We start from the raw sequence: 70584 nt of genomic DNA, 5'->3' as shown, positions 1-70584 counted from the left end.
GTGCAGGTCCAAATATCTCTGATGCGTACACCATCAATGGCCTCCCTGGCCCCTTGTACAATTGCTCCAAGAAAGGTGAACAGAGATGTCCAGTTTGATTTCGTCTGAGGGGGTTTGAGTGATCGACTTTAGTTTGTGGTTAGAGCAGATACGTTCGAGCTGAAGGTGAAGCCCGGGAAGACGTACCTCCTCCGCATGATCAACGCTGCACTCAACGACGAGCTCTTCTTCAGCATCGCCAACCACACGCTCACCGTAGTCGACGTCGATGCCGTCTACGTGAAGCCCTTCGACGCCGACATCGTCCACATCGCGCCGGGGCAGACCACCAACGTCCTTCTCCACACCAAGCCTAGTCCTCCTGATGCCACGTTCCTCATGGCGGCCAGGCCTTACGCCACCGGGTCCGGCACCTTCGACAACACGACCACCGCCGGCCTCCTCGTGTACCTTCCGCCGAACGCTTCGTCTTCTTCCTCCCATGTTAAGAACCTTGCACTCTTCAGGCCGACCCTCCCGGCTTTAAACGACACGGCCTACACCACGAACTACACCGGCAAGCTTCGCAGCCTGGCGAGCGCGCAGTTCCCCGCGAACGTTCCGAAGACCGTCGAGAGGCGGTTCTACTTCACGGTGGGGCTGGGGACCAGTCCGTGCGCCAAGAATCAGACCTGCCAGGGGCCGAACGGCACCAAGTTCGCCGCTTCCGTCAATAACATCTCCTTCGCGCTCCCGACGTCGGCGGCGCTCCTCCAGGCGCACTACTTCGGGCGGACGAAGGGGGTCTACGACACCGACTTCCCTGACACCCCGCCGTTCCCGTTCAACTACACTGGGACTCCGCCCAACGACACCTTCGTGACCAACGCAACCAAGGTGGTGGTGCTTCCGTTCAACACCAGCGTGGAGCTGGTGATGCAGGACACCAGCATCCAAGGGGCCGAGAGCCACCCCCTGCACCTCCATGGCTTCAACTTCTTCGTGGTGGGCACCGGATTCGGGAACTACGACCCGTCGAAGGATCCCAGGCGATTCAATCTCGCCGATCCGATCGAGAGGAACACCGTCGGCGTGCCGGTCGGTGGTTGGGTCGCCATCCGCTTCCTCGCCGATAACCCCGGTAAGTGCATGGCCTTTCGTCTCGTACAATCCATATGGTTGCCGTGTATGGAGTTTGAGGTAACGTGCATGCCCGGCTGCAGGAGTCTGGTTCATGCACTGTCACCTGGAAGTGCACACGAGCTGGGGGTTGAGGATGGCGTGGGTGGTCAACGATGGGTGGCTCCCCAACCAGAAGCTGGTTCCTCCGCCGTCCGATCTCCCCAGATGTTGACCATCGACCACACCACCTACTCCCTGTTCTCTCTGCTTCGACCTCTGTTCTTGGCGTGCTTTATTTGTCTGCAACAATCTACCTTTCGATGACCAAAGTGTTTGAGATGAGTTCAGCAGAATTGCACTCGTTTATTTGTTTTGTGCTTGAATTGGGCTTTCGATCAATAAAGTAAAGATGTGGTTTTAATCGATTTCCAATGACAGTATCTCCATCGATCGTGATATGTTATCAGAAACCATGTAAAAGGACTGCTGCAGATATCTGTATCATCGACAAAAGATTCACATTTTTCTTCAACTCATAAACCCAACTTTCCAAATAATAGTACAAGAATTTTTTTTGGCAACCTTTTTTCGTTATTTACAAACTTATTTATAATTTTTGATCGTAGTGGACACACCTAAGAGTTTGGATGGAATAAAATAAGTTGTTTAAAGTAAGGATGATTGAGGAGTTACGAAAAATAAGAATATGATTGATAATCGAGAAATTATATTTAATAAAATTATTATTATTATTATTATTTTCTTAAATGATCATTTGAAGTAAGGGGTCGTCGTCAATAGTGTAAATGAGGTTACCAATAACAATCTTGTAATAATATCACTAATTAAGGAATCCAAATAGGCGAATGAAAAGTTACTGTTCTTATTTTATAGGCAGAGGTGTAGGCATTTATCCAGGATTTTTGTTGCATCTTTCAGTCAGAATTTATCCCTTTGATCATAGATTGTAAGCACAAAGTGAAGATAGATGAGTAGATTTAAGCTACTATGAGGGCATGAATGCTTTGCAATGAATTCAATCAAAGCTCATAATTAACCATCACCATGACTAGCCCAATGTTGACTGAATTGTGCAGCAGTCGATGGAATAATGAAAGCATCAAGAACAAGCATAAAATACACAATCTCTAACACAAGTGTATCAGAAAAGAATTCTGTGCTGGAAGTAGTGGGAAAGAATAAAGAGATCACCAGCAATGGGCCTCCCATGCTGCTTAAAGAAAGATGCACTGAATACTTTGACCAAGTTGCACACAACATAGAGACATAGGATGGGAATGAAGGACAATTCAAAGATGAACAGAACAAGTTGGCAGCTAATTGATCCAATACTTTTCTCTCTTCGCTTGAATTGTTATTTCACTTGATTGGATTCTCATGGCCCTCATGTTGGCTGACCAGAAGCTTTGACTCCTAACTTCTGAAAACTGTAACACCTAGAGATGCTGGAAGGAATATTGTAGGGCCCCACAAATACTCTCACTGCTAATGTTGTTTCTGCTGCTTGTCTCAACCCAACCTATCTTGATGTGATTTCCATGGCAGCGACCTGAATTCTATCTGATATAATTTGTTTTACAGCACTCTGAACTTGAACTCCGTGGTCAACTATTTCTGCCAAGATACTGGCAATAGTCTGTAATCTGCTGGATGTGTTTGGAAACTTGTCTCTCGACCTGTATAACTGCAGCAAAAGATACTCTAGAAAGTCAGTGAGTGCCTGACATAGCAAAACAATTCTCATGATACCAAGAAAATATTTAGTATAAAAATGATCATACTACATTTAGAAGTGAATCAAAGCATATCTTAACAAGGAAAAGATGACGAGAAAACCTTTGATTTACAACCAATCATCTCCACAGTCTTCTCTTGGAACACAAGTTTCACACAGTTTTTCAGTATCAAATCTGAACCATGGAAACATGTATTTAGCATTACAAATCTAGAATTCCACAGAGTTCCATAGGAAACTCCAATTCCATGGCCAAGAACAGTGAGCCTTAATCACCATCAATTCATGCCAACTAATAAGCTGGAAGTAGGAACAGAAGATAAATCTTGAAAGAAACAGGACAATCCCTCAATCAATATGAGGAAGACAACCAAAAAGGCAACAGATTTTAGGAAGGCCGACCATCATCTCTCAGCCAATGTCTGCCAAATAATTAAGCCAAATGAACTAAAATAGTGCTTTAGAAAAGTCTATGCTTACACAAACATAAAATATATTTCATAAAGTATGATTTGCAGCTATTGCAGGTTAACCACCCAAGAAAAGAGAAAGCCTTGCAATAAATAATATATACTTAGGCTTCTAGAACAAGGCCCTCTTCTGAAATTAACTTCAATTGGGGTGCACAAACCTCCTGTGGGTGTTGAGAAAAACAAGACTGTTGGAGAACAATGATGGAACAAAAATAACATTTAAGGATCCTTCAGACTAAGACACCCATATAATCTCCATCATCAGAACTTTCAAGCTGTGCAGCTGAGATTAGCTAGACAGAACCTGCGACAGAGTTTAGAATTGTTAGTGCTGACATGATACAATCAGGACAGTATCTAAAAACATGCTTGGCTACAACAGGCCATTTATGTATTGTTGAAAGGGGAAAAAAAAAGGGAAATAATATGTGCATGATCACAAATGACATATTCTTCATTTATTGTGAAAAATATTTTAAATTGTACAATGGGCTAAAATTCTGTCATTGCAACAAAAGAGTCTGATGATGGATTTTAGAAAAAGATCTGAGCCAATATGAACTTCAAAATCTGGAGATTTTATCCAACAGCATAACCAAAAGCAAATTCCCATCAGTTTCAATGAGGCCAGAAAACCATCTCATGCTTTTTTTTCTTGAAAAACTAGAATTAACTGAAGACGGTGTAGGAGCCAAAGAAGAAATAGATGTTATAAAGGCCATAAATCTACAACTGATCCAATGAACATTCCAGTTGCTTATCACAAACTTGAGGATGAAATGAAAATATTCAAAGCTATCTGTGAATGAAAGATATGCAACCTTTAACTGAAATCATTCAAGATTTCTTGCAAAACATAAAGCAATATGATGTGAATAGAGGATTCATGAATGACATCAAATTGAAGGCAAAACTGTTATTAAACTGATACCAAGTCTGCATAATCTGACATTTGATACTATTTGAGGACATCCAAAAGGGCATCGATTTGGATCGAAAATTGATAAAGATTGAAAGAAGAAAACAAGCACTCATTTCAGTCATTTAGTTTGCTACAAAAAGATGAAAATTGTGAAGCCTTTTGTAAATAAATAAAGGCTGGAATAATCATTAGAAGCATTGAGCTTTCAAAAATAATAAGAACATGTATCATCTATCGCAAAGAACCAGTTGATTCTTTCCAACAAATCAATTCAAGTCTAAAGGCATACAGATCAGAAAATGCTACAATGTTTGGGAATCCCATCTATTTACAGCGATTTCATGTCCTAAGATCACTCATTGCAAACTTATACGTATGTATACCCGAGCAAGCAATCACATTGGTGTTGCCATTCAAATTGGTGCCCCGACTTCTGAATGCCTCCTGGAAGCTGAAGCTCTTTCATGCCGTGAAGAGGTTGATCTCGACAGCCCAAAGAATGAGAAGACGTTGCGAATAGCCCGTCGAATTCTTCCACTCTCCCTAGACCTACTCCCTCTTGAGTCCCACGAGATCCTTCTTGGTGCTCCGTTGTCGTTGAATCCGCCATCCATTTCGGTGTAGACAACCGGAAACTCTTGTTCCTCAGCTCTCCTGCTCCCTGAGAACCTTCCCACGGCAAACCCTCCCCCTGGAAGCCTCCATATCGTCAGTCCCACCATCTCCTCCTCGTCCCCTGCAGCAGGGGCCGCCTGCTCACCGCCTTCCGCAGCCGTTGCACCCTGGCCTTGCACATCCGTGGGCATTTCGTGCCGGCAGACAGGGCATGAGTTGTGGAGCGAAAGCCACGGCAAAATGCAATCTTGATGGTAGATGTGCTTGCAGGGCATCTCCCGGGCCTCGGTTCCGAGCTCGAAGGCATCCGTGCAAACGGCGCAACGGCAGCCTTTCTCGATATGGCCATCCATGATCTCTATGGTGGGCATCGACTCGATGGCAACCTTCGAGGCCGGTGGATGCTCGCGTCCTCTGCCGTGAGCTATGCCGTTGATCTCGATGTGGGCGAACTGCTCGAGGAGGCTGTCGAAGCCCGAACTCAACAGGAAATCGGAGATGCTTTCCGGCAAGGGGCGGAGGCCAGATGCGGTACTGTCATCATAGTAGAGCTCGAAACTGGTGGTGGTGGAGCGATCCTCATCACGGCCACCATCAGACGGGTCGCGAAGAACGACGACGGGATTGAAGGGGGATCGGCGGGAGGAAGCGCGGCGGTTGGGGCGGAAGCTGGGCTCTGAGGGCTGGCGAGGGCGGGCCGCTGCAGTTGAGTAGAGCCGGCTGCGGCGGGACTCGGAAGCAACGCGGGGAGGGGAGTCGCCGACCTCCTCGAGGAAGCCGCCGTCGCAGTCGGGGCAGACGATAGCGTGCTGCGGCCAGACCCGGACGAGGCGGCTACACCGGTAGCACCAGTACGACGACGCCGTCGACATGGAAGAAGGCATCAGAGCGACGAAGAATAACAACAACAACGACCCAAACTTTCTCTCAAAAACAAACGAATCTGGACAAGAAAACCCCGAAAAACTCGATCTTTCGAACGACTCCCAGAAAGCAATGAATCAAACGATTCGAACCCGAGCTCCAACTCCAAGAACACGGAACTTTCACCCAAGAAAAGGTCAAACACTACCAAATTCCTTCATCGATTCGTGATCAGATCCTTCGAGGGCTTAGGCAAAGGCCAGAACCTGGGTGTAGATGGCAGCGGAGGAGAGAATGGGTGGGAGGATCCGGGGAGGCAGAGAGGGGGTTTTATCATGCGCTCGACGAAGCATCTCACCAACAACGGAACCGCGTCGGCTATGTGGCATGCGTTGGGGCGCTTTTCGCCGTATCGGGCGTTACTGATACATCCACGCGGTAATCATACATTGGGATAAACATTGACGCCGTCAGGATGAGCAACGTGGAGTTGACGGCCTCAGTCAAAGAAGAAGCACAGGGACCCGAGACGCCTCATATTACATGCAGCAGCTCTGTCGCTAAGTGGGTCCGACGCTGTCTCTGTGCCGAACTCCAATCGGTAGGCAGGTCAGAAATGGGTAATGGATAACGCGTGGAAAAATAAAACCTTCATCATGATGAACAATGTGACGCGTTGAAAAGTTCGGTCCTTCTCCGCCTCCCTCGAGTCTTCCCCCCGACTGTTTCACGAGGCTAAATGGCAAGAACAAGAATAAGATGGCAATATTAAGAACAATAAGGCTACATTGACGTATTTGGACATAGTTAATAGCATGTCAAATCCAATAATAAATCATGCGTTAGCTCGTTAATTATGCTAACTTTAGCATGTCCAAATCACAATATGTGGATTGAGAGTTCGAGTGTCAAAACTCCAACCTTCCTGTGAGCTGATGTCGATCGAATCTATGGTTAGATTTGTTGGTGGCATCTCCATGGATAAACAAAGGCGAGGCAGCAAAGAATCTTCAACTTTGATCTCCCTCAGCAACTTGGAAAGATTGTGTTCTCCTCCTTTTCCCATTCTTTTTGATGTGCGACTTCTGTCTTCCTCTCTGTACAGAGTTCAGACAAAGGATGGTGACTGCACGTGTACAGAAGTGCCTCACAGACCCCATACACCCACCGAATGCTTTGATGAATCAAATAATCCATGCATTCCGCATTCTTTTCTTGTGAAGCAATGTTCTCTGCTGTTGCTGATGCAAGCAATACGATGGATTTAGACCACCAAATCGATGGAAGAGATCATCTTTTTCTCTTGGAGGTGTGAGTTTGTTTTGTCCTCTCCTCCATCATCCATTTGTTCTCACACAAGTTTGGTAGAATAACATTGCACAATGGGATATCTCATACACAACACACTTTCTATTAGGTCTGCATATTATGAGTAGCATTAGATTTAGTGGCAACTGTGAGTAGTTCCAGGACCATTGCTAGCAAGTGGATTAGCTTTAGAAGGACAGTGTAAGAAGACCAGTTGACATGGACAATCTAGATCAAATTGAGTGTATCAGTATCCAAAAGGGCATGTTGTTGGGGTCTCAGTATCCAAAAAGTTCATTGATTGATAACTCATGCATTTTCTTTTGAGTTGTGACCCAAAACTTTTTCTTGGTTGTCTGCAGTTGTTCTGTAGTTAAGTTGAGCTTAGCTGTACCAAAATGAGGTGACCAAGCAACAAATAATTAAAAATGTACTAGTTGCTTTAAATTTAGGATTGCCTGTGAGTGACAACATCTCTGTTGCCACCTGAGGCTTGATAGCTGTCATCATATTTCTGAACATGCTGCTAATGTATCAGTAATCTTATAGTGTGCTCATATTTATATTAGATGATTGCAGAACAAGTATAGATTATCTCTTTTCTAAGTTTCTTTCTTGTCAACATTAATACTCTACAAAATTACAAGTTTTGGTCTTAAAGCCTTTCATAATATTAATTATTTCAAACTTTTTAAAGGACTTTTATCTCAAAAGACAGCAAAAGAGTATTATTATAGGTATATATATTTTAGGTAGATAAGTAACTATAAGCTTAATGTTATATATTTTAGTTATCTAAGTTCAAATTCATTTGGATTTAGATCTTGCATTTAGATTTAAAAAGTTTTGTTCTATTTGCCTCCTGTATCATCAATGAACTATAGGAATATTTTATATGGATAGAAATGCAAATTTGGAATATCAGAGTATAATGTGTTTGACTTTATGAAGTAATATAGCTTTGACTTATTTGCAAGCCTTCTGCATTTGAGTGATCCCTCTAGTTTAGTAATAACTGATCTACCTTCCCTGTGATCAACCAATCGGAGGACAACACTTGAAGACTGCATTAACAGAGGTTTTAATAGACCTTGGCTTGACATCATTTGAAAGAATGAAAAATCTAGAAGAGTAATGGGACCAATCCTTTAATCAGCAGCAGCTGATTAAAGATGCAATGGTGTGGACACAAACCGCAGCTGCTGAAGCCACATAAGGGTTGACTTAGAGGGGAGGGATGTGCATTCCAGAAGAAGTCTTTCGTTGACAGTTGCATAGCAATGACCATTCTTTTGCTGCTTTGATGTTTATATAGACTGATCAAGAGAATTGTCGTTGTCGATCTAGATCCTTTGGTAATTCCACCCTTTTCTTGGAACATGGACAAGCTCTGAATGATTGCGACAGTTTAAATCTCAGTTTCCTTCACTCAAAGGTAGGATGCTTCCGAAAGAAAAAAGAGGCAGTCAACTCCATGAGCTTTCTTTTTCAGAGGTGCAAACAATGGATGTTGTCATGGATTATGCAAGGGATGATTCATGACCTTTGCCCATTGTTTTTCATTTATTTCCATGGTTTGGCTGATGGATTCCAAAAACTTTCATAGTTTGACCATGCTGAAATGATGATAAGCACCAACCAATCTGAAACATACAAACTGAAATAGTGCAGATGGTCTTATCTCCACATGGATAAGAACCTAACTATAAGTGGTGCTTGAAGATTATGATTTACTTGTTCAAATGGATAAGAACTTGGCATTAAAAGGAGTTGTCATTGATAATTATTTGTGGTTCTATCAATAGTAATCCAGCAACAATACCCTCCAGATAAACAAGCAATTACTGAAACCTATGAAAAGAATGTTCTTTTCTCTAACATTTACTACTCCATTGTTTAGATAAGGAAAAGGGGAAGTTCTAATTACAATTAGATAAATATAATAGATTTTTTCTTTTGTCCAGAAACATGGAAAATAATTGTTCTTAACAATAGATAAGTGCAATATAAATGCCCCTTTGAATACTTCTCCTGAGCTGAAATTTCTCTGCAGAAGTATCTAGAAGTCAAACTATGAGAACAAGTTGGTATAAGAACTATGTGCCATGAATCCTGAATCTGTCACCCACACCACATGTGGAATGTTTGCTCCTATTTGCTGATTCTTCCTACCTGGATCTTTCAATGGTCATTGTTGAAGAAACTTCCTCTGATGCTCTGTTTGGAGAATTGAAACCATGCTGGCTTGTGGCACACAAACTTGAATATAATAGGGAGAATAATCTGCAGAATGAAATGGAGGACAAGCCATATAACATTTGAGTTGATCAAGAAATGAATATATTCTCTAGAATGAACTATTTGCATTACATATTTCAATTTGAATATCTCAGTCAAAAAATCATAAAGTTGTGGTTCAACAATCACTTCAAAACATGATTAAAATTGATTGCAATTTATACCAATAAAAAAAGATAGTATAATATGATATCGGTATACTGGTTTCTTTTTATTTCACAATTAAATAACTTGCAAATCAATCAATTAAGCTATCTATTTTTTTTTTTAAGATTTGAGTTTGTTTTCCCCATCTTATCTAAAATGAGATGATGATATATTTCTTGTGCTTGGATAAATAGAAATTAAGGTGAGTTTTTATATTAAGCATGTACACCCAATAACAATATTTTTTTATAGTATTCAATGAAAAATAAATATATAATTAATAAAATTAATAAAATTTTACTGGATTTAAAATTTAATAAAATTAATTATTTCTCTAATGTGACAAAAGAAATTATTGTGCTACCGTTCTCATTTTTATTTGTATGGGCTTAATCAATTAGGCCCATTCCATAAATCTTAGTAGAAGCCCAAAATGAGCCCAAGTCATCTTACGATTGTGAGTTATAAATTAGCACGAGTGATATTTTCCATTTAAAGGGTTTTAAGAACGATTGATGGCAGGCGACGAATCAAAGTGGGATGTGTTGTTGAGATGGAGCTGATGGGGATATAAAGAGGAATAACCATTGTATATGAACAAATACTAGAAGACCATAATACGCAGCGGAATAAAATGGAAACACAATCAAACAAAACACCAAGATATACGTGGAAAACCCCTTCAATGTGAAGGGTAAAAACCACGGGGCAAACTAGAGATAATCCACTATGAGAATAATGAATATACAAATCTTAATCTCTTACCCAAAACCCTAGCAACAACCATAAGAGAATAATTGGGATACAAGGATCATGTCACTGCCCACAATATCTAAAACCTCCCCAAGTAATCACAGCAAGAATCTACTGTAGATTTGATCTAACCTGAGATGAGAACACTGCTAGATGATTGAGAACAGTCTCTCTGCGTTGTCCTTGTCTTCTTCCCTTTCTTTCTCTTCCTTTTCTACCTTGTTTTCCTTCTTCTCTTTGGAAACTCGTGGCCCTCAAGATCTGCCTCATTGCTGCCTTTTTATAGCCTTTTTCTGCTTTTAAAACGCAGCCACCACACCCTCTTAATCTTAATTAGGGTTAGGTTAAGAGGGGGTGTGGGCTGTGGGTTGCCCTAGCCCACATGGGCTGAATATGGGCTATCAGCCCAACAACCTCCCCCTTCAGCCCATAAGGGAGGCTGTCCCATGACTCCTCAATGTGAAGCCATGCCGACCAACTGTCGGCATATCTCCTGTCTTTCTTTTGGTAAGGTCTTCGTCAACATGTCTGCAGGTAAATCAACATCAGGCTCTACATTATTTTCCTGCACATCTCCCCCATCACCCTGATATACTGGAGGAATAACTGGGTCACAATCTGCTAATCCTTCTGCAAAAATCTTGGCTGGTGCCTTCTTCTTCAAATCCTCAAAGGTTTGATCCTCAAAGAAGACCACATCTATGCTCCTGAACACCTTCTGCTTTTCTGGATCCCAAAGCCTGTAACCAAACTGATCATGTTGCTAGTCATAGGTGCCCAGCAAGCCAATCACGTGAGTGATGGCACGTGTGACTTGATACAAAATATTTTTACTTATTATATTTTGGCGTATATCACTTTATAACTATTGCATAAATGCATATATATATTGTGATGTCATTGGATTTGTGCAATGGGAATCGGATCGTGATGAGATCACGATAATGAGATCGATTCACCTTTAAACACATATCCTAAATAATCCCGATCATAGGTTACTCGAGAGGGACATCGTGATAACCGGATAAACTGGTGTGCTGTATACCCGTCCATATGATTGATACAGTTGGTCTCATAGTTGGTCGTGTAGGGACACTAGGGATACAGTACAGGTGCTCATTGGAGAATGAGTTCATTGATTGATCCGCTTACGGAATGCTGGATGGTTGATGATGCCTTATTGTCAGACAGCGATTCCGTAGTCCTAGTGGTGTATCTAGTCCTTAGACTTGAGACACCAAGGATGTCCTGTATAAGTGCTCCACTCTTTGATACCAGACTTATAGGTTTGGCTGTCCCAGATCTAGTACAGCAGGTCATTGGGAGTGGTAGTCGACCTAACGAGGGCTATTGAGTGTCGATAGAGGATCATCCACTCTCGGCGTCATGAGAGGAATATCCCATGTGTTCTTGCTCAGACAAATCCCTGGCCAGGGTCATTCGGGTTGAGAGAGAAAGAGTTCTCCGGGAGAATCCGATTAGAGCGAGACTCGAGTAGAAACCGTATGGGTCTGACAACACCATGCTCGATATACGGTCTCTGGGATACTAGATGGATGAGGGACTATAGGTACATGGTAACTGAGGACAGACATGTCCAATGGATTGGATTCCCCTGTATCGTCTGGGGACTACGGCGTAGTGGCCTAGTACGTCCGTAGTCGATGAGTCGAGTGAATTATTACAGAGATAATAATTCACTGAGTTAGAAGGAGTTCTGACAGGTATGACTCACGGCCAGCTCGATATTGGGCCTAGAGGGTCACACACATACGGTAGGCATTGCGATGAGTAGAGGTTCGGATATGAGATATCCGACGGAGCCCTTGTCTTATTGGATGCAGATCCAATACCCACTAGGGAAGGACCCATTAGGGTTTGACACGGGATCTCTATAAATAGGAGGGATTCACAGCCTCATAGGCTAGAGTCTTTGCTTGCCTTTCCTATTCTCCTCTCCCTCTCCACCTCAGAGGCCTGGAGTTTTGAGGAGGGTCATCGCAACCCTGCTGTGTGGATCACCGCTAGAGAGGAGGACACTTGACCTCCTTCACCCTCTCCTAAGGATCTGCAAGGAAACAGGGATATACGATCTCCCTAGGTAACACAATCTCTATACGCAGTTTTGTGTTTTGCGGATTTTTACGCACCAATCTTCGCACGACGACGAACATCTTTTTGGGAATCGGGGATTTTTGTTTTCTTGTTATTCCGCTGCGCATATGATGTCACCCCCATGATTTCCCAACAGTGGTATCAGAGCCAGGTTGTTCGTGCGAATGATTGATTTTGAACTGCGTGTGTTGTGTTTAGGAAGAATATTGACGTCAAAATCGTTGATGCAAAAGCGAGGAAGGGCAGCAACAGTTACTGCCCTCGATCTGCATGCCTGCAGCCACCTGCAGCAGCAGCCAGGCAGCACAGCGCCGGCGCATGCGCAAGTGCTGTGCCTGCAGCAGCCGGCCGACGGTCTGCTTGCAGAAGGCTTGCGGCCGGCGGGGCTGGCAGCCCGCGGGTAAAGGCGCCTGCGGCCGCTGACCCCGCGGGCAGAGGCGCCGCGGGGCAGCAGCGCGGGTTGAGGCACCGCAGGGCAGCGACGCTTGTGGCCGCTACTCCCACTGGCAAAAACCCCGCAGGGGCGGCCGCTGCCTCGCGGGCAGAACCGCCCGCGGAGGCGGCGGCGCCCGGGGGGGCCCCCACCTGCAGCGGCAGCGCCCCCAACGGGCGTGCCGCCTGCAGGCGAGGGCACTGCCCTCGCCCTCGCCGCACAGGTCGTCGCCAGCAGGGTGGCGGCGGCGACAGCAGTAGAGGGAATTAGGGTTTTGGGCAAAAGGACAGTTTTGCCCTTGTGAATTTAAGAAATTTCAGTTTCTATCTTTTGTCCAAATTATGAAAATACCCTTAGGAATTGAGAAATTCCCTACATGTCCCTGATTTCAGAAAAATATTAATTAATTAAAAGGTTTAGTTGATTATTATTTTTTTATTATCTAGTAGTCCTACATGATGATGATTATTTATACATGTGATGTATGATGTGTGGACGGATGATCATGGACCGTATGATGTGTGTACTTGTGATTATTATTATTGATGTCTGCAAACCTCCATTATATTTCTCGTTTATTGTCGGGCTTGCGTGCCTATGATTAAGTTGTAATCACATGAGGAGGCGCAGCGGGAGCGTGGATCCGATAGCGGGACCCACAAGACGGACGATCGTGATGCATGGAGATGCATCAAGATGTCGACGGAACCGACGAGGACGAGATGGACGATCACAAGGGCATGGAGATGCACCGTTGCACACATAGATCTTGATGTGAGTGATTAGGCCTATTGGCTCGGGCCTAATTATATTAGGTTGTGGTCCATGATCATCTGATGTGATTGCTTATACACATACTAGATATGTATATATATTTGCATGCGATGTAGATATATATTAAATATGTATATGTGTGACATGTCATATTAGGAGACCAAATTATAGAAACATCTCTCGATAATATTAAGTCGGTAAACGTGAGGCAATTAGATTGACCCACTTGGCCTTCCATCGTTATGAGTAGGAACCGATTCCCAGTGTAGGTTGAGTTGGTCGAGTCCCTCGAGACTCACCTATATCGCGATTCGTTATCTTGCTTACGACATAGAGATGTCACCAGTGACCTGAGGGCATGGTATGCTTGGTCGAGTCCCTCGAGGGTATATCATCAAATCAGACTCATCTTGTAACGAAGGTGTTGACTTAACCGAGCATCATGGTTGGTCGAGTCCCTCGAGGCCATGGTGATTCGGAGGCCGAACAGGACGAGAATCACAAGGAGTTGTGATCGGCAAGAGTTGCCTACCTTTTAGGCTTAGTGTGATTGGTCGAGTCCCTCGAGGTTACTCTAAGACGCAGATTGGATCCTGATCCCCACTAGAAGTCTGCTGGAGACTTCCGTTTCACGTGCTGAGGGTGTCGCGTGACTCGTTAGTAAAATAGTGGGAGCATATTAAGATAGAAGTCCATATCTTGATAGTTTATTTCTTGCAAAATCTGCATGTTATTCATTTCTACTACATCTTTATTTTCAGAAAATGTCGCTTTCAAATCGGATTGGCTCCGTAACTTGAGAATTGTTCTCACAGCGGAGAAAATCGTGTACGTCCTTGATACAGTGATGCCTACGCCCGAAGAAGGGGCAAGCGAGGATGAGATCGCTCGCTACGTGAAGTACATTGATGACTCCACTCTTGCTCAGTGCTATATGTTGGGCTCTATGACTCCAGAGTTACAGAGACAACATAAAAAGATGGATGCTAGATCCATTCTCCTACATGTCCGCAAATTGTTTGAGAAACAGGGAAGGACTCAACGATATGAGATATCCAAGAGCCTTTTCCGCGCTAGGATGACTGAGGGGACACCGGTTCAGAACCATGTCCTAAAGATGATTGAGTGGATAGAGAAACTCACAGGTCTAGGAATGGTCCTAGAGGATAACTTGTGTGTGGACATTGTGCTTCAGTCCCTACCAGATTCCTTTTCACAGTTCATAATGAATTTTAATATGAACAAGCTTGAGGTGACTCTCCCAGAGCTCCTCAATATGTTGAGGGAGGCAGAGAGTACTATTAAGAAAGAGAAGCCAATTCTCTACACTGGTGAGACCAGAAAGAAAAGGAAAGCAGAAAGGTCCCTTAAGAAGGGAAAGGGCAAGGGCAAACAAGGTAAAGCAAAGGTTGCTAAGAAAGACCCAACAAAGGACAAAGGCCAGTGCTTCCACTGTGGTAAAGATGGGCATTGGAAGAGAAACTGCAAAGAGTACCTTGCAGAAAGGGCGAAACAAAAGCTTGATGAAGCTTTAGGTACATTCATGATCAGTCTCCATTTGTCAAACTCTTATGATAACACATGGGTATTGGATACCGATAGTGCTTATCATATATGCAATTCGTTGCAGGTTCTGGCAAGGCCTAGGAGACTACAGAGAGGCGAGATGGACCTCAAGATGGGTAGGAGCAAAAGTTGCTGTATTAGCTGTTGGCGAGGTCGCCCTACATCTGCCTAGTGGAGCTTTTATTGCATTAGATGCATGTTATTTTGTTCTTTCTATTATCAAAAACATTATCTCCATTTCATGTTTAACAGTTAGTGGATATAAATTTGTTTTTGAGAACAATGGTTGTTCGATATTATTAGATGATAAGATCATCACGAAAGGAACATTGCATAATAGTTTATTTATGTTAGACACCACTCCACATATCATGAATGTAAATATGTCCAAAAGGAAACGAGATGAGTTGAACAGTGCATACCTGTGGCATTGTAGGCTAGGTCACATCCATGAAAGAAGGATTCAAAAGTTGCTAAATGATGGATATCTAAATCCATTCGACTATGTGTCATATACAACTTGTGAGCCTTGCATTCGTGGAAAACTGACCAAATCTCCATTTAGTAGAACTGGAGGGAGAGTCAATGAGTTGTTGGAACTCATACATAGTGATGTATGTGGACCCATGTCAACTCATGCCATTGGAGGTTACTCCTACTTCATTACATTTACTGATGATTTCTCAAGGTATGGATATGTGTACTTAATGAAGTACAAGTCCGAGGCCTTTGAGAAATTCAGAGAGTATAAGAATGAGGTGGAGAACCAGACTGGAAAGAGTATCAAAACTCTTCGATCAGATCGAGGAGGTGAATACTTAAGTACAGAGTTTACTCAGTTCCTCAAGGACCATGGGATATTATCCCAATGGACACCTCCTTATACACCTCAGCTCAATGGTGTCTCTGAAAGGAGAAATCGTACATTATTAGATATGGTACGGTCCATGATGAGTTTCGCTGACCTACCCATCTCATTCTGGGGATATGCCCTAGAAACCGCAGCTTACCTTCTGAACAGAGTTCCAACTAAGTCGGTAGTGTCTACACCATATGAGATATGGAAAGGGAAGAAGCCTGATCTTAAGGTTGTTAAGATCTGGGGCTGCCCTGCCCATGTTAGAAGACACAACCCCGATAAGTTAGAATCAAGGACAGAGCGATGCAAATTTATGGGATACCCCAAGGAAACTTGTGGGTATTATTTCAATCATCTCGAGGATCAAAAGGTCTTTGTAGCTAAAAGAGCAGTGTTCCTTGAGAAGGAACACATTCTTGACGGAGACAGTGGGAGAATGATAGAATTGAGCGAGGTTGGAGAACCAAGCTCAAGCACCACTCTACAGCCCGAGTCTGTTCAGGTACCTAATACACAAGTATCAACTTTACGCAGGTCTGATAGAGTATCCCATCCTCCTGAGAGATATGTGGGACATATTAGAGCAGAGGATGTAGAGGATATTGATCCTCAGACCTACGAGGAGGCTATTATGAGTATAGACTTCGGGAAGTGGAAAGAAGCCATGAATTCTGAGATGGATTCTATGTACTCCAATAAAGTTTGGAACCTAGTTGATGCGCCCGAAGGTATTGTACCCATCGGTTGCAAGTGGATCTTTAAGAAAAAGATCGGAGTAGATGGAAAGGTAGAGACCTATAAAGCAAGGTTAGTGGCTAAGGGGTATCGTCAAAGGCAAGGTGTTGACTACGACGAAACTTTCTCACCCGTAGCAATGCTAAAATCCATCAGAATTCTATTGGCTATTGCAGCACACTATGATTATGAGATCTGGCAGATGGATGTGAAAACCGCATTCCTCAACGGGAACCTCAAGGAGGAGGTGTATAAGATGCAACCTGAGGGATTCATGTCCAAGAACTGCCCAGATAAGGTGTGTAGGTTGCTTAGATCCATTTATGGACTAAAGTAAGCTTCCCGAAGTTGGAACATAAGATTTGATGAGGCAATCAGATCTTATGACTTCGTTAAAAACGAAGATGAGCCTTGTGTATACAGAAAGGTAAGTGGGAGCGCTATCACCTTTTTGGTGTTATATGTGGATGATATCCTGATCATTGGGAATGATGTAGGAATGCTATCCACAATAAAGGCTTGGTTATCTAGACACTTCTCCATGAAGGACTTAGGGGAAGCATACTATATCTTGGGGATTAGAATCTATAGAGATAGATCCAAAAGGATGCTTGGCTTGTCCCAGTCCAGGTACATAGAAACCATTGTCAAAAGGTTTGGCATGGAAAATTTCAAGAGAGGTCTCATACCGATGAGACATGGGATATCGCTTTCTACGAATATGTCCCCAAAGACTCCAGAAGAAAGGGCGAACATGGATATGATACCTTATGCCTCAGCAATAGGGTCTATCATGTATGTCATGCTATGTACTAGGCCTGATATAGCGTATGCTCTGAGTGTCACGAGCAAGTATCAGGCGGATCCAGGCTTGGAGCACTGGAAAGCAGTAAAGTGTATCCTTAAGTACTTGAGAAGGACTAAGGATCTTTTACTAGTATATGGAGGTAATAGCCTTAAGGTTGAAGGCTACACTGACTCAAGTTTTCAGTCTGATGTCGATGATAGCAAGTCGAATTCAGGGTATGTGTACACCTTGAATGGAGGAGCAGTGTGCTAGAAGAGTTCCAAGCAAGATACCACTGCTGACTCGACCACAGAGGCGGAGTACATTGCTGCATCAGATGTAGTAAAGGAGGGAGTCTGGGTGAAGAAGTTCATCACAGATTTGGGAGTCGATACAAATAGCGACAAGTCGACTTCCTTATATTGCGACAACTATGGGGTGATTACTCAAATAAGGAAACCCGGGTCTCATCAGAAGTGTTCTGAGGAGGTTCCAACTTATAAGAAAGATCGTAACTTGAGGAGATGTAGCAGTGGAAAGAGTTCCATCTGAAGATAACATTGCAGATCCACTGACAAAGCCGTTGTCTCATTTTGTCTTTGAGCGTCACAGGGGTCTGATGAGGATCAGACACATAGGTGATTGGCTTTAGGTCAAGTGGGAGATTGCTAGTCATAGGTGCCCAGCAAGCCAATCACGTGAGTGATGGCACGTGTGACTTGATACAGAATCTTTTTGCTTATTATATTTTGGCGTATATCACTTTATAACTATTGCATAAATGCATATATATATTGTGATGTCCTTGGATTTGTGCAATGGGAATCGGATCGTGATGAGATCACGATAATGAGATCGATTCACCTTTAAACACATATCCTAAATAATCCCGGTCATAGGTTACTCGAGAGGGACATCGTGATAACCGGATAGACTGGTGTGCTGTATACCCGTCCATATGATGGATGCAGCTAGTCTCATAGCTGCTCGTGTAGGGACACTAGGGATACAGTACAGGTGCTCATTGGAGAATGAGTTCACTGATTGATCCGCTTACGGAATGCTGGATGGTTGATGATGCCTTATTGTCAAACAGCGATTCTGTAGTCCTAGTGGTGTATCTGGTCCTTAGACTTGAGACACCAAGGATGTCCTGTATGAGTGCTCCACTCTTTGATACCAGACTTATAGGTTTGGCTGTCCCAGATCTAATATAGCTGGTCATTGGGAGTGGTAGTCGACCTTACGAGGGCTATTGAGTGTCGATAGAGGATCATCCACTCTCGGCGTCATGAGAGGAATATCCCATGTGTTCTTGCTCAGACAAATCCCTGGCCAGGGTCATTCGGGTTGAGAGAGAAAGAGTTCTCCGGGAGAATTCGATTAGAGCGAGACTCGAGTAAAAACCGTATGGGTCTGACAACACCATGCTCGATATACGGTCTCTGGGATACTAGATGGATGAGGGACTATAGGTACATGGTAACTGAGGACAGACATGTCCAATGGATTGGATTCCCCTGTATCGTCTGGGGACTACGGCGTAGTGGCCTAGTACGTCCGTAGTCGATGAGTCGAGTGAATTATTACAGAGATAATAATTCACTGAGTTAGAAGGAGTTCTGACAGGTATGACTCACGGCCAGCTCGATATTGGGCCTAGAGGGTCACACACATACGGTAGGCATTGCGATGAGTAGAGGTTCGGATATGAGATATCCGACGGAGCCCTTGTCTTATTGGATGCAGATCCAATACCCACTAGGGAAGGACCCATTAGGGTTTGACACAGGATCTCTATAAATAGGAGGGATTCACAGCCTTAGAGGCTAGAGTCTTTGCTTGCCTTTCCTATTCTCCTCTCCCTCTCCACCTCAGAGGCCTGGAGTTTTGAGGAGGGTCGTCGCAACCCTGCTGTGTGAATCACCGCTAGAGAGGAGGACACTTGACCTCCTTCACCCTCTCCTAAGGATCTGCAAGGAAACAGGGATATACGATCTCCCTAGGTAACACAATCTCTATACGCAGTTTTGTGTTTTGCGGATTTTTACGCACCAATCTTCGCACGATGACGAACATCTTTTTGGGAATCGGGGATTTTTGTTTTCTTATTATTCCGCTGCGCATATGATGTCGCCCCCATGATTTCCCAACACATGTGAGTAACCAAGAAAAATACATTCTTTAGACTTACCATCCAGCTTGGACCTCTCATTATCTGGAACATGTACAAATGCACGACAACCAAACACTCTCAAATGCCTGTAGGAAACATATTTTCCTGACCATACATGCTCTGCAACATCACCATCTAGGGCTGTACATGGTGATAAGTTGTTCACATCAACTGCAGTCCTCAAAGCCTCATCCCAAAACCTTTTGGGTAGCTTGGCCTGTGAAAGCATACATCTGATCTTTTCCATGATGGTGCGGTTCATCCTCTCTGCAATTGCATTATGTTGAGGTGTACCAGGAACTGTCATCTCATATTGGATCCCATGTGACCTGCAATATTCATTAAACAATCCCGTATACTCACCACCATTATCTGATCTTATGCATTTCAATTTCCTTTCTGTCTCCCTTTCAACCCTGGCATGAAACTCTTTAAAGACATTAATAACCTGATCTTTGGTCTTCAAAGCATAAGCCCAAACTTTCCTGGAAAAATCATCTATAAAAGTGACAAAATAAAGTGCACCACTTATACCAAGAACATCAACAGATCCACGAGGAGTTTTTGTCCTCAAAGGACCACATACATCTGTATAAACATGGTCTAAGACATGTATTTTTCTAGACAAAGCAGCACTAGCAAATGAAACTCTATGTTGTTTACCAATCAAACAATCAATACAAGGGTTCAGATGTATACCTCTGAGATCTGGCAATACCTCTCTCTTGGAAAGAGCTTGCAGCCCCTTCTCGCTCATGTGTCCCAATCACCTATGCCACAACTCCATACTGAAGTCTTTCTCTGTAGCATTTAACTGCTCACCATAAGCTTTAGCCTGCAACCTGTACAAAGTATGACATTTCTTTCCACTAGCTATAACAAGAGAACCCTTACTGAGCTTCCATTGCCCTTTGTGAAATCTGCTTTCATACTCTTCATCATCTAGTCTTCCAACTGAAATTAAATTCAACCTCAAGTCAACCACATGCCTCACATCCTTAAGTACCAACTTGCAGCCAAGGTTGGTCTTTAAATGGATATCACCCATGCCAATGATGTCTGCTGTGTCATAGTTGCTCATCTTGACAACACCAAAGTTTCCAGACCTGTATGTAGCAAAAAACTCCCTCCGTGGTGTAGCATGATAAGAAGCACCTGTGTCAATCACCCACTCAAAATCCTAACACACACAAGAAAAAATATCATCAGAAGGAGACAAAATCAAATAATCACCACCCTGCACTGTAGTTGTAGTATTATCCTTTGACTCTGTAGACTCCACTTCTTTTCCCTTTTTCTTGTTCTTCTTAGGTTGCTTACATTGGTTCTTGTAATGTCCTTTCTCACCACAGTTATAGCAAACAATATCTTTTCTTGATCTTGACTTGCTCCTACCCATACGTGAACTGCTTCTAGACTTTGACCTTCTTCTGTTCTCTGAGATAAGTGCTTGTGAATCATTCTGAGATGTTGCCGAACTCTTTCTTCTCAACTCCTCATTCAACAAACTACTTGTTACTTGACTCATAGTGACAATACCATCTGGCGCAGAATTACTGAGGGAAACCACCAATGTCTCCCAACTTTCTGGTAATGAACTGAGAAGTAACAATGCCTGCAACTCATCATCAAGAGACATTTTCATAGAGGATAACTAGTTAGTAATACTCTACATTTCATTCAAATGCTCAGCAATAGAAGCACCCTCTCTATATTTTAGGTTCACAAGTTTTTTGATAAAAAAAAACTTTATTGCCAGTTGTTTTTCTTTCATAGAGACTTTCCAATTTTTTCCAAAGAGAATATGCAGAAATTTCAGTAGAAACATGGTGAAAGACACTATCATCAAGCCACTGTCTAATAAACCCAATTGTTTTTCGATCTAACCTCTTCCACTCATTATCTGTCATAGTTGTAGGTTTTGCACTATCCCCCTGCAAAGGTCCATACAAATCTTTGCAATACAAGAGATCTTTCATTCTTGGTTTCCATATCATCCGATTGTTTCCATTCAAACTAATCATGTGAAAAATATTACTGGCCTCCATGTTCAAATACAAAAATTAAATCACCAAAACTCTGATACTAGTTGATGGAGATATAAAAAGGAATAACCTTTGTATATGAACAAATACTAGAAGACCATAATACGCAGCGGAATAAAATGGAAACACAATCAAACAAAACACCAAGATATACGTGGAAAACCCCTTCAATGTGAAGGGTAAAAACCACGGGGCCAACTAGAGATAATCCACTATGAGAATAATGAATATACAAATCTTAATCTCTTGCCCAAAACCCTAGCAACAACCACAAGAGAATAACTGGGATACAAGGATCACGTCACTACCCACAATATCTAAAACCTCCCCAAGTAATCACAGCAAGAATCTACTGTAGATTTGATCTAACCTGAGATGAGAACACTGCTAGATGATTGAGAACAGTCTCTCTACGTTGTCCTTGTCTTCTTCCATTTCTTTCTCTTCCTTTTCTACCTTGTTCTCCTTCTTCTCTTTGGAAACTTGTGGTCCTCAAGATCTGCCTCGTTGCTGTCTTTTTATAACATTTTTCTGCTTCTAAAACGTAGCCACCACATCTCCCTAATATTAATTAGGGTTAGATTAAGAGGGGGTGTGGAATGTGGCTGAATATGGACTATCAGCCCAACAGGAGCCTCTCTCATGCTCGCTCGAGTCTTGAGGTAGTTTACTGATCGCTTTGTTTCTCGTTCCTGGTTCTTCAAATCGATCGATTCTTGTATGGCTGCGATATGCTCCAAGGGCATGCCCCCATTATTCTAGGGTTTTGGTCGCTGTGTCCAGAAATAATCGTTATAGGAAATGCTTTTGTTGTACGAATCAGTGAATGAAATCGAGTAACCACCTTCCGATCTATGAGTGTTGCGATGATCGCTATAATGGGGTTAGTGTAGGTGGTTCTTCTTTGTGTTCCTCGATGAGGAGGATAGGAAATGGTTCATGGAAGCGATGCAAGCAAAAACGATGGACGTGGTTTAGCGAACGAAGTTTGATCTCTCTTGTTCGTGACTCAAAAGGATGCTCTCGAGGCACAAGGGATCAAGCTAGAGGATATTTATTATAGGTAATGCCTTGGAGGTAATTATTATTGAACATGTACTTGTCTTTTAAAATACAAACTGTTATACAAAATTTTGATGTGCATAAACTGAAAATACTAGAGCTAATCGCAAATTACAATGGAACGATTACGTAGTCTAGTGATTTGCTATAGGGGCCAAATATTTTTCTTTATATGCTCATTAATCTCTTAATCTTCATTGAAACCACCTGTGTAATTTAAAATGGATAGGAACTAAAGTTAATCACTGGGTCAACACATGCTCTAAATCAGTAATCTTCATCTTTATTTTGATTATTGGTAAACAACAATAGCTAATCTAATATTTGGACATGATGAGAGGGTTCGAGTAAGAAAAGACTGTCCGTAAATGAAGTTCGAGGATTTGTCATGGTATAAAGCCATCACTAGGTTACGCCGCACTAGGTTATGTTGAACCTTGACGATGACATAAGCATTTGAGTGAGAAAAATTATAACATCTTAATTAGTCTCATATTAGAAGTGAGTAAGACTAAGATTCACATATAAGTGTCTGATAAGTATAGTACTATTATCAACTTAAGCTTAAACATTTTAACTAATTGTTTGGAGGTTAAGATCTAGTTAATATACGACATTCAGTAATTCAACAATATGCGACCATTCGTTTGTGTAATAAGTGGAGGTTTATTACTATGTTTTCTTCATCATTATTCAAGTGCATTGTTCTATTACAGCAGTATTGTAGTTTATCTTTGGTGAGCACAAAACTTATATTTGTTATGGTTTTCTGAAGTGCATGTTGGCCCCATAACACTATTCTTACAACCCTGTTAACAGAAGGATGGTGGTTTACATTCAGGAAGAACTGGCTTCATGCGTAGTACATTTAATTCACCATCCAGAACAAGGAGTTGATGGGCAAATTAATTTATGGAGCTTATAACTGCCAAAAGCGAGGGATTAAATATTAATTATGCTAGACTATTGTATAGAAGAGAGAAGATGGTCAACAGTCTCCTCTCAAAATAGAAATGCCACTAAAAAAAAAGGAGCAAGATTCCAGAATTGCACTTCTACATTAGAGATGGAATGCATGTAGCTAAATGAATTAGAATAGGAGCAAGATGAGGCAAATGGCAAAAATGGAAGTTAAACATAAATACGGTAATAAGATTTAGCGAGGGAGGGAGAATGAATTGCAAGGGGGTTGTTTAATCACGACAAACCTTAGATGTGATACGACTGTGATGTTGTGAGCCTGGCTTAGATAAGACATAATTAACTGGGAGGACTTCTGATTGTAGACTAGGGTCATAGGAAAGGATGTAAACGCCAAATGCTTCAGCAGGTAGATTGTTCTAGAGTATAGCAGCTAGAACTAGAAGATTTTTTACTAGTCATACTAGTGGAATTGGTCTGAGATATAGCAAGTTAGTTCCCCTTGTGCTACATCCGGAGGCTGGTTTTGTCATCATCTTGTAGTTGTATGGTGATGGAGCAGCAGCCATCACAACGTCAGACTAACTCACCATGTTTGTCAAGCTGCTGCAAGAGCAGATGGTAGCTTACACGCATGCCTTTGTTTCACAGCACCAACAAATGTTACTCTCTCTTCAGCCCGAGTACATTCAGCAAGATTCCCTGAGAAAAACCAGCAGAAGAAATTATGCAAATTAAATCAATAGTACAAACAATGAACGTTGCATAATTCGTCTGACTCAGTTATCATGTTGAACCATTAAAATGATAAATGCTTAACTGATTTTGTGGTCTTCTTCACTCATAAACACAGCAAGAAACCAAGTATTTGAGAATTTATTTCTCCTCAAAATGCTCATTCTTGACATTGACACTAGCAGGTTAACCAGGTATTCCTTGGTTTTAAAATTCACTTGAAATCTTCTTGTGCCAGAACATCCTTGGTCAATAGCTAGCCTTTTGTTAGCTCCTAATGTTGAGAATCGTTGCCTCGATCTGAAATCTGATCATTATCGAAGCGTGAAACATCCAGAAGCATAGTTCTCCAGGTTTAATTGAGCTCCCGATGTTCCTTCTCTTGCAAGAAAATTTTTGTCAGTTAAGGTTCCTAACTTACGAAATTCTATGATGATTTCAGGTATAGAAAAGAAAGAAAGCTTAACCTGAAATGTAGGATTGTATACCCCTTTGTTTTGTCTTGTTAGAATCTTATTTCAGCTTAACTGGATGCAGAGCTGTGGGTTGAAGAATCCTCACCTCAAATCGAGGAGAAAGCCAACACGCCTTCGGAGATATGTTACACAGAGTTGTGAGCGACGAATGAGAGATTCAACTCCTTAAACTTGCCTTCATCCAACTATGCTTCACAGATAGTTTAATTGCCCTCATGCAATGCTATCATGTTCGTACATCATCGACGGTTTGCGTTGCGTCATCAAATGTACGATACTTCTCTTGCAAAAAAAAAAAAAAGAAAAAGAAAAAGCAAACATGTAATAAAGGCAGAGTTAGAAATACCTGTTCCCGGTTTTTTCCCTATTACATTTGCATCCAACTGCACCCCATCAACGTCCTCATCTTCCGTCGCTTAATTAGTTTCTTCACCTTGGCAGCATCTACTGTCCTCCCAGCATCCGCCAGAGCGCTCGACAGAAGCACGCAGCTCCCTGCGCTCTCTGGCTCGAGTTCGAACAAATGCGAAGCTGCCAGTTCAGCGAGCTCCACGTTGCCGTGCTTCCGACTCGTCGCCAGCAATGCTCCCCACACAAACGCGTCCGGCTCCATGGGCATCTCTGCGATCAAGCGACAGGCCCCCACGAGCTCCCCAGTTCTGCCTAGCATGTCCACCATGCAAGCGTAATGCTCCAACCTCGGCTCTATCCCGTGTGCCTCCTCCATCAACCGGAACAAGCTCTTGCCCAGCTCCACCATTCCGCCATGGCTACAAGCGGAGAGAACCGCTATAAACGTCAGATGATCCGGTTTCGCTCTCTCACCCTCCATCTGATCGAAAAGCTGGATGGCCTCGTGGCAGTGCCCCTGATTCGCGTACCCAAATATCATCGAGTTCCATGACACCGTGTTCCTTTCCTTCATGCCATGAAAGATCTTGCTCGCTTCAGCCACGAGGCCGCATTTGGCGTACATGTCGATTAGCGCACTGCCGACGTACAAGTCCCGTGCAACTCCCGCGACCAGGGCGTAGCCGTGAATCTCTTTCCCGCGTCTCAAATCCACCAGGTTGGCGCACGCCGGCAGAAGACTACTGATCGTCACTGAGCTCGGCCGGATTCCTGCAGTCTTCACCATGTGCCTAAAGATCTCGAATGCCTTGCCGTAGTTGAAATTGACCACCAACCCAGATACGATCGAGGTCCAGGAAAACGTGTCGGGATCGACCCCGTCGGACTGCATCGACCTCAACAAGTCCATAGCTGTATCATCGTCGCCCTTGTGAGCGAACCCGAAAATGAGGGCGTTCCACGTTACGAGATCTGGTTTTACCCCCAGAGACCTCATCTTGATGGAGAGAACCATGGCGGCCTCTGCCGCGCCTTGGTGGGCGTAGCCCGAAACCACGGAATTCCAGACGACCAGATCCTTGTCAAGCGTTGCGTCGAACACATGGCGGGCGTCGGGAACTCGCCGGCACTTGCAGTACATGTCGATCAGGGCACTGCGGACGAAGGCGTCGCGGTCCAGCGAGGAACGGAGGGCGACGGCGTGCGAAGCTCGGCCGGCATCCGGATCGGCAAGGCGGGCGCAGGCTCGAATGACGCTGGGGAGGATGCAGCGGTGTGGGGCGAAGCCTTGCCCGCGCATCTGGTGGAAGAGGTGGAGGGTGCGGCGGTGGAGGCCCTGACGGGAGGAATGGTTGATGAGGGCGATCCATCGGCTGGCATCTGTCTTGGACATCTCCTGGGATATAACTGCTGCACCGTGGACTCATGCCATGGAGGGATGGATGGACGCAGAAGAGGAGTGACAGTTACTCTGACCGAGACCAAGGCGGCCTCCCGTTTGGATCTGGGCAGGACTTGCTATATTATGTGAGGACAGCAGCGTCCATCGAACCAAAGACTCCTCTATCCACCTCACGTTCGCCGATCTCATCCCGCAACCGAAGCCTTGGCATGTGGGGGGGGTGACGACAAATATAACCTCTTCCTCTCGCCACCCGAGACCTTCCGACCCATCATCTTCTCCCTCGCATCCTTCCGCTCTCGTGATCAACCATGGAGGTCAAGATCCCGCGACTAATTGATACCAAGGCCGGCAACGAGCGCAAGAAGCCATCCAGCCGGCTCCAGAAGCAAGCACCGGCGACGCTGCAGCTCGACGCCACGAAGCGCAACACCGCCTTCGTGATGGGAGCCGATGACGCCGCTGCTTCCGATCCCATCCCCTTGTTGTCCCCGCTCCTTCTGTCTCCTTCCCCGTTGTGGGACGCCGAAGAATCAAACTCCGCGGGGGAGGATAAAGGTGACGGCGGCGGTTCGCAGACGTCGTCGCCGGCGTCTCCGCCGGAGGGATGGCATCACCCGGCTCTGCCCGTGGCGGCGATGGAGCCCGCATCCCTGGTGCCTAGCTTTGAGTTACAGTGCTCAATGATGAACAATGTGCAATAGCTGGTTTGTTAGAAGACGCAACCACCTCCCTGAAGGTTTAGACGATGTTGTAGGCGAATTTGTTTGATATTACTTTTTCCTCTTAATCCTTCTCGTTGCCTATGATATTGTGATGCTGCCGCATCGGGTATCAGATGCCCTTTTGCTGTCGACCTGCTAGTAAAAAATAGATCCATTGAAGCTGTGGAATTTTGTGTGTTACAGAGGTAAAGTGAGTGTGCGCAATCAAGTGGAATAGAGAAACGGGACAGTGAGCTCACCATCGGAAAGAGCATCTCAGTGATAGGGCCGCGTTCCTCTGGATGGACAACCTCTCGATGGTGCTGTGGCTGATGATGTCGTCCTGCACCATCCTTGTTTCCCACATCTCGGATCTTCCCCTGGGAACTGTAATAAGCCCACAAGAGCTTCGAAGTCCCAGAATCGAAGAGAAAGAACGGATTACCGCCTGGATCTAGTTGAGCACGCTCTCCAGGGCTCTAGTGGATAAAATCGTCGCCGATCTTGCTGATGATGTCTTCCACCCCATGAACGGCCGGCGCCGAGGTTGTTCGCCATTTCCAGCGACCGATCGCCCCACCAGCGATGGAAGAATCCCTGAGAGAACCGATGAGAGGCGACGATTTGGGGAATGCAGGCCGTCCGCGAAGAGGATTCGCTAATCAGTGTTGGGGGTTATTCTTGGGATCTCTGCGAGCGGTGGGAAGGGGGAAGATGGTCTGTCGCTGAGGGAGGGCAACCCACTAAGCGAAGAATTTAAATCGAAGGCGAGGGCGGCGTCGGAAAGGCGTGCGCGCCAGATCTCGTCGGATCAAATTGAACCTAATGGAGCCGGATCGAACCAGATCGATACGGGTTATGCAGCGTAATTTATAGGTTAGATAATTCGGGTCGGGTTCCGACAAATCCTTGTAGTTGGAATCCGACCCGCGAATTCTACTCAAGTCCAACAGGGCGATAATGATTACATGGCGTCCTTCTATTGGTTACTTTATACACCAAATCCATCCTCATGCCACGTCACCAATTGGCACTCTATCGCCACGCTCACCATCCCACGTAGGACGGACTACGGTCTCCGCCTCCGCTCATGGCTCCTGCGCTCACCTCCCCCTCCTTCCGCCTCTACGGGAAACCTGAACTCAAACCAGGCAGAACCTCTTCAGCTTTGGGAAGCCGATGGGCGATGGCTCGTCGGAGGAGGAAGCGAAAGAATTAGATGGAGCCACAAACAAAACTAATTGTTTCTTCTGACTTCTGCAAGATTCCGGATGCAAAGTCTTTAAAAAGTTTAGCTTGAATACATTAACATGTACCTCTTCTATTTATACAGATTATGAGAGAGAATTTCACTTAACATAATAGAGAGATTTCCTCGTGTAGTTGGGAAAATCTTATTTGTTATCATGCCCCCAGGATGGTGCTCCTGTCAAGGATACCAAATCGATCAATGCTCTTGTCAAGGCTACCAATCTTGGAACGATGCAAAGTAAATAGTTTACGAGCCAGTGGCTTCGTGAGTAGGGCAATAACAGATCGCTGTTGCTGCTGTTGCTATTGCAGCGACGACGACGACGACGACTACAATAGAGGAGAAAACTATAGCAATAGAGAAAAATATAGCAATGCTGTAGCAAAAGAAGAAGAAACAGAGGATAGTAACTTGGGAGAAGAGTAGATCATTGCTACTGCAATTGTTGCGGTAGAGAGGGTTACTATGACAAGGACAACGACAGTGGCATTTCGCGCCTGGTGGCCCTTGTTTAGTTTCGAAGGAGGCCGACGCAACGATGAGTGGTCCACGAGGCAATAGGAGAAGGAGCCAAGATTCGATGGAGTCCGACGGGAAGACAGATCTACTTTGAGATGTTTAGAAGTGGCCTTTATGACGAAAGCTCTGATACCACGATAGAAAGAATAGAAGACAAGAGAATAGAAGATAAGCTTTATTGAAAAAACTATTAGCTTAAATGTATTAAGCTGTCAGTCTCATATTTATACAGATTAGGAAAGAAGAATTTCCCTCAACGAAATAAAGAGATTTTCTTGAAATATCTGACCTCTACCCAGCCGCCCGAGAAAGACGCTCGTTGCGCTCCTTCGTCAAGGATTCATCGTCCACGAGCTCGCCCGTATCGTCTCAACTTGTAAGGGTTGCACGTTAAGATTACTATAAGCTAAGCCCGCCAGTTCGTTCTTGGCACGTTGAGAAGGCCGTAATTTGATGTCCGCAGGAGGAGTCGAAGCGGCATTCTAGGACGCGGAGTCCATTGCCAAGGCCATCGGACCCGCCACCAAGGTGGTGTCACCATCTGGGTCGCCGACAAGGGGCCGTCGGCCGAGATCACCACCAAGCAGCCGCCTCCTCTGCCTTCGTCTTTGCCACAGCCTCGGCGTGGGCTCTTCTTGATTTCCTGAACGTTGCATGCACTTCCATGTGGTCTTCCAGTGAGTCATAGAAGACACAGTTTACAACATGTTCTAAGTGGGAAGGAGGGGCAGAGAATCTACCACATACTCTGAAGTGTGAGATTTAATGCCACAAGTGTCTGTTGGTAAAACGTGTCTGTCTTAATAATTGCTTCATCAGTACACTTGATTCCATATTCTCTTCAGGCCTTTAATAAAACATTGGCACGCAATGTATAATATGCCACAGTTGCAGTATTCTATCCCCTAAACAAAGGCTATAAGGTGTCACAGCATTGCCTAATCTCCCTTGATTAATACAACAGTACTCTCTTCACACACCCCAATTAGTCCTCATTCCTTCACCGAGTTGTATAAGCCCTCGTCCTCACAAACAAACAACTTCCCACCATGTGCTCACAGACACACACACTCTCTCTCTCTCTCTCTCGCTCTCTCTGTACTTCCCTACTCAACTAGCTAGCCTTTCATGTCCCAACGAAGAACAGGACAAAACCGATCTCCTTAATGACTCTTTTACTCGGATTCATCAGTAGATATAACTCTTTTCCCCAAGGCTCCATCTCTACCCCAGTCTCTTCTGGAGTCCATTTATGTTGCAGCAGTGGAGATATCACTATCTGGAGATAGTGATTTCATCAGCGTGCAATGACTAACACAATTATGATGCGATTCCATGGCGCTATTGGATTTGGAGCTTTGGAAAGGAAAGAAGAAAAGAACAGAAGCAAACAGATGGGTTGATGAGGAAGAGACATCTGATTCGAGCGCTGGAATGCTTCGGCAAAGGGAATCTGTGTACTGATGCATTTCAACTTTGTATATTCTAACACAGACTCAGATTTATTTCCAATGCTGGATTGTGTCAGTCAGTGATCTTTTACTAGTCTGAAGAAAGAAATACTCAAGAAGAACAAATAGGAGCCGTTTTATTGTCCTGCACTTAATTGCCTGCAGAGATAAGGATTCGTTTTATTGTCCTCTGTGCTTAGGGTGACAAGACACTCAAAACAAGTAGACAACTCACAAGCTATGTTCTTCTTTCTTCTCTGATGCAATATATGTGTGTGCAAGTATATACATATAGCGAATATGTGCATGTACACAATTTAGTCAATCTGCATTAAGAGTAGGATATAAAATTCTTATTATGCTAATGTAGATCTTTCTCAAAACAACAACCAATGACATTTTCTTGTAATTCTTATATTGCAGGCCTTTCTCAAGAAAAAAAAAAAAAGGATTATGTATTATAAATGATGTTATCATCAGGTCTTCAAGGATCATTTCGAGCCCTTTGGTGGTGTCTTCTTGCAGACAATCGTTAAGACCATTGCAAGCAATCATCAAACCATCGGTTTGATGATGGAACAGGCAATTTTCCACAAGAAGAATGATTCAGATTTGAGATATTTAAGAACACAACAAAAGGATCTGAATTCCTACTTAATTTTGAGAGGGGCATCTCCAAGCCTAAGTTCAAGATCCAAGTCTTCGACTGTGATAGGATTAAGAACCTCAAATCGATCTTGTTGCTGCTCTGCTGAAGATGCTCTCAAGAAGAAAGCAGGCGTTGGATGATCACATCTCCTTCTCTTCTTACGGTTGGCCTCCTCATCACAGACTTGTATGTCTCTCCATCTCCGGAGACCAAACTCCTTGGACCCCAAATCCTCTGCCCTAAGCTTTAGTTCCGGCACAAGTAGTAGATCCAGAGGCGTAGTCGTGGAAAGAAGCGAGTACTCCTTTACGTCCTCCCGAATGGTAGATGAAGAAAGGGAAGGAGAGAACAGGGTGTCCTCGATCCAAATCCTTCTGGTGGTGACTGGAGCAGGAACCCTAGGAGACACGGGTGATGCTAGAACACCAGAACTAGGGTTAGGGTTAGCAGCAGCACCGAGTGCTAAGGGGCTAACCTGCGGTTGACGTTGTTCTTCTGCGGCTTCCTCGCTGAGGCTCGCAGATTCCCTGAGCTTGGCTCGATCCCTTCGGTGCACGTTCATGTGCCCGCCGAGAGCTTGGGCCGATCGGAATTCTCGTCTGCAGAAGCTACACGAATAAGATCTCGGCGGCCATACGCAGCCTCCTAAGTGGCCTGCGGTGTCTTCAGCGAAGGCCTTCTCCTCCCATGACTCGTTGCAGGCGGATCCAACGATGAGTCCGGGGATCTGAGTGCTGAGGCGAGGCCCGCTCGTCATCCGCATCCAATATCTTGCCTGCTCCATCGCTCTTCTTCCTGGATGAAGAGCTCAGGTAGACACCGACGACTCAGCGGCTATGCACGGGTGCTTCCATGGAAGAGCTTGCAAAAGGTGGAATATGGTTGTAGGTAAGAAAGGTGCATGAGAATCTATGGGAGCGATGCAAGCCTACAAAGTCTCCTCAAGGTAAGTTCTAAGCCCTTTTCTTTGTCAAGACGCTTCTGATTTCATCTGTGGAGTTTGTTCTCCACCACCACCACCACCATCACCAGCGACTCGACGAGTGTTTTACTCAATTTTAATTGTAATTCAAGGTTGAATTCTCCCCATTCAATCGTACAAAAATCAACAACAATTAAGAGTCTCATAAAACAACAACTATTCTTCGTAATCTTCTCAGAAACCTACTACATCAATAGTCCAGTCTCTACTTTACTGCTCTTTTGGATTACGGAAAAGAAATGCCTATCAAATGACCTTGATTAGCAAGCATCAGTTTGTGCTTCTGGACCATTACTTGGATCAAAGCTTCCTTGTACCGCATGAGGTTGGTTGGGGTCTGCATTTGCTTCTTCCAGATTAGGTCAATGACCGGTCAACTAAGTTTATCATGAAAGGTCGTCGTTGGAGAATATGTTATCTGCTTCTTAGTGTCATCATTTTCTATTGCTGTATATCTCTGTCAGCATGTGATAACCAGTGCGAAACAATTACTTCTTGACTGTATCACCAGGTGACAAATGCCTCACCAAACAAACATCATTTCACTAAGAAACCATTGCTTTGGTGATAGTGATAGGGCTGATACTGAAGCTGTTTAGTTTGCTGCTTCGGTAAGACAGATGAAATATAAGTGAGCGATCTCCAAATTCCATTTGAGAAGACGAATTAACAAAGGATGGTGAGGCCCTCCGTTCTACTTGCAAGCTCATCCTCAGAAGGGGACGGATGGTTACCTTTGTCCTGACTCTCTCTCTCTCTCTCTCTCTCTCTCTCTCTCTCTCTCTTCCTTTTAAGACATTTTCTTCAAAGAAAGTTCACAATGGCCTTGTTATTGGTTTGGCACTTCTCGCTGAACGCATTTTGGGACGAAAGTTACTACTGCTAATTATTAAGAGCAAGTGCAAGATATGAATGCAGAAATAATAGAGCTGATTAAACTTGAAAATTGAATTACCATGGGACTGTAAACTCGACTGTTTAACGATCTACCATACGTGTTTATGAAGCATGAATTCATTTATCTCAACGATATTCCTGTGTGCGGAGACTCTTCATGATCCATAATGATCTCATCGAGGGACTCGTTACTGAATGTTAGGCAACCGTATAATCTTCTCTTTTGCAGAGTAGCCAGCCAGTAACGATGGTTGTCCTGCAAGGAACCCACAGGCAGAGATCGGCTACAAAACTAGGATTTAAGGTACATAATTGTCGGTTGGAATTTTTATTTTTCTTGTGATCCAGTTGGACTGGAATCAAGAACAGCTCAAAGCATTGAATGCCTCGGTGGATGACACCAGATACTTGTGTTTCCATTCTTCCCCTACTGGATTTTGGATGCACTCTTGATGAATGAGTGACCATTTCTGCAATAATTTGTCTGACATGAGAGGTTTCATCATGTGGTATAAAGTGCTGATGCAGTAAGATTTTTGTGGTGGAAAGCAAGTTTTTATCATGTGGTATAAAAAATCATGTGGGAAGATTTTGAATAATGGATTCAGGGACTGTTCATCTTACATCATGATCAGTAATTGATCAACAATCCAGTATTTGTTTTTCTTGAGGCTCTTCTCCACTTGTTCCTCATAATGTGCTCAAGCAAACTATCTCCTTTGAACTCTCCGAGGCTAAATTTCACTACTTCTTATCCATAGAACAGTTCTCTCCATTCAGACCACTCGCACATTTCCTGAGAGAAATCAAGAAAATATTAGGTTAAGAACAAGTTGAGATGCTAAACCTCTAAAACAGGAAGTCATTTTTATGTAACCCCCCCCATTTAATCCTTTCATCTCAGAGATTTCTTTCTGAACCAGATCTCCTCCTCCTTATGATTTAGAAAGACAAATCTTGGAGACAAATTATGTTGTCTGCACTATCTTGGAGCTTTTGAAGTACCATGCAATCAAATGAAGAAGAAAAATGATCCACTCCATTGCCTTTGTAGGGGTCAATTGATATGTTTGCATGGTATGTTTAACATCTCCCGCAGTTTATTTCTCTACATCATCACTTGACGAAAATTAACTCTGCACTCCCATTGAGCTACCCATCAAAATGGTAGCAATCACTTTCGAGTGCATTATTTTTTGGGTGTATTTTGTTGACTGCATCGTACGTAACTCGGCCGTGTCATTGTCGCTGTGAGGATTGTGGGGCGGGTGCAGAAACAATCAGAAGACGAGGAGGCCCACAACATATAGATTGTGCTACAAGAATCTTTCATTACGATCCTCGACAAGTCTCCAAGCTGATAAATCTGATTAGTTTAATGGATCTTGTAACTATGCAACCAAAGTTTTTATGCAAGTGGTGAAGAACGACCTCCATTGAACTCAAATTCTTTGCGTTGAAGACAATCCTACTGCTCTTCCCACGATCTCACTTTGTAGTGCATCATAAACAATATGGAATGACTGTTTTCTGAAGGGTCTTTTCTTCTGCTGACTGAAAATATCGACATGGTTTAGTGGAAAGAACAGAACCTAAGGTTGACATTGCATTGTCAGGTTGAAGATGAAACGTGAGAGGGTTCAACAGCCCAGCCACCAAGCTTAAATGATTGAGGTCCTGAGCCGATCTCGATTACTTATACATGTGTAGAGGTAAAACTGCATCCATTGATCCTCTCCGAACCTCACACTCGTGATTTTTGTTAACATTGAAGCCATGGTGGTTCAAATTAATTTTCTCCAGGTTTTGAATATTCAAAGAGAAAACTTGAGATTACTACTCACTGAAGAAATTGATGTCTTTGGGATTCATAAATCTTTCAATCCAAAATAACAATTACTCGAGTTTATCGTGGAGTGCCTTCAAATCACTGCATCCGATGAGACCAGATTGCATATTGAGTTATGTGGGCTTCAAGGCCCAACTTACGGACAATGTGTAGGAAATTAAAGGGCCTCTCTGGGTTCGACGTTAAGCCCAAATATAAGGGTCGGCCCATCACTTCGACGTAGTTATGGTCAACCAAGTCAACATTTCTAACACTGGGTCTTGATCCCGATTCGGGACGCCATATTGTCACGACCTTAGCTGGAATTGCCTAAAGCGTGAGGCACCCTTGCGGCCAAAGACGCGAACTTAGCTTGCGTTGCCTAAGTCGCGCTTCACCCTTGGGGCAAGGACGTGAACTTAGCTTGCGTTGCCTAAGTCGCGCTTCGCCCTTGCGATCTTGCTCCGCAAGGATCAGCCCACTTTGTAACCTCTCGCAGGTCCCTAAGGACCTGTAAAAGAGAAAGAAGTTAGTTCGAAAGAACGAGCAACGGACAAGTCCCGAAGTCTCGCGGAAAGGGAAGCTTTACAAGCAATTCGTCGAACACCTTGTGTGCACAAGAGAAAAGAGGGAGAGGGAGAAAAACAAGGCTTTCAAGGATGAACAAACAGTTGCAAGCCCACAAACAGCCGCTCACCTGGTCCCGGGCGCAAAACCAAGTTCCCGTAAAGGTCACGTGCGAACTTGCGAAAGAGTATTCAACGCCCGGTATATAACCGAAGCCCCATCCAGCCATGTGCCACCCGGGGGGTTCTTAGGGTCTGAGCTGGCTGACGTTTTGTGAGCGGAGGCAGTTCTTCCCTCACCTCCCGCGGCATGCGAAAACGAGGCTGATTTGGGCTGTTTTGGGGCTGTTTTGCTCGGTTCGGTGAGCGGTCGCTTTGCAACGCTGCAGCTTGTTCGAACTTACATATTTACAAGCAAAATGACCCAAAACTAAGAGAAAACATGCTGCCAAGCAGCTGTACATGCAGGTGCGAGCGACGAACGGTTCGTTGAACAGAGTTGTTGCGGGTGCGCGACGACCGTTCGTGACAATATGGGCAATCCATATATACGTGATGTATGTGCACGCACTTTGTTGCGAGAGTGGGCAGGGAGTCGAGGGTGACGGTCGGCATGGGGAAGATACGGTGGGGGGAGCTGGAGGACGACGCGGGGGATCTGGACTTCCTCCCTCAGCCGCTGGTGGTCGTAGGGCCCGACGAGAACGGAGCGAAGAATGTGATCGAGTACCGGTTCGACGACGAGGGCAACAAGGTGCGCGTCACCACCACCACCCGCGTCCGCAAGCTCACCGGCGCCCGACTAAGCAAGCGCGCCATCGAGCGCCGGTCCTGGCCCAAGTTTGGCGACGCCGAATACGAGGACGCCGGCGCTCGCTTCACCATGGTCTCCACCGAGGAGATCCTCCTCGAGCGCCCCCGAGTCGCTGGTTCGATCCTTTACTTCCTTCTTCTCTTCTCTATAATCGCTCTGGGACTCCTCGTTTTAGGGTTTTGATTTAATTAATTTGAACCGATCACTTCGAGTCAGATCGGTTTTGTTTGCCCTAATTTTTCTTACCGAAGAAGAGAAGAAGATCAGTGGTGAGTCAATCTGCCATATATGTTTTTTCGTTGGAATATATCTGTGCTGCAAAGGGAGTTTGCTATTTCCTGGATCCATGGTGGAAATCCATATCTTTTCGGCTCTGAGTGGGGGAACATTTGACATGATATCAATATGGAAGGTAAATGAGGAGAAATAAGTTATCTACCTAGAAAAAAGTTAGTAGGAATAGTGAGTTGGAAGAGAAAACACATTTGGGTCATTGAGAGGTATTTTTTTTGTGTGCGTGAAGATGAGTGCCATAGCTGCCATTGTGCAAATCCCATCTCAAGATCGATTTGTTGTTGCGAGTTCTATCTCACTAAGTCTCATAAATTGGAGACTATGATTTGAGTGCTTTTCAACGAGGTCAACAAACCAATCCTGATGGACACTGAAACGCAATGATTCATGTACACTCCCAGATTGGATGAAGAATCACTTTAGTTGCTTGATTGATGTTAGTTGATAGTGTAGGATTGGCCATCATGGTAGAACATGGTGGCTACGGACTATGATGATGCATGCATGACTTTGATGCCAAACTAAATTGATGCAAGCATGGCAGAAAGAACAATTATTGTCTAGAATAATGGGATGAAGGAGGCAGAAGGCTTCGAAGCAATACAATTATCATAAAGTAGATAGGCTACAACTACCATCCAGCTATAAGAGAGAGAGACAGCATAAATAAATTTGATTGGGAAGACAGAGGTTATAATCGAGATGGATAAGAGAAATAACCAAAACCACACAGCCTCAAAGATAACTCAAATATTTTTATTGACTTAAAAATTAACACTTTATGCATAAAACACTTATCTATAATGAAGTTTACATAACTTCTAAGATAACTAAAAAGGAAAAAAAATTAAATTATAATAAATCTTATCAAATTGAGAGTCCCTCTAAAGCCTAAGAACCTCTAGATATAGTGTGCTTGGACAAGAATATCTAAAAGTGTAACTCGGCACGACGCTAAAGAAATCTAACTAAACTAGATTCAATTTTGGAGTGATGGTCTCACTACAAAACTCGATTGAATGACTAGAAAGTTTTATGTTTTTGCCTTCATGTATTATAGAGTACATGTTTAAATTACTTTATATTAATGTCATGGAAGATGATTACTGAGCACAATTACTGGATAAATTATCTTGAGAAAGTCGGTGAACATTATGATTATGAGAAGACATTACTAATCTTGTTAACTTTGATGTATTCTAGAATACATGTTTAAATCACCTTTTATTAATGTCAAGACGATATTGATGTTATTAAAGATATATATAATAATGTAGCTACTAGTATTAGAACTAGAGAGAATGTATCTAATTAGTTTCCTATTAGCATATGATTACATCAAGGATCCACATTAATTCCCTATCTTTTCACATAAATAATAGATGAACTTATTAATCGCTTACATGATAGATCACTCCTCCCTGGTATATGTTATTTGTTTATGATATTATCTTAGCTGATGAGATCCTAAGTGAAATTAATTAAAAACTTGAGCTATAGAGACAAACCTTGAATACTAAATGTTTCATATTAAGTAAGATTAAAACTGAATATATAAAATATAATTTTAGTGATTCTAGAAATGGACAAGAGAATATATTTAAATTGGATGGACAAGAAATTCATTTAAGGAAAAGCTTTAGGTATCCTGGATTAATTATTCAACAAGATGAAGAGATTGATGAAGATATTATTGAAAAAAAATATGATAGTTAAAAATAACGAGTGGCATCAAGAGTCTTGTGTGATTATCGAATACCTTTGAGATTAAAAAAGAAAATATAAGATAGTTGTGAGACCAACAATGCTTTGTATATTTGAGTGTTGGACAGTTAAGAGAAAACATATACAAAAAGTTTGTGTTGTCGAGAAGAAAATGTTGATATGAATATTTTTATTCATGAACAAGGTATCTTTTCGGTAGGGAATAAAATGAGAGAAAATCATTTAAGATGGTATGGGCATGTCCTGAGGAGACTTCCGGATACGGTAGTTAGAAAAAAAATAAAATAATTAATGTTAATGATATGAGAAAAGGCAGAGGAAGACTTAAAAGGACCTTAATAGAAACTATAAATAAAGATATAAATACTCTGAACTTAACTAAATATATGACTTTTTACATTTGTCAATGGTAGCAAAAGATCCTTGTAGCTAGTTTCAAGTTGTTGGGACTTATGGTTTTGTTGTTATTGTTGTTGTATTAATGTCAAGACAGGAAATTATCTTTGAAAAGTTGGTGTTGTCGTTACTAGTCCTGTTGACTTTGATTATGGGACTTTGCCCTTTACTGATTAAAGATAAAGATGGGATAGATTATGCTTGAAGAGTTGGCTACTTTTGGCATGGTGAATGCATTTTATTAGCAGTCTTGTTGATTTTATTGAAGCGCCGTTGAAATTCTAATGATTGAGCACAACATGGGATAACTTGTGTCAAGAAAGTTTGTTATTCTTATGATTATGAGAAGTACACACGATACTCTTTAAGTTATTCATATTTCAGCAAAGGTCTTTACCTAATCTTTCAGTACCATGAGAGAGCTCATTGATATTAAATATAACACAACTTTGCTGCATATCTTTGGCAAGTACATGCACAATCGAGGTGTACACTTGTAGTGGATTGCACAAATTGGTTGTCTCAGGCAGGTAAAAGAGTGTTTTTTGGGATGTATGATGATCGAAAGTATATTTGTTCTTCATAATTCAACTAGGGCTTGTTACTGGAGGCGACAAGGTAATGCATGTTAAGGTGTGAGGGTGTCTCAGGATCATATGATCTCCATCTCTGTTATCGAAAGGGAATGTCATTCATATATCATACTAATGTTCTTTACTTTTTCCTTTTCCCGAATAAAATAGGTCACTTGGTGATGTTTGCATCCCAGTAGTTTTCTGTTATTTGAGGTTGATGCTGTAGACTCTCAAAGCAGCATATATCTTATCTTTGGTGTTATGCTTATTTAAGTTCATGAGCTGCATCCTCTGCGAGATCATCATAAACAAATGATACTGAATTGATAACTTCAGGAAAATAAAGTTCTTATTAAATAAATGTAGTAAAATTTATTTATTGTGCCTTAGTAAAAGAAGTGTTAACTTGATTTTGTATTATATATATGGACACATATTATTTGATAGGCAAACAATCAAAGTTTCTTTTGAATCTAATTTCTCATTCCTGTTTTCCTTCTAGTTATATCTTGCTACCGCATAATATCCATCAATCCCAAATGTTTAATAGGCAGCAAAGCAGAGGAGCCAAAGGTGGCTGAGGATCCATTGGCTGCTGTGAGCAAAGCAGGCGCTGTCCTCATGGTCTGCCGGACTTGTGGTAAGAAGGGTGATCACTGGACAGCGAAGTGTCCTTACAAGGATCTCACTCCACCAACAGAGAGCTTAATCGACAACCCCCCAGGTGCCGAAACTGCAGCTTCACAATCCGGCACCGGAAAGAGTACCTACGTGCCCCCTAGTATGAGAGCAGGTGCAGTGAGGAGTGGGACTGAGATGAAGCACCGCAACGACGAGAACTCTGTCCGCATCACCAACCTATCAGAGGACACCCGAGAGCCTGACCTGTTGGAGCTTGTTGATGCTTTTGGCCCCATTGCTCGTATCTATGTCGCTATGGATCAGAAGACTGGAGTCAGTCGTGGCTTTGGTTTCGTCAACTTCTTCAACAGGGAAGATGCAGAGAGAGCTATCAACAAGCTTAATGGCTATGGCTACGACAACCTTATCCTTCGTGTTGAATGGGCTACTCCAAGGCCCAACTGAGTTTGTGCTATCTGCAAGTAATGTTGTATGGTTCAGATGGGAAGCCGTTTTCATTCTCATCCCTTTTAATCTTGATTTTGTTGCTTAATTTTTTTACCAGAATTCACACAACTTCTAAGGTGATGATAATAAACACAATTTACATTGGATTGGATAATGCTTGCTGTTATTGGAAGTGTCTTCTTTCTGTGTTCTCTCTGTTATAATTAGTGTTTTAAGAGAGTCCTCCAAGTCCTAAGATCAGCATTGCTGCTGTAGACTAAATATAAGAACATCTATAAACAATGCAGCAGCTCTACGTTGATGTTCCTTTATTATATATGCCAAGCATAATAACTTCACAAAGTCCTTCAGCTCAGGGAAGGACTCTCAAATTCTCCGGGGACCGGAGAGATGTTGGGTTCAGGTGGCATTTGGGATTGCAAGGAGGGCAGTGAGCATGGCACCGTTTTTAGGTGAGCCAACACGGTCACTCAGGGACTGGCTGGGACAGGGAGCAGTAGCAACCACATCCCTCGTAGCAATCATCCTTTGGCACACATGGTATGATCACAATCTTACTCTATCATCTAGCATGTTCTGCCGACCTGCCAACAAGCAATGAATCCATTTTTGCATATATCAGAAGGCATGCACAAACATCTGTCAGTCTATTTTCCTCTTGAGTTCTCCTTCCAGCATAAGAGATACAAGGAGAACAAAAGGAAGAAGAGGAGGTTAAACGCATAATCAAATACTGAAACAATGCTGATTTGCACCGAGCAGCAATTACTGGGAAACCAAACAGGAAGAAAACAAGCTTGAGGTGCACGTTCTTCGCACTTCCGCGGAAGGAGAAGAAGGTCACAAGCCAATGAAAACAAGTATCAGCTTATACAGTCGATACAAATATCCTTTCTGTCATGTCACCCACCATTCGACTCACGTTTTAGATGTGTTCTACGAGTTCATTTGGGTTAAGCAAACACCGTTATTAATAATTCTTACGTTTGGAGCTGTTGTGGATATGCAACAGTTTAGTCCCACATCGGTGGGTTTGGGACAGGTAATGCAGGGGGAGGTGCTTAAAAGGCGGTCCTCGCTACCTTTGAATCATACTTACCTGGACGGGGTCGATGGGCGATCAACCAGGTTCATGGCCTAGGCCAGTGGCCTCCATTGCACGTGGGAGGTGCACTGGCTTACCATCTCCCCAAGTGGGAGAGTGGACGTCATAATTTGTGGCAGAGGGGGTACGCGTACGCGCGGCCCCCACCCAATTCTAGTGTCTATTAAACGTTGGTCCAGTAAATCGTAGGAATGGCTGCTCATAATACTGCATGCGGTATGGAAAGATTGGGTCAAGTCGATTGCAAAAGCTAATCTTTTCAGAGCAGTTGATGTAGGGTTGGCCAAAGGACAACGCGAAGACATTACTTGCGTGCAATTCGTCAAGCAGCTCTGCGACCGTATGATTTGATTTGTTCTTCAGAGAAAGCCATGAGTCTCTCTCGCCCTCGTTTCCCTTCCCTCGCCATCGCTAGCCTACTGCAGCTTTCTATCGAAAGGTTCTTCTCTTTCGGTGGAGGCAGACGAGGCTTTCACATGCGGCTTCTACGAGGTCGGCTCCAACGCCTTCGCCTTCTCCATCTGCTTCTCCGGCTCGTCGGCAAAGACCACAGTTTGGATCGCGAACCGAGACCGCCCCGTCGATGGCCGTGTCTCGACACTCACCCTGCGGAAGGATGGAAGCCTGGTGGTGACGGACGCCGACGACGCGGTCGCGTGGAGCACCAACACCAGCTCGACTCCGGCCGATCGCGCAGAGCTTCTGAACTCGGGGAACCTCGCCGTGAAGGACGACCGAGGGCACGTTCTCTGGCGGAGCTTCGACTCTCCTACCGACACTCTTCTTCCAGCGCAACCGATCACCGAGACCACTAGCTTGGTGTCTGCTGCTGCTAGAGGATCAGTGGCTTCAGGCTGCTACAACCTTTACTTCGACAATGATAACGTGCTGAAGCAGATGTATAATGGCCCCGAGATCTCCAGCATATACTGGCCTATTCCTGATAACAACGTGTGGGCAAACGGTAGAACGAGCTTCAAAAGCAGCAGGTTTGGCGTCTTGGATGCGAAGGGGGGAATTCACTGCAAGCGACAGATTGGTTTTGAGAGCCTCCGATATGGGTGGTGGGATTCCAAGAAGATTAACCTTGGACTATGATGGAAAATCTGAGGTTGTACTGCCTAAATAGTTTTGACGGGATTGTGATCAGTGACATGGGAACGCCATCTGCATGTCTCTGCAATCGAAAGTAGTGTGCTACTGTCCTCCAGGTTACAACATGGCGGATCCAAAGAGACGGGAGCTAAGGTTGCAAGCGAGACTAATAGGAGTAATATTATTAGTTACTCATTATCCTACACATAACTTTGTCACCCCCCCATTTGTCTATCCACCTAAGACATGCAAATTACTTTACGAAAGTAAATTGTAAGTTATCCCCTCCTATAAAATGAAAAGGAGATTGTTAAAGACGATTAAAGACTGTCTTCCTATAAAATATTTTATGAAATATTTTATCATTTTACGATCGGGTATAAGTTTTCATCTTTAATAAAATGATGGGAGATTACTTTTTAACCATTCGGGTCAATTCTCATCTATCTCAAGTGGCACCTCAGAAACTCGAGGTTTTCATCTCGGAGGCACCTTAAACAATCTTGTTCAATTGCTACTAACATCGGCACCCACCGATGTTCCCCAACTCAACATAGTACCAACATCCCAAGAGCGCCCTACTAATCATAAGTATCATGCAAGCCAATCACGTCCATGTGAGTGATGGAACGTGTGACATGACACGTACTCCTTTTGCTTATTATATTATTTAATATTTTAATATATATATATATATATATATATATATATATATATATATATATATATATATATATATATATATATATATATATATATATATATATATATATGAAATGAGAATTGGATCATGATGAGATCATGATAATGAGATCGATTCGTCTTTAAACACAAATCCTAAATAATCTCCGTCATAGGTTCCTCAAGAGGGATATCGAGATAACCATACAGATTGATGTACTATATACTTATCTATATACTTATCTATATGATGGAGGCAGTTGGCCTCAAAGCTACTCGTCTAGAGAGACTAGGGATATAGTCCAAGTGCTTATTGGAGAATGAGTTCACTAATTGATTTGCTCACGAAATGCTTGATTGTTGATGATACTTTATTGTCAGACAATGATTCCATAGTCCTAATGGTATATTTCATCCTTAGACTTGAGACACTAAGGATGTCTTGTATGAATACTCCCCTCTTTGATACAAGACTTATAGGCCTGAAAGTTTCAAATCTAGCACAACTAGTCATCGGGAGTAGTAGCTAACCTTACGAGGGCTATTGAGCGTCAATAGAGGATCATCTGCTCTCGGTGTTATAAAAGGAATATCTCATGTGTTCTTGCTTAAACAAATTCCTAGCTAGGATCATTCGAATTGAGAGAAAAAATTTCTCCGTGAGAATTCGATTAGAGCGAGACTCAAGTATAAACTCTATGGGCCTAACAGCATCATGCTCGGTATACGGTCTCTAGGGTATTAGATGGTTGAGGGATTATAGAAACATGGTAACTGAGGACAAACAAATCCAATGAATTGGATTCCCCTATATCGTTTGGGGACTACGATGTAGTGGCCTAGTACATCCGTAATCGATGAGTCGAGTGAATTATTATAGAGATAATAATTCACTGAGCCAGAAGGAGTTCTGACATGTATGACTCATGACCAGCTTGATATTGGGCCTAGAGGGCCACACATATATGATAGGTGTTGCGACGAATAGATGTTCAAATATAAGATATCTGTTGGAGCCTATATCTTATTAGATATTCAATAAGTCCCTGAATTATTGGATCCTATGGATATGATTCAATAAGAGCCAATGATAGATTGTTGGTAGAGATCTACTAATCTAAGAGGCATATGTAGTTGGATGGAGATTTAGTACCAAATATGAAAGGATTTGTTAGGGTAAGTTGATATGAGGCCTCTATAAATACGAGAAAACCAAAGAGCTATGAGCTAGGTTTTTTTTTGTTGTCACATCCTATTCTCCTCTCTCCCTTTTCTCCTCGTACTGTAACCCATATTTGGGGCGTGTGGACTACAAGAAAGGGCAGCCCTTTCTTGATTGCGTGGTGCGCACTAGGAAGAGATTTAGACAGCGATTTGAGGAGCGTCTTTATAGCCCCTACCTTGTGGATCACCACTAAAGAGGAGGACAGTTGAACTCCTTCATCTTCTCTCATAGATCTATAGGTTTTGAGGGATATACGATCTCTCTAGGTAATACATCTTTCTTATATATATAGTGTTTCAGTTTTGTTGGTTTTTGTGCATCAATCTTTGCATAATTATGAAATATTATTTTGCTATAGGAATTCAAGGATTTTATTTTATGTTCTTCCGCTGCACATGTGATGTCATCTCAGATTTCTCAACATACCTGAGACTTGTTGAACTAATGGCTAAGGAGGCACTTAGCTCCCAACAATAGAATTCAATGAACTGCACCACCACTTTGCCTTACCTAAATATAAGCCTAAGTTAACGAACTCAATGGATGATTTCCTACGAATTCAACTATAGTAAATGTATCGATGTTTGGAGGAGATGTGACAAGAGCTCCAATAGTCAAAGAGGGAAGTGCTTGTCGACCCTACCTAGAGTTGATTGTCATTTACTAAAAAAAAATCCAAAAGGAATTGATTCCAACAAACATTCCTTGGAGGTATTTGATAGTAGTGTTGACTTGATAGAAGACACTATAGCTTTCCAAGCTCAAATATCGTTGTATGACACTTCGAATATTCTAATGTGTCGCACCTTTTCAACCAAGTTAAGAGGCCCAACACAAGAATGGTACATCCGCTTGAAACCACTTTTCATTATTTCTTTTATACAACTTGTAAGGGTGTTCAAACTTTACTTCCTCAGGAATGTGCGCCCATGACCTTTAGTGGCAACACTCCTTGGACTCAAGCATGGGGAGGAAGAAAATGCTCGAAAACTTCGTCGCTTGATTCACCAGCGAGATCTGAGTCATTGTAGATGCTCATTCGTCACTCATAATATAAACCTTCATGATGGAGGCTCTAGCTCTCTTGCCTTTTTTTTTTATCGTTGATAGTGAGACCACTGATGATTGTGCCTAAGGCATTTTAAAAGGTCCATTAATATATTATTGTCGAGACAATGGTCTCGAGCAAGCATGAGGAATCATGCAAAAGGTCGAAATATGAGTGGCCATAATCAACCTTAACCTTGAGGTCATCATGGTGGAGAAGAAATGAATGATTTGAGTCACCTCGTCCAAAGTCCGAGCTGACCCCCTGAATATAACTAGAATTAAAGTTTTTCTATAAATAAAAGAAAAATACTCTTAAAAGACCCCCACCTTATGAAGACCCTACTGACAAAAAGAGATAAGTCTAAGTACTATTAATTCCACTAGAATTATGGTCACGACATGAAAGATTATTGTATCTTAAAAGAGCAAATTGAAAAGCTCATACAGTGAGGGCACCTTGAGCGATTTATTCGAAAGCACTGAAAACCCTCACTCCTACCTCAAGTGCTGATAGAGTGGCAGATTAATGTCATCATCGATGGAACTACCTCAGGGCAAGAGGATAGCTCCTCGGGTCGTAAGGCTTATGCTTGTGGATGAAGGATGACTTAGAAATAACTTTTAATGAGAAAGAGATGGAGTACCTTAACCCAAATTAGGATAATGCCTTAGTAGTTTCAATAAGGATAATCAATGCTTAGGTGAAGAGGGTCATAATTAACGTAGGTAGCTTTGTTAATATTATCTACTTTGATGTTTTCTAAAAACTCGAGTTATCAACTAACGACCTTACCCTTATGACTTCTTCACTAAAGGGGTTCACTAGCAACTCTATCTCGCCTCTTGAGATTATGAACCTATATGTCACATTTGGAGATAAGCCTTGCTCCAAAATAATACTGGATAAGTTCATGGTGACAAATATTTTCTCGGTATACAATATGATCAAAGGCTGACTCACATTAAACAGACTGTGGGTAGTGGTGTCAACCTATCATATGATGATAAGTTCTTCAATCCCGAATTTTGATGATGAAATTAATTGATGAATATATGAACTAATGATCCTAATATAAGTTTCCGACGAGAGTTAACATTAGAGAGTTAAAAAGCAACCCAAGGGTGTCACACTAGTGCTCCATGATGGTAGCCTCCCTATCGAAGAGAACTTAACCCAAAGTGCCACCTATGGACTCCTAAGACTTCAGTGAGTCCATTCCACATCTTGACCCAGTAGAGCTACTAATTGAAGCACTTCATAAAGAAAGACCAATGCAACTTATCAATTTCCTTCGAGAGAACGCCGAGGTGTTTGAATGGTCATTGAGAGACATGTTAAGAGTCAACTCCAACATAACTCAATATCATCTGAATATTTCTTTGCAAGTTTACAAGTTTGCCTAACTGCATGCCTAATGAAATAAAGACTTTGCATGTTTGCTCCTAACTGCAAGCAAGCAATTAATGATGAAGATAGATAAGTTATTAAGAACAAAATTTATTGCTAAGATATAATACCCTTAATGGCTCACCAACCTTATACTCATTAAAAAATCTAATAAAAATTGGAGGATGTGTATTGATTATATCGATCTCAACAAAACATACCCGAAGGATAACTATCCCATTCCTCGGATTGATTTGTTGATTGATGCTACCTCGGGTCATGAGCTCCTTATCTTCATGGATGCATTCTTAGGGTATAATCAAATCAAAATAGCACTAAAGAATCAAGAACATACATCTTTTATCACGAATCGAGACATATATTGCTACAAAGTCATGCCCTTTAGGTTAAAAAATGCAAGAACATCATATCAAAGGATGGTGAACAAGATGTTTAGGCATCAGATCGAGAGAAATATTGAAGCTTATGTGGATGACATGATAGTGAAAAGCAGGATGGTCGACGCACATATGGTGGATTTGGCTAAGACATTTTAAGTTCTGAAAAAGATTAATGTGCACCTCAATCCAACCAAGTGCATCTTCAAAATCAACTCAGAAAAGTTTCTTGGGTTCATTATGCATCGAAGAAGAATAGACGCAAACCATGAGAAGACAGGCCATATTAGAGATGCACCCATATTAATCAATAAGGAAAGTATAATAGTTAATATGTCATATTACAGCGCTCAACCGATTCTCATCCGAATCTGACGATATATGTCTACCCTTCTTTCTAGCACTAAAGAAAATGAATGTTTTCCTGTAGACTAAGGAGTTCCAAAAGTCATTTGAAAAGTTGATGGACCTCCTCATCCCGTTGTTGTAGCTTACTTTCTCTATCTTAAGCAGAACTCTAAGCCTCTATCTCGTTGCCACTGACCTAACTATAAGCTCGATATTTGTACGGGATGATGCAAGAGTTCAAAACCACATCTACTATGTTAATTATATTTTGAGTGAATAAGGAACGATACCACCCTTAACGAGAGGCTCGCACTTACGCTAATCTTGATGACTAGGAAGCTCCACCCATATTTTTAAGCGCATGTTGTATAGGTGGTCACCGCCAACTGTAATATCTCTCATTTTAAAAATTATTAATTAAGATTTATTTATAAATCGAAGGACCTATATGTAAATATAAAAATTTTAAGGACTAAACTGTTAAGTTACAAAAAAAAAAACCGAAAATTTCGGTTTTATCCCATCGCGTCCCACGCTCTTTGCTTCTGGAGAAAAGAGCGGTGGGGGCGTGGGGAGAGGAAGAGAGGAAGAAGAGGGAGAAGAGAAGAAAAGAAGAAGAAGAATAGAGGGAAGAGGGAGAGGAAAGAGAGATAGCTGCAGCAGCTAGGGCTGCAGCACCTCTGTTTCGTGTAGGAGGAAACAGAGGAGTTCATGTGTGGGGCGTCGGGGAGGAGAAGGGAAGAAGAGGAGAAGAAAAGAAGCAGAGGAAGAGAAGCAGAAGAAGAAGAGGAGAAGAAGAAAAAAGAAGAAGAGGGAAAAGAAGAGAGGAGGAAGAAGAGGGAGAAGAGAAGAATAGAAGAAGAAAAAAAATGAGAGGGAAGTGGGAGAGGAGCGAGAGGTGGCAGCAGCTAGGGCTGCAACACCTCTGTTTCCTGCAGGCGGAAACAGAGGAGACGAGGTGTGGGGCGTTGGGGAGGAGAAAGGAAGAAGAAGAGAAGAAGAAAAGAAGAAGAAGAGGGAAAAGAAGAGAGGAGGAAGAAGAGGGAGAAGAGAAGAATAGAAGAAGAAGAAAAAGAGAGGGAAGTGGGAGTGGGAGTGGAGCGAGAGATGGCAGCAGCTAGGGCTGCAGCACCTCTGTTTCCGCAGGCGGAAACAGAGGAGAAGAAGAAGAGGTGCGTTGGGGCGTTGGGGAGGAGAAGAAGAAGAAGAGGAAAAAGAAGAAGAGAAAAAGAAAAGAAAAGAAGGATGGCTGCGGCATGGACTGCAGTGAGAAGGTGTGGGGTGTCGGGTAGGAGAAGGGAAGAAGAGGAGAAGAAGAAGGAGAAGAAGGAGAAGAAGAAGAAGAGGAAGAGAAGAAGTAGAAGCGGGTGAAGTGGCAGCACTTCTGTTTTCTGCAGGAGGAAATAGAGGATAGGAGGTGCTGTGCGTCGGGGAGAAGAAGGGGAGGAAGGAGAAGAATAGAAGAAGAAGAAAGGAAGGAGAAGGAAGAGGGGAAGGGAAAGAAGTAGCAGCGGCTGCGGCTGTGGCAGCTGCAGCTGTGGCAGGGAAAGAGGGAGAGGAAGGAAGAAGGGAAGGAGAGGAAGAAGAGAAGGGGAAGAAGGGGCTGCGGCTGCGGCGATGACAGCTGCAGTTGGAAGAGAAGAAGGAGAGGAAGATGAGCAGGGGAGGAAGAAGAGGAAGATGAGGCTGCGACTGCAGCAGTGCAGCTGGGAAAGAAGAGAAGGAAAGGAAGAAGAAGAGAAAGGAAAGGGAAAAAAAAAAAAAAGGGCTGTGGCGGTGATTGCGGCTGCGGTGGTGGCGGCTGCGTCTGCGGCAGGGAAAGAAAAAAAAAATAGGAATGAGAGAAGTGAGGAAGGAAGTAGTGTAGTGGAATGGAAGGGCTGCGGTTGTGACACCAGTTGCGGTCGTGATTATGACTGTGGTAGTGGCAACGGCGATGATTACGACAGTTGTGTTTGAAAAAGAAAACGGAGGAATGAGAGTAAGAGAGAGCAGGTGACTATACCTCTATGTTCTGCATGAGCTACAGTTGTGGAGGAAAAAGAAAAGACATATGTAGAAAACAAAACAGGGAAAGGAGAAAAGTAGAAAAAGAATTGGAACGTACACCTTCTTCGAATCTTTGGATCAAAACCTTCAAAAGACAAGTTTTCTAAACGTTTTTCTTGTAATTGTTCTAATTTTTCTTATTATAAGTATTATGATTTTCCTCGTGCAAGTGTTCTTATCTTTCCTATTATATTTCCTTTTTGCAAGTGTTATGATCCTTTCTATTGCAAGCTTTCTAATCTTTTCTATTGCAAGTGTTTCGATCATTTGTATTGTAAATGTTTCGATCCTTTCTATTGCAAGTGTCCCGATCTTTTCTCCTGCAAGTGTTCCGATCCTTTTTATTGCAAGCTTTCTAATCTTTTCTATTGCAAGTGTTTCGATCCTTCCTATTGTAAGCTTTCTAATCTTTCCTATTGCAAGTGTCATGATCTTTCCTTACTTGTAATTTTATCTCTACATTTGCTTTGAATATAAGGAACTTTGAATTGTTCTAGTCTTGCATTTGATATATCTCCTGTTTAGACGTAACGATTCAAATCTGTGCAACTTCTGAAATTCTGACCTTTTGATACCGAGCTGCCTATAAGTCTTTGTTGGAAACTTCGATTTGTTCAAAACTGATTTCATTGGAAACTAGACTCGTAGATCTTTCTTTTGATATATGGATTGAAAGATTTGGAGTCCAAATACCTGCCCAGTTATCTATTGAATCTAACCTTATGAATTCTGCCAAACAGAGATTTTGTTCTCCGACCCTTGTTTACCAAATTATTTGTAACTCTCTGTTGGATAGTTCAATTCATATGAAGCTTATTTTATCTGAATGTAGATTGAAATATCTTTCCAATGATATATTTCTAAGTAAATTGGAGCACGATTGATAGTTTGAATCATTTGTTCAATGTGCCTCTTGAATTATGTCAGAAATCGAGCTTTGGTCGATTTCGCATATTCTAGTTTTATTCCTTTGGAAATTGATATCCTTTAGCTTTCTTATTCATTTGAGCTTTATATTACTGCTTTGAATTCTTGTTTGCTCTTGTCCTACAAGTATTTGGATACCTAAATCTGTTATGTAAACTTCATGTTTGCATCATATTGACTCATAAAGGCACATGTACATTTCATTATTCCGCATGTGCTTCCGATATGTCCCAATTTATTATTCACAATACCCTTTTATATTCTGGTGTTTGTGGGATTATTTGGACCTTTGCCAGAAATGGTAAAGGGTATATGCTTAGAGCCCGCGATGCTCTAGATTATGTTTGGTGCTCATTCAGAAATGGATGGACCATATTATGTTTGGAATCTCACTTCACCATCTGTTTGATATGAAATTCAGAGCCGACCGAGCACTAGGCAGGGTGAGAGGGCTCGAGTGGGAAAGGGCTACTTGTGATTGGAGTCGAGAACTCATCACGGCGTGGAGCCACCACTGAGTTAAACCTCACATGCACTATGCTAGGGTACGACGTCTGAGCTTCTATTTCGTATTCGTTCTTTGATATGCTTCGAAATGGTCCATATGCCATTGATATGTTTCGAAATGTCCCATTTGTCATTGATATGCTCCGAAACATTTCATACGCCTTTGATATACTCCGAAATGTTTCATTTGCTATTGTTATGCTCCTAAATGTTCCATACGCTATTGATATGCTCCGGAATATTTCATACGTTATTGATATGCTCCAATTACTCTATGCTCCATTTGTTATGAACCAAATAGGTTTTGAATGACATGACACATATGATTTTGTATCTAATGATATGGTATCTTGAAAATTCTTGTATTCTGCCTTGCATTATGATACCTTACTTGTTTGAAATCATTCCTTTTGTTCTGAATATGCTTTGTCATTTGCTGAGTTGTTTTTAGCTCATTCCGTTGTTATATAAAATCTTTCAAAACAGCTTGTCACTCTTTGAGATGTTTGAATTGGGCTGAGATAGTGGAGAGCTATTCAGAATTATGGGCAAGTCTTGTTGGTTATTATGTTATTGTTGTATAAGCATATTTTGTATGTAATGAAATGTTGTCGATGAATCAAAATGGATATACTGTGTAAAAGTATTAGAAGATCTCTCTTATTTGGAATTTCGGAATGTTAAGTCTAGTTTACGTTGATATGAACTTGTGGTAAATGGGTGGATTTATGATTATATAAATTACATAGCTTGTGGATATATAAATGTTGTTCATGTTTGTTAAGTTGGCTTGGGTTGCTATAAATATGAATTATCGAGTGATGTGATATATGATTATAAACTGCACAGGTTTTATATATGTGACTTTGATAGAATGTTTTTTAGTGTCCTCAAATGTGTGTTTGCATCCTGGATGGATTGGTTTTTGATGAAAATTTTAATATCATGGATATTTATTTTGAGGGGCGTGACACCAACCACTCAAATAAGTTCTCTATCAATTCAATGTCTCGGGTCAACTACTAAGGTGATTAGCAGAGATGGGTGAGTTTGACATCCGATATATTCCAAGAACTACCATAAAGGCTCAAACACTAACGAACTTTATCTCAAAACTAACTCCTCCTTGGCCCGAGGTTGACAAGCACACCCCATCTACATGGACACTGTTCGGAGATAGTTCCTCGACCTTGAATGGGGTGGTATTAGACTCATCCTAAAAAACTTGAAGAAACAAGTGTTTAAAATCTCTGAAAATGAAGCTGAGTATGAGACACTTCTCTTGGAACTTTAGCTCGCTCGAGAGTTTCAAGTCTAGGACTTAGTGTTCAATAACTCATAACTAATCGTGAACTAAGTGAAGGGGAACTACGAGGCTTCAGATACAACCATGACAAAATACCTTATTGAGGTGCAAAAATTAACCCATAGCCTTTCCCAACTTAATATGTTGTAGGTTTCTCGTGAAAAAAACACCTAGGCTGATGCGCTTGCTAGATTAGCATCGGCTCGGCCTACGAAGGATGGTTGGCTACTAGTAAGGATGTTGATAGCCCCAACCATAAACAAGCACAACATGACTATAGTTGGGGAAGAGCTGAGTTGAATGAATGAGATCCTACATTACAAAAATGATAGCACTCCGACGAACCCCGCATTGGCCTAAAGAGTCAAGCATCATCAAACATAGTATTATATAATTAATAATCACTTGTATCACATATCTTTTAATCAATCATTTCTTAGACGCCTAATACTATAAAAAGCCCAGAAGGTATTGGTCGAGGTGCATGAGGGTAATGATAGACAAACCCTCACCTTCAAAGCACTTCAGCAAGGGTTTTATTATCCAATACCGTGTAAGGATGTGATTGCTTATGCCCAAAAATACAATATGTGCTAAAGATTTACATGAAGACAACATCAACCGACAGTCTCTTTGAGTCTAATCAATTATGGATGCCCCTTCGCCAGTGGGGTATGGACATCCTCAGACCCTTTCCACCAACCTTGAGCTAACGAATATTTTTTATCATTGGAGTTGATTATTTTATGAAGTGCATGGAGGTTGAGCTATTGACATTAATCACTAAGAAGCAGGTTGACGGATTCATATGAAAGAATATCATCACCCACTTGGGAATTCCGAGTGTCATCATCATTGATAATGGAACCCAATTAAATAATGTGAAATTCAATTAGTTCTATCAATCCTATAGAGTTCAACTAAAGTTTAACTCGATAAATTATCCTCAGACCAATGGTCTCGTTGAGGTCACTAACTAAGCCATACTTGAAAGGTTAAAGAAGCAAGTCATTAGAGCAAAAGATACTTGGGTGGATGAGATACCTTGTGGGCCTCCTAAATGATACCTAAAATCGAGTCGAATGAGTCATCGTTCAGCTTAGCATTTAACATTAAGGCAACCCTACCACCCAAGATAATATTTCTGAAACCTGTAGTTGAAAATTTTGATGAGAAAATCTTCAAAGGACTTCGAGCAAAACTCAACCTAATTAGTGAGATTAAAGCAGAAACACATCTAAATGCATAAAAATATAAGAAAACGATAACCAAGCTTTACAACCAAAGTGTTCGCCCTCGAGAAGATGAACTAGGGGACTTAGTGTTTCGAAAAACTAAACTTTGTGACCTAACTAGATCCCAATTAAATCCCGAGATAAGCTAGCACTAAGCCAAGAAGGGTCATATTTAGTCATTGATGTCATTCGTGATGGAAACTATCGCCTAAACAGAAAGGATGGTGCTGATGAGAGCATGATGCATTACAAACTTAAAGAAGTTATACCCTTAAGGCATCACTCAAGGTTAGGTCGAGGTGATTATACCTAAAGCGTCAAGCTTTTATCTATCATATCTTTGGTGCTAGTTGTAAAAAAAGAGAGAATATTTTTAAGGTGTAGGTTTTTCAAGTGGAGGAAAGAAAATTTCATTGCTTAAAAAGACCTACATCTAAAATTTCAACTTGATCAAGTCTCTACATCTAAAATGAGACCTCGACCTACTGAGTTGAGGTTGGAAGAAGAAACCCGCTAGGCGAAAGGCATTAGGTAAAATATATTTAAGGCACATGAGTTAAGAATACCTGACTCACATAAGAAGAAACTCACTATAATGGGAGGCATAAGACAAATTTGTCTGAGATGCACGAGTTAAAAAAACCCGACCAACGTAAGAAGAAACCCATTATATAGGAAGGTACAAAGCAAAATATGCCTAAAGTGCATAAGCCAAGAAAACCTAACCTGCGTAAGAAAAAACCTACTATGATGGGAGGTATAAGGTAAAATGTGTCCGAGATGCATGAGTCAAAAACTCCTAACCCACATAAGAAGAAACTCATCACGGTCAAAGGCACAAAGCAAAATGTGTCAAAGGTATATAAGTCCGAAAATCCTAACCCAAATAAAAAGAAACCCGTCGTGGTGAGAGGCACAAGGCTGAATGTACCAAGGGCCCATGAATTAGAGAAAACCTGACCCACATAAGAAAAACCTGCTATAGCATATAACTTTGAGAAAACTCGAGCCACATAAGAAGAAACCCACCATAGCATGAGGCACAAGGTTGAATATATCCAAGGCTCATAAATCGAAAAAAAACCGATCAAGTAAGAAGAAAATCATAACGATGGGAGGTGTAAAGTAAAATGTGCCTCCCATATGAGTCGAAAACACCCAACCCACGTAAAAAGAAACCCATCACAATGGAAGACACAAGACAAAATATGCTTAAGACATGTGAGTTAGTAAAACTGACTCACATATGAAAAAACTCACTATTGTGGGAGGCATGAGGCTGAATGTGCTAGGCCCGTGAATAAAAAAAAATTGACCCCACGAGAAGAAATACACTATGACAAAAAGTAAAACGAAAAATATGTCCCAAGGAAGTGAGTAGGGAAAACCTGACCCATATAAAAGTAAATCTATCATAGCAGTAGATTAAAAGAAAGAGTACCTAAAGTAAAGAGGTTGAATGTTGACTCGTTCACTCGAGGTGGGTAGGCCATTGCACAATATAGCTTAACGGGTTGGTGGTCCATGCAAGTATTATAAAAAAATGGAAGGATCAAGATTTGTGGGCACCTCTAGTAGAAATAGACTCCCTTTTCTTGAGGTGAGTCCCTTGATGATGGGAGTCTTCACAACCCACCGCATCACGACCAACAACGCCCACACTCCTAGCATATAGTCGTCACCATAGCCCATGTTATCGCTAGAAACATCCTCACCAACATCGCTCACAACTCTTGTTGCTTGCTCGTGGGCTTGTGTCGATCACCCATTGTAGTCCACCACAATGTTCACTGTAATCCTCGTCCGAAGTATGCACCCTAGGTAGAAATAGGGTCCCTCCACCTGAGGTGGGTTCCTCGGTGATGGGAGGAGCAGGTCGACAATGGGAGTCTTCATAGCCCAAGGCAAACACAAGCTAACGTGGGCACCTCGAGCTAAATCAAGCTTCCTTTGCTCGAGGTAGGAAGGTTGGCCTCTCTTTTCGTCGCCACCGAGCCATGGAGGTTGGAAAACCCCACCCTCCCTTTTTGTTGTCATTGAGTCATGAAAGTTGGGAAACCCTACTCCCCTCCTCCACCCAAGGTAGGAAGGTCGAGCACCCAACCCCCCTTGTTGCTAAGACATAAAGATCGAGAAATCAAACCTTCTTCGGCGCATGGCATTGCGACTCCTGCTTTTGTCACACCCTACTTGTTGGACCCCATAGAGGGCTAAAGAGGCGATAATCAAGAGTGTTGTTGTCGCTTTCACAAGGTTGGAGGTTGCTGCTGTCACTTTCGCAAGGTTGGAGGTTCAAGGAGTTGACCAAAATGATGACTACCAAGAGCTACAGAGATCGGGAACTGGCCCCTTGCTTTCTTTGTCATTGAGATATGGAGGTCAGGAAATCGATCCCCATTGTTATCAACCTCTATGACTGAAGGGTTGAGTGTCATGAATACCTCGCTCTCGAGGAGGGCTTGTTGACGAGGAATGACCCATTGCCGAGGGATGGAGGTTGTTGATTCAAGGCGCGGGTTGGGTGCCCCCAACCCCGTCAATATTTGCCTGATATGTAAAGTCAAATAATTAATTGAATATGCATAAGCATAACATGTAGGATAATTTAGACGTCTCACTTCGAATCCCTCTTGATAAAGCCCCCGAAGCACGCCATGGGGGGGGAGGGATACAAATAATAAAGAGAACATCATCATCTAACACATGACCTTCGCGTGATGTCTAAACTAGAAGGAGAAGACGAATGTCACACTCAACCTGTTTGCTCATGTAAACAAGGATCTAAGATATGTAGTTGTAGATTGTCCCAAGATATGTAGTTGTAGATTGTCCCCCGCATAGATAAAAGGCCAGTAAGAGATTATCATAGGCTACAACCAAGTATAAAAGTTTACCTTTAACATAATGAAGGGGGATCACTTTTTGATCATTCACATCCATACTTATCTATCTCTAGTTACTAACTTGCATGAGAGGAATTAAGTTGAGAAACCCCTTTCCACATCTTCGTACAAGTAACCCGAGGAATAAACCCCTTTCGACATCTTTGTACATCTATCTACCTTAGGAGCTACCCAATACAGTAACAATCAGAGGAATAAAGTCTCGTGGAGCTACCCGAGACTAACCTCTAGGGCATCCATCTGAACTCTACGATCAGGGTTTCCCCGGAATCTTGTAAGCGGCTCTGCGTCAGGGATTGTTCCTACTAAGGCCTGCATTATAGGCCTTCTTTAATGGGAAAAGCTCCCCGGACATCCGAAGCATCACGCTCCATAAAGTCCCAAGAGGCAAAGCGATCGTCGGAGTTGGTGTTTCAGAAGAGCATCGTCCCGTATAAGGTGGTGGTAAGGTTCAGGGCACAACTGGCTCTGCCATCGCAAATGAGAGAAGTAACGGAAGGACTAAATGGGTCTACTACTTCTATGGGTTCGTATCAGCATTCGGCCTGATCCAAATCCCGTTCGTTACTTCAGGATGGTTCTTCACGTTCAGAGGATATCATCCTCGAGCACTGGAAGAAGGGGACAACGTGGTATCCAGTCAATTCATGAAGTTCATATACAGAGTGCTGAAGGGAGCGACTGCAAAGTTCAAGGACGAGCTCGGCTGCGGTGGCTCAGGAGCCATGTACAAGGGCATCTCAGACGACGAGAGGGTGGTGGCCGTGAAGAAGCTAGAGGACGTAATCCAAGGAGAAGAGGAGTTCTAGGCCGAACTGAGACTGACAGGGAGAATCTACCATATGAATCTGGTGAGAACATGGGGGTTCTGCTCGGAAGGCAAGCACAGGCATTTGGTCTCCGAGTTCTTGGAGCATGGTGCACCTCTTCCATGGGAGCATGTTGGGGTGGAGCCAAAGGTTCAAGATTGTTGTGGGCGTCGCCAGAGGCTTAGCTTTCTCTCCACCGTGAGTGCTTCGAGTGGGGCATCCATTGTGATGTCAAACCTGAGTACATACTATTGAATTCTGAGTTCGAGCCCAAGATTACAGTCGTCAGATTGGCGAAGCTGTTGAAAAGAGGTTGAATGAATTCTGGCATCTCCTGTGCTCAAGGAAGCAGAGGATACATGGCGCCCGAGTGGGCCTCGAATCTGCCCATCACCTCAAAGGTCGACGTCTACAGCTATGGTGTCATTCTAATTGAGCTTGATAGCTGATTTCTGTAACTGCACGAGAAAATCTCGTTGCTCGGTTGAGAAAAATTCTCTTTATATATATATATATATATATATATAAACATTATATCAAACTAATTGTATCAAAGCCTTTGCCTTAGAGTAACATTTATCTCCTCGCTGTGTTCTTTGCTACCAGGACTGCACTCTGCCACCACTCGCTATCTACCACCACTCGCACAACACCTGATCAACGACGCAACCACTCCCCGTGAGAGTCCAAGTGCGAGTGTTGTGGATGACGCTCTCTTCTCATCGTCGTCTAATCCATACAAGAGGCTGCCCTTCTCTTCATCAGCAGATCTGCACCTTCTTCTCTGACGGCTACAATCCATTGCACCTTCTCTCCAATAGTGCTGCAGCTTCTCTACCGCACTACAAATAGCACGGCACTGCTGTAGTTCTCTCCAATTCTGCAAATAGCACTGTAGCTCTCTCCAGCACTGCAAACAGCATTGCACTAGTATAGCTCTCTCCAGAGCAGTCTCCAGACCACATCATTTCTAGGCCCAGTAATAGCAACGTGGTCTCCAAAACCTTCACTAACTCTCTTGCTACTCGACGAGAAATCTGTGAAGTGAAACTTAGCCATACCCGGAATGCCTCATCTATTATACATGTGCGAGAATCGAAAACTGAGCAGAAAGAACTATGGCAGATTCATCCTTTTCCTCTCAAGGGGGACGAGACTTGCCTCAAAGGTGTCAGAGAACTCGCGGTCGAAATAGGCAGTAAGGCTCCTCGATGCACCATCAACCACGATGCTCAGGCCATCACTAGCGGATATGTCGGTAACCTCTTCCATGACTTCAGTGATATGCTTGTTTTCCCTCTTCCTAACTACTTGACAGAGAGGTGCAGTTCATGGTGACTGACTTCAAGAACTAATAGATCACCAGCAGTGCTCACAATAGATTTGCTCCTCCAGGCTACACATTCAGCTGAACAAATCTGCTTGCCCAAACGACTTCCAGCGATCGCCACCTCTATGGCGGCTTCAACAATAGCATCATAAAAAAGGTAGAGCAGCTCATCCAAGAACTCTTCGCCCTGGACATCAAATACACCATCATCAGCGTGAGAAGACGGGCAATAGCTACTTCCAGCGCCAACCCAACCTCCTCGTCAACTGCTTCCTCAAGATCGACAGCCTGCCCACCACCAAGGAAGCCTAGGACATCGCAGGCGATGTGTTCTCCCTCCTCGCTGTTCAGCCTCTCAAACATCGTATCGAGCCATCTCGAGTGCTGCGAACTCTTCATTCCCTTGTTGCGCATCACTGTGTCACTGTTAAGAAAAGTACAATAGTGATCCTCACTGAGGAAGCACCCGTGCTGCCAGAATTCCACGTAGCAATACTCTTCACATTCTTCACGGCCCAAATCCCTAGTCGCAGGAACTGCTAAACAAAGATCTGCAGCTTTGCTGAATATTGCACAACTAAACCAGCCAACACAAAGCTAAATACCTCCTTCAACAAAGAACTTGTTTGCCAGCAACCCACCTCTTCCTCCTTGATCACTGTTGTCACTACAGTAACCGACCTCTAAAACAATTGATCAATCGATTCTCCCTAAAGATCTAGGACCCTTGAGTTACTTTTTGATAATGGAAGTAACATTTTAATCGTCTCCTTCTATCGTAAAGAAAGTATATTCAAGACTTATTATCAAAGATAAACATGACTAAAGAGGTTACAAATCCCCTTTTTATTAGCGAATCACTTGTGATGGAAGCTCTACTATGGACTCTACTTAATACCGACAAATACTTGACTCTCACTTGTTTATATATCTCATTTGCAGTTAATAAATTATTACAATACATGCGCCAACCTTCTACTACGCATTGGTTTGCAATCAAATGAATTTTGCAGTATCTTAAATGGACCCTCAATCATGATCTCTTTCTCCGCAAATACACCCCACTTATAAAACATCCACGTCAAGGTATATTATCTTCCTTGGAGCAAATCAAATCAGTTAGAGTTCTAAGAAGAAAAAGGACAGTCGCATGGTCTATAACTGAAGCTGAATACTATGCAATCACTACTGTTGCTACTGAACTTAATTGGGTTATAAATCTCCTCAAGGAACTCAACGTCAACTCTGTCTTTACTCATATAATATATTGTGATAATATTGGAGCTATCTACTTATATGTCAATCCAGTATTTTAATTATGCATGAAACGTATTGTCATCGACTACAACTTCGTGCGAGATCAAGTTGTCAAACATCAATAACGTATCTCTCATGTACATACGACCGATCAACTAGCAAACTCATTCACGAAGCCTCTCTCCCGCAAACTATTTTCATTATATCGGTCCAAGATCAATATCCTTAACAGAGCTCAATCTTGTAGAGACATGATAACATATGAGATTTTTCTAACTGCACGAGAAAATTTTATTGAAAAATTCTATGTTTAGTAAATAGATACTGTATCAAACTAATTATAGTATACTTTTGCTTTTACACATCATCCTATCGTAGCTAACCTGAGTTTGGGATCGGAAGAGAGAGCGGACGACAGACCGACGAGCCTAGTTCGCGCACCGAAGGAAAGAATGGGGCAACGAGGAGATGTAATGGATTGGAGACCGGAGGGGCAATTCAACTGAAAGCAAGCAGAGATGCTGGTGGAGATGGCAGTTTGTTGCCTGGAAGAAGAGACAAGTAAAAGACCCGACATGGATCATGTACTCCCCAAGTTGCTTTCAACAGAAACCTGACTCAAATTGGACTGCACACCAAGTCTCAAACAAGCAGACTAAATCCAAGTAATCAATGAAGATTATTTCCTTGCTATTGCGTCTTCCTTATCTTTCTTCAGAATCACAACGCTGGACATCGCTGGTCAACAACCGCTGTTTATTTTTAATGAACCCAAAGTATTCTTTTATGCCCACTTGGTGAGAAGAATACATCGAAAGCGTCCAAATTTAAGGGTATTATTCGACATCGCTGGCCGAAAGCATCGTCATTTTGTTGTAATTTAAGTGTGTACAACCACCGATATCAACGATGCTTTAGCTTACAACAATTTCCCGGAAGCGGATCGCATCCACTGTTTCCTTGCAAATATTGGGCGCGCTAAACGGGACTAAATTAACTGATGAAGAACAAAGCAGAGTGTCGATGGGTGAGAATGCCTTCCACTATTAACATCGCTATTGATGGGTGAATGGAGACGATAGGGTGGGAACAACACCACCACGGAAATCTCAAGCAGAACAAGGCAAAATCTCCGGACCCTCTAATTGGCTCGAATACTACTGCGCGAGGAGCGGCTCCGGCGTGCACCGGCGCCGGCAGTAGTTGGGGATCCGGTCCATGCACTGGTACAAGGGCGGGGACACGCTGAGCGGGGAGCGCACGCAGTGCCGGCACGATGGGTGGCACGACCTCACCATGTCCTGGCACTGGCACTGCGGCGGGGTGGATTTGGTGCACCCGCCGCACCGATCGCAGCACGGCCATGTCCTCCTCTGCCTGCTCCTCTCTCCTACTCCTTCTCCATCTTCTTCGTGCCCTGTCGCGTGACCCAGAAACCAAATAGGAAGCTGATTAGTTAGGCGTCGATCTCGTGATCGAGCTGGGGAAGAGTTGGGAGAACACGCTGACCTTTGGTTGACAGCGCAGAGCGGAGCTCCGGGTGGGAGGAGGAGGCGGTGGTGGTGGCGGAGGCGAAGAAGGCGGCCGCCACCATGAGGACCAGGCTGAACACCACCATGTTGTACCTCATATCTGCGTCTTCTATACGCGCCTTCGCTTCTTCTTTCTTTGCCAAGTCTCGGCTGCTCTGCCTTGGGTTTATCCACGGGCGGAAGTGGCGTGCTTTATGGTGTGGGTGGGTGGGTGCGCTTGTGATCGACGCCAGCCATTTTTTTTTCGTCGACATCCATCCACATCAAGATCTGGCGAGCTTATCCAGAACGAGGGAAGCGATGACTCGACCACGCAACTCGCTACGACGAATCGCCGCTGCTTCCGAGTCGGTGGGTGGTCCGTCGGCCCGTGAACCACGTGCGAAAATTGAAAGACGAATCGTCTCTGGATGTGTGATTTCCAAGATAAGGATCCGTTGGAAGGGATGACTCGGACACGCGACTCGCTACCACGAATTGCCCCACTGTTTCCGAGTCGATTTGAGGAGAGGAATCGACTCCACGGGCCGTGAATCACAAGCGAAAATTGAGAGAGAATTTGGGACTCTTCGTCTCTCGATGTTTGATTTCCATAACAAGGATTCGTCTCCCTTGGTCGACGAAGATTCGGCTGTCAAAATTCCACGAACACCACTGAGGCATATACCTTGGCAGATGCTTTTAATTCCGACGCTGATGTGCTACGGCGTTAACACCTTGGACAAGGAATAAGACAAGAATAACTATCGGACGATTAAGAATCATTCAGCGTGCAAGTTGATTAACAAATAGTAAAATATACATAGTTACTATAGTCATAATGAGAATAGTGAGATAATTATTAAATAAGATAGAATTTGAAATAAGTTTACTCAGAAATAAATCGAGTGATTCCGTCCGTAAATGCTAAATGTTCAAAAAAGAAGTATAAATAATTAAAATATATATTTTTGTTATTCCCAAGCACTGGCTGATGGATTTTTATATGTAATCCCTATCACTTACGACTGGAAAACAGGCAACGTGTGCTTGTTAAGCAACAACAAACAAGTCCAGTAAAATGTGAATTGGGCCAACAAAATAAGAGCAGCAACAAAACAAGATTCCTATTTCACCCTAACTAATAGGTTGTAGCAGCCAATACGAGTCAAACTATTTGACCTACATGGAAAAAGAATTATTAGACCTACATCAAGTTTTCTGTAGCTGGTCTTGCTAACTAGTTCATGTAGATCAAAAAAGATTGGTTAGATTCTTTTGTTACTCAAGTTACGTGAATCCCCGATAGAGGTTACCCTATGTTCTCTAGAAAAGAGTTGCAGCTATGCTTCTTCATCGTTCCAAATGGGAGAAATATCGAAAGAAATATGTGCACATACAAGACAGTTTCAGAGTACAAAAAAATAATTTCTGCAATTTGACATTTACGATGAAGTCCGGGAGTTTGATTGCAGCAGACGCCCATGCAGCCAATGGCATCTTATTACAACCACTCTTTAACTGCATCTCAAATTCACTATAATTAAGAGTATCAGCTGCCTTGTTATCTTCAATTGATGCAGTCGATTTAACCTGGCAAACATAGTTTTTGAACACGGACGTTAGACCCTCTTGGCTATAGAATTTATGCGGCTAACCCAATCAAGAAACAAAATAATCAAATAGCAGCCAAGAATGAAGCACAAGCAACAAAAGAACAGGATGAGAAGTTTCAGGCATGCTAGGAAATAGCAATCACAGCTAACTTTCAAATGTTCTGGGAAAAGGTTTAGCGAGCCCGAGGAACTTTGTAAATTCAAATATCGAAAGGGGGAACTTTGTAAATTCAAATATCGAAAGGGAAAGGGCGGCGCAAGCCTGTTTCACCAAAGACATATTCTTGATGAACTGGATATCCAAAGCTATTCTAGATTTCTAGACCTTGATATCTATTGAACCAGTTCGTGCACCTGCTTAAGCTCCAAATTTTTCATGTGCAGGGAGATGACATTTTCTTTTAGGCCCACAATATCCAGATGAACCAAATTTCATGTTTTAGTTGGGCATTTGAGCATTTCTTTTCTGCAGGTGAAGTCCTTTCCCAATCTGGCACCATCTCAAAAGCCAACAGTTTCATGCTGAGATCTCCATTTATAAAATCATTTAAGCTTAGAGATGAAACAGTCAGACTAAAGTTTCACAGAAGTTGTGTGAGAAATTAAAATATCATTGACAAAATTGTTATTTTCATTTGTGTATTTAAATGACGAGAGGACCTTAAAGGAAGCTGAAACCTCTGACATCGGAGTTCATGGATAAACAAATGCCATAAGAGAAACTGTGGTTTCCATAATTATTAGTCAAGAAGCATATTTCGGTGATTTTGCAGAAAAGATCTCTCAAATCCTAATTTATCACAGATAATGGATTTATTCAAAGAGCCTACTCTCTCAAGAGATCCATGAACTTCTCTGCTTTCAGAAGTTTCATAAAGAAATAAGAGATTGCAACCCTTGCAAGTCTTAGAAACATAGTGGGGCAAGGTTGCTAGGTTTTTAATTTGTCCAAAAACAGGATGGCCTAGTGCATGAGCCTCCTACCAATGCAAAGTCTAGAAGACAAATCAATACCTTTACCAAAAGAAGGAAAATGTTCCTGCAATTCTTTTTTTTTTTCTTCTCCCAACTTATTCATTGAACACTAATTTAAGTATCCTGCCATAAAGTCTAGAGGAGCCTAAAATCCAATTCTTTTGTCATCAATACCTGTTCCATCGAACAATAAATCTGTATGACTATGTCAAAACCCCAATTGAATCAGTCAGTTACATTCTTCTAAAAGAGTCGCTCTCCACTAATATCTGATTTAAGGCTTGCTTGCAATCTGAAATTCCAACAAGATGAAAATGCAAGCCTAAGCAAGTGCAGTATTCAATCATCACAATAGTGTCAACGTAATAGAGTTAATATAGCCTCAATCTAAGAAGATGGCCGAATGAGTTAATTACAGAAATACTACAAAAAATTTATTATTAATTTTGAAGATCAATTAACAAATGTAAGGAGACAAGAGTTGTGGTTTTGGTGTGACTGACCTTGATCATAGTTTATTATTTGGTTGTTAAATTCTGGTTGGCAACAGAGATTTTGGTTTTTTTTCAGCAGGCTGGAGAATTTGGAAAGAGCACATCAAAGTTTCATCAACACTCATCATAGCACCAGCATTATCAAATTCACCACAATAATTTGGGGCTGAGAATATCGTCACAAGTTGTTTGTCGGCAAAGAATTCATAGCCATCCTCCACAACCTGCAAAGCATGGATTGGAGACATATGAACATTAATCAAAGTTCATATACAAGAACATATTAGACCTATTACCTGATGTGCCCTGCAGACAAGATCTAAATCTTGTTTTAATAAGAACTCAGAAACTTTATCAGCACCAAAAGTCCAAGAGACCCCTCTGTCATTCTCTCCCCAACCTTGAACATCTCTACCAGGATCTGCCCAAAGTAAGTCACATAGTAAACCGCTTTCAGGTACATCACATGGCCGAGGTAAACTCTTAATTTGATCCAACTTGGAGAGATCAGGGGAAAGGCCACCATGCATGCATAAGATCTTGTCATCAATAACGGCAGCTACAGGAAGGCAGTTAAAGCATTCACTGAAGATCTTCCAGAGTCTCACACTAAACCTCCTCTTACATTCATCATAAAATCCATATATCCTATTTATTGAAGCACATTCATGATTTCCACGCAGAAGGAAAAAGTTCTCTGGATACTTAATTTTGTATGCAAGAAGAAGGCATATTGTTTCTAAGCTTTGCTTTCCCCGATCCACATAATCACCTAAAAATAGATAATTGGCAACTGGAGGAAAACCTCCATACTCAAAAAGCCTTAAGAGATCACTATACTGGCCATGAATGTCACCTGAAACACAAAGAGTAAAGGAATAATCAATCAGTAAAGGACTTCAACACAATGACCATAAGGCGTATAAACATTAACAAGATGATCATCTCTCTTTACATCAAACAAAGGGCATTTGTGTGAATATTGCATGTTAATATTGCTCTAGCAATTCTAAATAACTGCAAAGGAGCAGAGTTAGCTCTAAGGTGAATGTAATTATGAGTTTAGACATGTGGCTATGTTTTGGGCTCTACAAGCAAGCAGCAATAGATATATGTCCCAGTTTTCACAGGAAAACGACAGGGTGAAGACCTATAGTATAAATCATAATTAATAGTAAACAATATGTTTCGGTTTATCGACCATGTGATGTCAAAGGACTAACACATTAACATCATCTTTCCCGGTTGTCAATTCATCATCGCCAATTAGAGTTGGTGTCATCTTGCAAAACCTTATGCGCCAATATTCAATGAAATCCAAAGCGCCAGGGGGTGGGAATTGCACCAACAACTAACACATTTGAGGATGGCAACCAGTCTTCAGACCAGCTACCTTGGCCAAAGAGCCATGGCCCGTCTATGTTGAGATCAGCCATGGGTGCCTCATCATGCATAAAACAGCAGCCAGGCATCGACGAACAATTTCCTAACATTCTGGTCATTGCAGCACTGCAAATGCAGCAACAAAAAGAGTGTTAAGGCTTGGGCTGAAGAAGGAAAAAAAGATAGAATTAAAAAAGAAAAAGTGATAAGGTCTGCACATGCCACATGGTTCAGTTCAGTCTTATGTAAACTTTGTACCAAACTGAACTTGTTTCATTTGCAGAACTTTACACCAAACCAAACCATAGTAAAAAAAATAATCAAAATCAAGCAAAATTTCTTTATTCTTTTCATTTTTTTATTTGGCTTCAAAAAAGATGTCTGAGATAAACTTATGGGCGTAAAGCTTATATAAAAAATACAGTCAAAACATATTATTTTGATGGTTTTATATGCAATATATATAAATATATGAGATATGGTTCGGTTCCATTTAAAGAATTATTTAGACCTGAAGCTGAAATTGCACTGATAGTTGCTTGGTTTTCAACTTTCCAAAACAAAGCGATCACAATTGAAGGGGAAAAACTGAGCCAAACTGAACCAAGTGCACCAATCTGGTTCAGATTTCTGTTTTGGCCAGTTCATTTTGACACCAAAAATACAAAAATATTTATTACAAAATTGGTTAAGTCTGATTCCTATCCATGTAACCAAACCTTAAACCCATCACCAGAAGTAAAACCCAAACATAGTTCAATGCCATTCCAGATTTGAATCTACATAATACTAATCAAAGGATACCCAGATAAATCGACTTGAGTTGAACGAGCCTATCTATAGCAAATATTGTCAACGAAAGGTTCAACCAACTTGATGAATGAGGGTTTATTGGTCAACTCTGAACAAGACTTTCCCAGAGACTAAATTCAATAATTTGATCTAGGGGTTTATATGCAAACAAGGTTAGAAAAAATGGAAGCAATGTCCAAGCAGTCATATCACCACAAAGTGCACATGCAGCATATTGACACACAACATTATTCTATTGAAAAATATATAAAAATAATTAATGAAATATATTCAACCCAGCACAGTTAACATGTAGACAACAATATATCATAACACACTCAAGCATAATAAGGCAAGTTACCAGCAAATATATGACATTATAATAAAGTAAATTATAGTTTATTTATCACATGACTAGTCCAATATACATGAGTAGATCCTATGACCATATGAAAACTCACTATGCAAGCTTAGCAGAAGTCCAAACATTAGAAACATAAAAAATCCAACTACATCTTGAATCATTAACCATCATGCAGCATTAGGCAGCAACATATGTTGTATTCCGTCTGATTATGCAGATAGCCCTGATATATGCCACCAAACAGTCTGCTGACTGAACCACCAGGCAGTATAAACCACTTTTTAAAACCATAGCTGATTCTATCAAAATTTTGAATGCAACAATAACTTAAATGCATTTTGTGCAGGATTACTCAGTGATACATTGGTCATGTTTCTTGTCTTTAAATTACCACTTCAAACATGTAAGAAGTTGTTCAGCAAGCTTCTGTCATCAGATACATTTGTGTAACAGACCCAGTTTGACAATGGTGATCAGAGTACTAGGTTCTTTGTTGGCGAACACATATGAGCCAGAAATTGCCACCAAGATTATGGTACTACTTCTTCATGCCTAGTATATGTGGGAACTCTCAACTTACAGGTCTGAATATGTTTTCCTCAGGTGTCTATCTTACATTACAAAATTCAAAAAATTGATGGTTTATAGAAATTGAAGCATGGCTCTACACATGCTGTTGCATGAGGTTTTACAAATCATTATTGTTAATGCTAATGTGAAATATAATATATTATCTTCCTATTGTTATTGTACCAAAACATCATTCTTTTACATGTTGATATGATGGGAAATCACATTAATCTGTTTCCTATTATGATAACAATGAGATGGCCCCACTTTATAGAAAATGTTCATACATATAATTTTTATTTTCAAAGACACTACATTTATAGGTGGTGTTAAGCTAAAATTGGAATTAAACAAGCAACTTGCACTAAATAAATTAAATTACGTGCCAATCTAAGTTCATGTATCACAAGGTCCAAGCAAGTTACGTGCCAACTGAAGGTGTCAGATAAGTTAAGTAAATACATTGATAGATTATTGCATGGTCATAGACTCAAATCCCGTCTTCACCACATTACCCTTTGAAAAAAGAGAGTCTGTTACGTGTATTCTATATGAAAAACACTTCTAGAAAGAGAGGAAAATCTTCTACTATTTTCCTTGCACCAAACAGGCATTAAGATAACAGACAAAAATATACTGCAATCACAAGAGCACAGATCAGCAACTCAATACATGTAAAGGATATGAAAAAAATGTCGCAAATGACTCACAGATGCTTGCTGGATGTAGATAGGCTGCATTATAAATTAAAGCTACTTCTATCATGATTTTCTATCAAATTACTTCTTGATCCTCATTAATCAGTCACAGAAAGATCAGAGTGACAACTTAGTTAACTAAATACATGGATTGTTCAAATCAAAAGACAAATTCCATGTATCAAGTAAACATTTGTATTGACTCTATATGACCAATTGCGGCTGTATCATATACATGATTGCATTTATCGGTTTTCTGTAAACTTTTTGTGAAGCTTCCTGTTCAATCATTTTTCCTGTAGCTCCATTTCCCCTTTTCACTTATGGAAAAGCAGGAACCTTCAGGTGCTTAGTCCACTACTTCTGGAGCTTATATATCATCTGGTGCATGCAATTAATTCATGCCATGATGCAGCAAGATAAACTGAGCTGTAGTTTGCGTAAACCTAGTATAATTGAATATTCCAAGTTGATGAATCAGTTCATATTTCACAAGAGATATGATCTGCATAAACCCTTGGACACCTCAACAGCTCAGCAAGCTATCCTAAGTGAACATTCCAAGTTGAGTAATCAGTTGAACTCGTGAGATCTTTCACAAGTTTGTACCACAATTGGAGAACCACTTAGATTTGCAAAACCTATTTCCATCATCCACTTGCATGTGAGAACAGCTTTTTCCAACTAGAGATCAAAGCACATAGCCTCAACAGATTTGGTAGTAGCCTGTCAACTTGATTTCATTTTGACCCTCGTGATCAACAAGAAGCAAAAGCAATAAACACACCAAAAGCAAACAAGCAGTACCTACTTCTCCTCATACAAACACACAGATTTTCCTCTTCATATTTTAATCAAGTGAGTGAAATTAATTAAAGAATGGGTGCAGATATTGCACTATCAATTTGAGATATAGATATCATACAAGATATTTATATAGATTTTAAGTAAAGATCTAATAATTACTATTTTTACAAGGAATTTGTAATTTAAACTTTCTTGACCACTTTGCAAGGTTAATTGGCACAGTATCTAAAACGACAGTTAGCACCAAAGAGGGGAACAGGAATGACAAAGCATAAGACACCGTAGATATTACAATATCATGACTTCTAAGAATCAAGAAACACCCTTAAGTATCCATCCACCTAAAAGAACGTTATTCTTTTTATCTGTGATTCCTAAACAAACTCAGCTTCTTTTCCACCTAAAAAAACCCTAATTCGTATACTTTATCTGATATAATTAATTTGTCCTGCTTTCCCCAAGCGAATTCCAGATTATCAAATCAAAACCAGCAAACAAAGGGACACGCACAGTAATCCTGGGATCCAAGAACGAGCCACGGCCACGATCAAGCCAGGAAATAAACAAGGCAAATCAGTCGAAGGGAAGGTAGCAGGTCGAAGCTGACCGCAGATCTTGATGGGGGCTTCAAGCTCCAGGAGGTTGGGCTGGCCGAGGAAGATCTGGCGGGAGACGGTGCAGAGCTGCTGGATCTCCGCCTCCGCGAGCCGGACCAGTGTGCCGGGCCTCGCCGTCCGCACCTCCAGCAGCCGGCCGATGATGCCATCAAGCACTTCCGGGTCCATCAGATCGACCACGATCGATCGATAAAAAATAAAACCTCCTCCTAATCGCCCCTGTTGGCACGAACCGCAAGTGTGTTCTTGCGACCGGACGATTACAGTGATGAAGATCGGGAGAGAGAAGAATGAGAGGGTGAAGGAGGGAACGACGAAGAGGAAGGACTGACCGGGGCGGGGTTTGCAAAGCCGCCGACGGAGCGGCGAAAGTGCCGATGGAAGGGAGGGTAGGTGGGTGAACCGGCAGATGCGGTGATCACTGCCGCGTTTTATCGACTCCGTGTCAAAAATATCCTATTTGGTTACGTTACGGTGTTTCCCAAGTGAGATTACGCGTACCCAAAGACCTCACCTAAGTCCGTATCATCCTACGTGGTGTTCTCAGAAACGTTTTCAAGTGGGTCCAGTTTTAGCCATGTGGGATCAGAAATCTTTTAGCGCGAATGTTCGGTGCGGCAGATGTTTAACTCGGTGCATATTTTGTAATATACAAAAAAATATATATATATGTGATCTTTTAGGTATAATATAAACGTCTAAATTTTTATATAAGTTTAAATTTTTTTTC

At 42.2% G+C, this 70584-nt stretch overlaps 6 protein-coding genes, 1 non-coding gene and 1 pseudogene across 17 annotated transcripts in view; 4 read left to right on the top strand and 4 right to left on the bottom strand.

Annotated features, from left to right (window-relative positions):
- Nucleotides 1-1520, top strand: part of LOC103995454 (laccase-17-like) — a 2398-nt gene extending 878 nt beyond the window's left edge. Inside the window, exons 4-6 of the mRNA XM_009416053.3 lie at nucleotides 1-75; nucleotides 149-1120; nucleotides 1203-1520. The exon at nucleotides 1-75 is cut by the window's left edge and continues 54 nt beyond it. Coding sequence (XP_009414328.2) covers nucleotides 1-75; nucleotides 149-1120; nucleotides 1203-1333 — 1178 coding nt within the window. The 3' untranslated portion in view covers nucleotides 1334-1520. The remainder of the gene's footprint in view (nucleotides 76-148; nucleotides 1121-1202) is intronic.
- Nucleotides 1521-4484: 2964 nt separating this feature from the next.
- On the bottom strand, nucleotides 4485-6046 carry LOC103995455 (E3 ubiquitin-protein ligase RDUF1). Its single transcript, XM_009416054.3, has one exon. It carries the CDS (start codon nucleotides 5749-5751, stop codon nucleotides 4666-4668), a length of 1086 nt encoding a protein of 361 aa, XP_009414329.2. The 5' UTR covers nucleotides 5752-6046; the 3' UTR covers nucleotides 4485-4665.
- An 18098-nt stretch (nucleotides 6047-24144) lies between these two features.
- On the bottom strand, nucleotides 24145-28113 carry LOC135584612 (pentatricopeptide repeat-containing protein At5g59600-like). Of its 8 annotated transcripts, none has more exons than XM_065121802.1 (5): nucleotides 27639-28113; nucleotides 25007-27531; nucleotides 24913-24935; nucleotides 24531-24821; nucleotides 24145-24412 (listed from the first exon to the last, which is right to left on the bottom strand). In XM_065121802.1, the coding sequence occupies exon 2, from the start codon at nucleotides 26663-26665 to the stop codon at nucleotides 25289-25291; it is 1377 nt and encodes a 458-aa protein (XP_064977874.1). In that variant the 5' UTR covers nucleotides 26666-27531; nucleotides 27639-28113; the 3' UTR covers nucleotides 24145-24412; nucleotides 24531-24821; nucleotides 24913-24935; nucleotides 25007-25288. The 8 variants fall into 8 exon arrangements, with proteins under 8 accessions (XP_064977874.1, XP_064977877.1, XP_064977878.1 ...); XM_065121805.1 differs by having other exon boundaries at nucleotides 24913-25144; nucleotides 25268-27531; XM_065121806.1 differs by having other exon boundaries at nucleotides 24913-25106; nucleotides 25268-27531.
- A 7978-nt stretch (nucleotides 28114-36091) lies between these two features.
- LOC103995462 (uncharacterized) lies at nucleotides 36092-40569 on the top strand. Its single transcript, XM_009416059.3, has 2 exons — nucleotides 36092-36451; nucleotides 39877-40569. Exons 1-2 carry the CDS (start codon nucleotides 36136-36138, stop codon nucleotides 40410-40412), a joined length of 852 nt encoding a protein of 283 aa, XP_009414334.3. The 5' UTR covers nucleotides 36092-36135; the 3' UTR covers nucleotides 40413-40569.
- Nucleotides 40570-41506: 937 nt separating this feature from the next.
- Nucleotides 41507-41667, top strand: LOC135621332 (U1 spliceosomal RNA). The gene has a single exon (XR_010490500.1). It is a non-coding gene; the product is annotated as a U1 spliceosomal RNA (small nuclear RNA).
- Nucleotides 41668-41711: 44 nt separating this feature from the next.
- LOC135620412 (putative receptor protein kinase ZmPK1) lies at nucleotides 41712-42713 on the top strand (annotated as a pseudogene).
- Nucleotides 42714-60996: 18283 nt separating this feature from the next.
- On the bottom strand, nucleotides 60997-61734 carry LOC135619621 (Bowman-Birk type proteinase inhibitor DE-4-like). Its single transcript, XM_065121798.1, has 2 exons — nucleotides 61537-61734; nucleotides 60997-61444 (listed from the first exon to the last, which is right to left on the bottom strand). The coding sequence occupies exons 1-2, from the start codon at nucleotides 61655-61657 to the stop codon at nucleotides 61185-61187; spliced, it is 381 nt and encodes a 126-aa protein (XP_064977870.1). The 5' UTR covers nucleotides 61658-61734; the 3' UTR covers nucleotides 60997-61184.
- A 1148-nt stretch (nucleotides 61735-62882) lies between these two features.
- LOC135619619 (serine/threonine-protein phosphatase PP1) lies at nucleotides 62883-70310 on the bottom strand. Of its 4 annotated transcripts, none has more exons than XM_065121794.1 (5): nucleotides 70187-70310; nucleotides 69845-70099; nucleotides 64920-65479; nucleotides 64633-64847; nucleotides 62883-63131 (listed from the first exon to the last, which is right to left on the bottom strand). In XM_065121794.1, exons 2-4 carry the CDS (start codon nucleotides 70020-70022, stop codon nucleotides 64659-64661), a joined length of 927 nt encoding a protein of 308 aa, XP_064977866.1. In that variant the 5' UTR covers nucleotides 70023-70099; nucleotides 70187-70310; the 3' UTR covers nucleotides 62883-63131; nucleotides 64633-64658. The 4 variants fall into 4 exon arrangements, with proteins under 4 accessions (XP_064977866.1, XP_064977867.1, XP_064977869.1 ...); XM_065121795.1 differs by lacking the exon at nucleotides 70187-70310 and adding an exon at nucleotides 66017-66132 and having other exon boundaries at nucleotides 69845-69984; XM_065121797.1 differs by having other exon boundaries at nucleotides 69845-70271.
- Between the last annotated feature and the right edge of the window lie 274 nt (nucleotides 70311-70584).

Source organism: Musa acuminata, chromosome BXJ2-8 (genome assembly GCF_036884655.1).
Source record: "Musa acuminata AAA Group cultivar baxijiao chromosome BXJ2-8, Cavendish_Baxijiao_AAA, whole genome shotgun sequence".
Classification (NCBI taxonomy): domain Eukaryota; kingdom Viridiplantae; phylum Streptophyta; class Magnoliopsida; order Zingiberales; family Musaceae; genus Musa; species Musa acuminata.
This window is presented reverse-complemented; position numbering and strand designations above follow the sequence as displayed.

What these genes read in the sequence shown, in the direction of transcription:
- LOC103995455 (XM_009416054.3), bottom strand. Translation starts at nt 5,751, where the DNA reads ATGCCTTCTTCCATGTCGACGGCGTCGTCGTACTGGTGCTACCGGTGT.
- LOC135584612 (XM_065121799.1), bottom strand. Translation starts at nt 26,665, where the DNA reads ATGTCCAAGACAGATGCCAGCCGATGGATCGCCCTCATCAACCATTCC.
- LOC103995462 (XM_009416059.3), top strand. Translation starts at nt 36,136, where the DNA reads ATGGGGAAGATACGGTGGGGGGAGCTGGAGGACGACGCGGGGGATCTG. An exon ending in CGAGCGCCCCCGAGTCGCTG is followed by an intron (nt 36,452 to 39,876) that starts GTTCGATCCTTT and finishes AATGTTTAATAG; the next exon opens with GCAGCAAAGCAGAGGAGCCA.
- LOC135619621 (XM_065121798.1), bottom strand. Translation starts at nt 61,657, where the DNA reads ATGAGGTACAACATGGTGGTGTTCAGCCTGGTCCTCATGGTGGCGGCC. An exon ending in CTCTGCGCTGTCAACCAAAG is followed by an intron (nt 61,445 to 61,536) that starts GTCAGCGTGTTC and finishes GTCACGCGACAG; the next exon opens with GGCACGAAGAAGATGGAGAA.
- LOC135619619 (XM_065121794.1), bottom strand. Translation starts at nt 70,022, where the DNA reads ATGGACCCGGAAGTGCTTGATGGCATCATCGGCCGGCTGCTGGAGGTG. An exon ending in AGCCCCCATCAAGATCTGCG is followed by an intron (nt 65,480 to 69,844) that starts GTCAGCTTCGAC and finishes TTTGTGTTTCAG; the next exon opens with GTGACATTCATGGCCAGTAT. An exon ending in TTGTCTGCAGGGCACATCAG is followed by an intron (nt 64,848 to 64,919) that starts GTAATAGGTCTA and finishes CATGCTTTGCAG; the next exon opens with GTTGTGGAGGATGGCTATGA.